Consider the following 65,830-nt stretch of genomic DNA (forward strand, 5'->3'; position numbering starts at 1 on the left):
CGGGGCTTGCGGGGTCCTGCTCTGCCCGAGGCTCATTTCCCTTTACCGAGGTGTAAAAAAGGTGTGAAAAAGGCGAATTATCCTTCTGAAAAGGGAAATAAAGGATGGGCAGGGGCTAAGGCGGGTTGGCTCCCACACCTCCGCATGGCGGCGGGAAGGGTTTGGATTTACACCCGCCCACCCCCGGTCCCCTTCCCGGCGCTCACACCAGGGCAGGGGCTGCGGGAGCGGCGGTGCCGCCCGTCCCGTCCCCTTGGGGACCGCCGGGTGTCCGGCCCCGACCCGACGGGGAGAGGCACTGCCGGAGACTCGAAGGAGGGAGAACTCGGAGGTGCGGATGGGGAGGGAGCGACTTCAGGGTGTCCCCTGCGACATGATGTCATCCGATCAATATTTTCGGGGGGAGTGACCGATCCCGACCAATTCCCGCTATGAAATGGGCTCTATATTGGAGCTGGATGCAGCCGAATCGATCGGGCTGATAACGAGAGAGCTATAAAAGGCCGGGGGGCTGGCCCGACGTACAGTCCCGAAGTACAGCGCAGCCAGCGCACGCAGCGCACGGCTGCCTCTCCGCTCCCCTCCGCGCCCCTCCGCGCCATGGAGCCGCGCCCGGTCGCCCTGGCGCTGCTCAGTCTCGCCGCCGCCGCCGTCACCGCCGTCTCGCTGCCGCTGCCCGACGCCGGTCCTCACGTTAACTACGGCTGGGGGGAACCGATCCGGCTGCGGCACCTCTACACCGCCAGCAAACACGGGCTCTTCAGCTGCTTCCTCCGCATCGGCGGAGACGGCCGGGTGGATGCCGCCGGTAGCCAGAGCCCGCAGAGTGAGTACCGGAGGCGGCGGGACGAGAGCGGGGTGGGATGGGGACGGCGCCGCGGAGTTAACGCGGTTTTTCCCTCTCTATCCCCGCAGGTTTGCTGGAGATCCGCGCCGTGGCCGTGCGCACCGTGGCCATCAAGGGCGTGCGGAGCTCCCGGTACCTCTGCATGGACGAGGCGGGACGGCTGCACGGGCAGGTGAGATGCGACACTCCGGTCCTGGTAACTCAGTCCCGAGGGAGTTTTCCAGCCCGGCTGCCGCGCTGAAACGGCCGACGAGACCAAAGAGCTGCCTTTCTTTTAACTGCTGCGGTTGGCAAAGGGTTAACAAAGCTTTCAGGTCCCCACCACACCACCCCCACCCTCTTTTCTCTATAGGACCGGTGATTCTTGTCACTGTTCCCGCCTGAAAGGCCGTCAGGATTATTAGGATTCATCAAGGGACATGATTTAGAATGCGAAACGTGTGTTGCGTGTCCCCCGTCAAAATATATTGAAAATACAGTGCAGGGTAAAATTGCATTTATGTTCAAAAAGTTGAATGACCTGCTGACACCGCTTTGCCAAGTCACACTTTTCTCCTAGGTATGTCAGGGTTAGCTGGTCCTCGTCAGCGATATAAACTTGTTTTATAAGCCACATGAATAAGCTGCCAACTCTAGACTTTGAAGGGTAAGATTTAGATTCAATCTATAACTGAGTTATGGGAGCCTGAGTTTCACAGACCGACAGCTTTTTATTATGCCATAGTAAAGATACAACTTGATTCTGCTTTGATTACTCCAGCAAAATTCCTGCTGATTTAAATTGGGCAAGGACTTGGCCCATTGTCAAAATTCCAAGTATCTTTAGTAGAAACAATACTGATATACTAATGTTTTTGAACGTTTGTATAACATATATAGCTTTTCTGGGCTAGAACCGGTCGATGCAGTGCTAACGTGCATAGGTTTAGATGATACGGCAGGTCAATTATTAGCTTGATGTTTTAATGTATATCCCTAGCAAAACGATCGATGAAAACAAAGCACAGCCTGGATCCTGCTCCCATCAGAGCTGCCGGCTGGACTTTAGCAATCACAGAATTTTAAAGTAGCCTTCATATAACACTGTTTTGAAGGCATATGCATATGCCTTGACTGAGATTGCATTTGTTTGTATATAGTATTAATTGCAGGGTTTTTTTTTCTGAAAATACAATGGCATGTAGCCATGCATTGTGTCTGCATGTTGTGGGCACCTGCTGTCACTCTCTGCCCACAGCCCGGGCTGGCAGCTCTGCAGGTAATTCTCTGCCTTATCAGCGCTGCACTGAGGAGTGGAGGAACAAAAGGGCAAACGCGGCATCTGGGGACTTGAACTGGGCAACCACTTGCACTCCTGAAACGTGACCTTTTTTAACACTGGAAAACTAGTGACGAGGGTTGATTTTCGAATGTGCAGCATGCCATGTTCTGTAGTTTAGGGGAAATTGTGTGACTGCTTAATACACTGACGTACTATGAATTCCTCCTGTGAAAAAGATAACTTGGAAACACTTCAAGTGCATTTGGTACTTGTTTAAAAAATACACGAGAGACAATTCCAATGAAATTAAGAGATAATTATATACTTGAGGCATGGAGGTGAAATCAATAACTTACTTGTAATGTGCTAAGAAGCTTTTTTATTTCATCATCCTTGTTAGTGAGACTGAATTTTAGCCATACATTTGTATCATAGACACGTATTTTTCTGAGCTATAATGTGTGTAGAAAGATAAATATTGTGTAATTTAATTTGAAGAAAATGCCTTTTTAAAAATTACTTGATTGGTTTAAAAAGTGCTTTTATAAGACAAGCAAATGCATGCACTTAATTGCATGCCGTATTATTAAGGATGTTTGAGAAAGGACTGAAGACTATCAAATATATTCTCCATTCAGACAGGCAGAGCACTCATATAAAGGCACTTTTATCACTGCAGCCTGAGACATAATCAACAATTGTCTTTATTGACTGTGAGTTCAACCACCTGTAGTGGCTGAGCCTGAAATAGCACCGGAGTTGAAAGAAATACAACGCTTGTGTAAGGATCTGGAAAGGTCTGACCTGGCGATGCAAACTCTTAATATACTATCCGTACACTATATCACAACTGTAATTCTACAAATTCATACCTAAGAGAATACATTCTTCTATACAAAATCTTAACGTGCTGGTATCAATTTGACAGTTCTAACTAATGTGCAATGAGCAAATAACATTGCACTAACTGGTCTTTTGTAATTTTAGTAAATGCTGAGTAAAAAAAAAAAAGAAAAAGACAATTACCTTTTCAGTATTGTTTTAGTGACTGGCCATATTTGCATAAGCGCTTGCTTTGTGCTTGCTCCAGACCTCATCCTGAAGCCCTTACACAGGCAAAGCTCTAACAGAGCTGGAGTTTTATAGCTGAGGATGGTTGGGTTAGCTCTCGTGACTGCAGCTAAGGACTGTCAGCAATTAAAGGCAGTTTATCTAAATGAGCACTGGCAGCTGAGATACTTTTTCCCTGTGCTCAGGACCAGATAAGTGTCATAGCTGTGGAGAAGTACACATCCAGGATTCAAAGCTTATTTGATGTGATGGATGTGAATTAAGTTCAGGAGTTCTGGATTAGGTCTTTTAATGGCCTCATGAACCCAAATGTATACGATACTAAGTGTAGGGGGGGTCCATGAGAATAGAATAGAATAGAATAGAATAGAATAGAATAGAATAGAATAGAATAGAATAGAATAGAATAGAATAGAATAGAATAGAATAGAATAGAAAGGAGAGAGACACCCACACTGACAGCAAAGGGAAAAGACTGGTCACATCACAGGTTTATGTTGTGAATACCATGAGTCTGGTGGGTGTATTTGTAATTCTTGTTCCTTGCTGATGTTCAGCTCAGGTATTCCACTGAGGATTGTTCCTTCGAAGAAGAGATTCGTCCGGATGGCTACAACGTATATAAATCAAAAAAGTATGGAATATCAGTGTCTTTGAGCAGCGCCAAGCAAAGACAACAATACAAAGGCAAAGATTTTCTTCCGCTATCTCACTTCTTACCAATGATCAACACAGTGCCCGTGGAGTCGTCAGACTTTGGTGAATACAGTGATTACAGCCAGGCATTGGAACCAGAGGTGTACTCCTCACCCCTCGAAACAGACAGCATGGACCCCTTTGGCATCACCTCCAAACTGTCGCCAGTGAAGAGCCCCAGCTTTCAGAAATGACTCTGATCACACGCACACACGTGTTTTTAAAGAAAACCTGCAGAATACTGCAAGTTTTTAGTTGCTCATGTAGGGATATTTTTGAACTCTTTTGTATAGTTCAGTATGGAGCCAGCCTTTCCCTTGCGATGTGTTGGAAGAGGTGAGTGCCCAGAGGCTACTCTATAGTCTGAAGAATTGCCTACCCATAGTTTTATTTGGAAAAGAAGGATTAAATAAGAAAAAACTTAGCAGCTTCATCAGAGTTCCTCCATTACCATGGTGATGAGAAAATAATCACAATTTTTCTACATCAACTTCATTACCATGTATGTTCACCTGTCATTTCTGCTCGTAGAAGCAAATGCAGAGACTTTTTCCCAGTCACAGGAAGGTTAATGATCTCTTCAGAAGCCTTAAAGACAAACATTTGGAACAAAACACAGTGAAGGAAAACCTAGCAAATGTGGTTACTCAAACTAGAGTTAACGCTGCTTCTTGAAAACCTGCTGACAACGTTCTGGGAAAACTTCCTATTGAAAGCATACCACTGAAAAAACAGTTCTGCTTGTATATTGTGCTTTTTCCTCCCTTAGGAAATAAGGAAAGAAAGGGAAAAATGTCTTCCTTCCCTTATTGCTAAAGGGTACTTTGGAAAACTGGATCTTTGATTTCTTTTATAGGGTAATTTGTGTTCACTGTGGGATCAGCATCATCCAGCAGGGAGTTCTCATTGACAGTGAGAACTCAGTGTGTGGTTGCAAGAGTGCACAGAACTAGCATTTAGCAGATCAAATTAATATTGAAATTAAGGTTCCGTTGTATATAAGCATGCGTGTCATTAGCAAACAGAGAGAAAAACTGAAAATGGATCATGTATAGGTCAAATCAGTTGCAAAATAGGTTTTCTGTTTAACCTTCAACCATCAGCAATTCTTTCAAGTCCCTCCCAGGCTTGATTCTGCATCAGTGGGAATCAGGGAAGAGACAGTTTAGTGACTTGAATGTCACAGAATTGGGCCAGTCACACTGTTGTTCTTGCAGGAAGGGATTACGAGTACCTCGTGGCCAAAAAGCAGATGTCTGATGTCTTCACTTCTGTAAAAATTGGATGAAGGAGTAACCAAGGTGAAACTAAAGGAAAAAAGGAGCAATTCAAGAAAAGGGTTCGGGGATTCTACTAGTTTCCAAAGGTTCATTTATAATAGAGATTTCTATACCAAAAAAAACCTCTACTGGAAATACTGGTGTTCTTCTGACCTAGCACTTCATATTTATAATTAATTTATTAAATACATACATCTGTTTATTTTGTTACTGTTATTTATGCTCAAAATTCTATTTATATACTCCTGAAGGTGGGTTTTTTAGTTGTAACAAATTTTGTGAAGTTTTGTAATCATGAAATTTTAGCAAACAATAGCTTTTAAAAAATTCTGTGCATTATCAGTAGTGTAATGTGTACATTTGCAATTAAAAAATCATCTTTGACACTGAAATCTGGTTGACTCTCTTGTCACTCCTTTAGCCTAGAGACTTCAAGGAGCTTTGGCAAACTGGGGCACCATGTAAAGATGGTGGCTCTTGTGAAGGTGATGAAGCTGAGGTACCACAGGCAAAGACATGGAGGCACAAAAAGGGTTTTCCTAAAACTGGGCAGTGAATGCCAAGGCTGGAATTTGAGTGTCTCTGCTGACAGTTACTGATGAGCTCCAGGTGAAACAGCAAGTCTAAGAAAAGTATTTCTCTTATGGAAGGGTTTTGGAAACAGCTCATCAAATGTTGACCTTGGGATGCATGAAGGTCGCTCCATCTAGTCTTCAGTTATTATTCACTTGTTAAAACAAATTACTGAACTCAGTTTTAAGCTGTGTGAGTGTGCTCTGGTGTTTTCCTCACATTCCTCATCATTCAACCATAGAATAAAATCAGAGTCATCCTTAAGATGATCAACCTTAAGATCATGAAGTCCAACCATTAACCCAACACTGCCACATTTACACATCTTTTAAACAACTCCAGGGATGGTGTCTCCACTGCTGCCCTGGGCAGCCTGTTTCAATGCCTGACAGCCCTTTCAGCAAATAAATGTTTCATGATATCCAACTTAAACCTCCACTGGCACAACCTGAGGCCATTTCCTCTCATCCTATCACTTGTTCCTTGGGAGAAGAGACCAACCCCCTCCATGCTCCCACCTCTTTTCAGGTAGCAGCAGGTCTAGGACCACAAGTGCTGCCCACAGGCATCATCAATTACACTTTATCTGTGATAAAGCAGTCATGGATTTGCATCTACTCTATAAAAAAAAAACCCTGCTGTCATTAAAACCTATCATCCACAGTGCTCTGGCAGCAAAAGAAACTGAAGGTTTCCGCTTGGAAATGTCATGAGTCATGGGAATTGCAGATTTCTTGGCTGGCAAACGTCTCCCATGGTGTTTCCCATTCTCCTTCATGCCGAGCCATTGCCACACATCCGGAGGACTCCTGTGCCTCGGGTACTGGGAAACGTAGTCCTGATTGTCATGGTGTTGTAACCCCGAAGTTGTTCATTTCCACTCTTGATCAAACGCAATATTTTATTTAACACTACATATCTTTCATGACACTTTTCTAAATAAAAAAATTAAAAATTATAATTAAACAACAGCAGCAACAACAAAAATCAAACCCAGAAAATGAAATAAAATAAATACGAGCTTTCAAAGTTTGGCCAAAAATCCACTTTAAGTTTTCTGCTAAAAAAAAAGTAGAGTTTTGATGGGAAACGTAGCAAATAACAGAATTCAGAGGGTATGCTCTTTGTTTTAACCAATGAAAGGGTTTTTTTAAGTAGATGTAGTGTTGTTGTTTGTGAATGTTGCTCCAGAGCGCAAAGATGAGCAACCTTGCATTTGTGCACAGCATCTTGAGCTCTCCGGTGCCTTTATTTGCTGATGCCTTTGGGTTTGCTTCTTCCGCCAGCAGCACAGGGTTTCTTACTGCAACACTGTGGTTAGAGATGGTTCAATATTTATTCAGATGGAGGGAAGAATGCCAGGAGAGAAATTACCCACACCGCTTCCTGCAGCGCTTCGGTTTTCCTTGGAGGTTTCCCATCCAAGCTCTGACCAGTTCTGGCTGTTTTGCTTATGAAAATCTGACAAAGTGACAGCTTAAGGTGGAAGGATTACTGGAAAATGCTTTTTCTTTTCCTTTTTTACCATCAGACACCTGACTCGGTCAGGAACTCGCTGTGCAAAGCCTCAAAACACCATTGCTGATGGTTCTGTGGGAATGTAAACACCAGCACCACCAGTCACTATATACGTCCCAGTTGATTATCGTTTCTCAAAGACAGTAGAATTGCAGCGCTTTCATTTGAAGGAGAACATTTTACAGCCCTAAAAAGGTTTTTAAAGGTCAGGTGTCAAATGTCTCCTTGTGAAGTCTCGGTTAGAAGCTGTGATGTGCAAATACGAGTTGTTGGAGTAGTGGGAAGGCTGGAGGAAAGGAGATACTGGGTATCTCCATTTCCACTCTAGGGAAGTGTGAAAAGCTATAAATCTTTTATTCAACAGCCATAGTATCAACTTTACCTCTGCTCAAAGCACCGAAACTGTGTTAGTGAAAAATTTGAGTCCGCTCTTTCTACTTTGTATATGAATGAAGACACAATAAATCAAGTAAACGTGCTTTATTTTCTCAAAAAGATATGGAAGCCAACCCTCCTTTTGGGCAGCTTCAGACGTGATGAGAGCAGAGATGTGTTTCACCTGGAAGTGAATGGGATTGCAAAAAAGACATCACTGTGACTCTGAATTTGGGGTGAATTTGTGACAATCTAGAAACACAGAAAGTGATGAAACTGATGGTTGAAGGTGTGTAAGAATGCCCCAAAATGAAACCAGTGTTTTGCAGTCTTCTTGCCAGGACATTATTACATTTTCAGCATCTTTCATCAATCTCACTATCTACTGAGATCAAAGAACTTGTTTTTTATTAGCTTCCAAAGCAAGATTTAAATTGTAGAGGAAACCTTCAAAGACACTTTGAATTTCCATTGCCCTCAGTGAACAATATGTGTTTGCTTGTGATTGTGAGGTTGTAGAGCAGGTAGGTGTCCACACCTGGCAGCCTTCAGTGATTTCATGTGAGATCCAGTGATATCAAAACTTCAAATTAATGCAGAAAATGAACTGGCCAACTGACAACAGTCACTCTGTGTAAATCAGTAAAACCTGTTGCGATGGAGCGCTTTTAATGAACTGTGATTGCTGCATCTGCTTGGCTAAACCTTCAGTAGCACGACTTCATTTCCACTCTTATGCAGTTTTATTTTGTCTTTAGACCCATTTCTGAATTTTAAAGCCGTCTTTTCGAGTCCTCTGCCCTCCTGTGTTTGATTCAGAGGATAACAGAGCCCCGTGCCCCTGGATCAGCAAACTGCTTTGTTATACCCACACCCACATTTTTATTGAGTGTAAGTATCTGGAAAGCATTAGCATTAAAATGTATGTTTATAAATTAGTATAAATGCTTTATTTTTACAGTGTTTGTCTGTATACAATACATAAATATTGTAGAAAACAGTCTAGAATGGCACACTAAAGTTTGGTTTGGGTATTTATATGGAAAATATTTACATTTTGGGTATATACACCTAAAAAATACACTACTTGAAAGTCAGAAATGTTTCAGGTCGATGCAAAACTGGTTTGTACTGGACCCCAGGACTAGCGGGGCTGGAAACAACCCCCCCCAACTCACTCCTTGCACTTTGTGTCCATGAACCATCTCCTGGGCTGCCTGCACAAGTTAAACCACCCAGAAAGTCAAGAAATCAGACAAAATAATTCCTCGGTAATATATATATATGTTTTTCCAGTACCATAACTTGTGTTTTCATAGGAAAAAACCCAAAATTGATCCTTCTGCTGCGGCTATTTTTTTTCCTGCTCCCGCTTTGGGAAAAGAACTGCAACGCCTTTCTCACATTAAAGAAAATGTTGAAGATAAGTTGGAGCTGAGAAGAAAGCAGTTTCATGTTCTCCTGAGCACCATCCGTGAACTTCAGCAAACCCTGGAAAACGATGAAAAATTTTCAAAAGCTGAAGAACCTCAAGAAACTCAGATGGAAACAGAGACTGAACAGCAGATATAATATGAAGACTACTGACTATACTATTGCAGAATATCCAAGTGTCTTCACTTTGTATTGAACTCAACAGTAAAAGAGATGAAACCGAAAAATAGTTTTCTGCTGCTTCCGCGCATTTTTATACAAGCACCGGGCTCGCTGCCGGAGCGGACGGGACTCGAACCGCGGTTCTCAAACCACCGGCGGCGCTCGGGCGTCCCCTGATGGGCAAACGCCTCTTCGGCGAGGGGCGGGACGAGACGAAGGGGGCGTGGTCAAGCCTCAACGAACCACACCCCCCGCTGCACCCCTACTGGGAGGGGGTGACGCATGCGCACTGGCCCCGCGCTCTCCGCGGCCCCTCCGGCTCGCCGTCCGTTCCCGGCATGCCGAGCGGCGGGGCTGTGAGGGCGCCATGGCGGCGGCGGCATCCGCAGGCTCTGATATGTTTGACGAGATCGTGATGGCAGACGAGAGGTGAGGGTGGTGAGGGAGCCTTGGTGGGGCCCTCGGGGAGCGGGATTCCACCCAGGGAACGGTCGGTCTAGGTGGGGAGAGGGGCGCCTGGCCTGAGCTCCCACAGTCGGCGGAAGGAGCTGAGAGGAAAACCTGAGGGGCGAAAGGCGGGTGGTGAGCCTGAGGAATGGCGGGGGAATTCTCCCCTTTGTTCTTGATGAGATGAGTTTGCTTGATCCAGCACAGCGTTGCCAGCCGGGAAGGGAGGGGGTTGTCCCGCTCCACTGAGGCGGCCTCACCTGGAGCACGGAGTGCAGGGCTGGGCACCACAGGATAAAAAGGATGTAAAGCTACTAGAGAGTGTCCAGAAGAGGCTACGAAGTTGGTGAAGGGTTTGGAGGGGAAGCCGTATGACGAGTGGCTAAAGTCACTTGGTTTGTTCAGCCTGAGGGCCGAGCTCATGGCGGCTACAGCTTCACCAGGGGAGCAGGAGGAGCAGGTACTGCGCTTTTCACAGAATCCCAGAATGTCAGGGGCTGGAAGGGACGTCAAAAGCTCATCCAGTCCAGTCCCCCTGCCAGGGCAGGAACACCCAGCTGAGGTTCCGCAGGAAGGTGTCCAGGCGGGTTTGAATGTCTGCAGAGAAGGAGACTCCACAACCCCCCTGAGCAGCTTGGTCCAGTGTTCTGTTACTCTCACTGAGAAGTTTCTTCTCATATTTAAGTGAAATGTCCTGTGTTCCACTTTGTACCCATTGCCCCTTGTCTTATCCGTGGTTGTCACCGAGAAGAGCCTGGCTCCATCCTCCTGACACTCACTCTTTACATATTTATAAACATTAATGAGATCACTCCTCATCTCCTCTAGGCTAAAGAGCCCCAGCTCCCTCAGGCTTTCCTCATTAGGGAGATGCTCCACTCCCTTTTCTTTAGTGACCAGTGACAGAACCTGAGGGAATGGCAGGAAGATTTACCAGAGGAGGTTTAGGTTGGACGTTAGGAAAAGGTTCTTCACCCAGAGGGTGCTGCACACTGGAACAGGCTCCCCAGGGAGGTGTCATGGCCCCAAGCCTGACAGTGTTCAAGAAGCATTTGGACAAAGCCCTCAGACACACGCTGTGAATTTTGGGGTTGTCCTATGCAGGGACAGGAGTTGGACTTGATAATCCTTGTAGGTCCCTTCCAACACAGGACATTCTGTAATTCTATGATCTTGGCTCTTCCGCTGTGTGGGAACTTGACCCGGAGTTGGGAGCTTGCAGTTATTCTGATGAAAGTACTGCACTGGATTGTAGAGTGTGTCGTTCTTGGCAAATTGTTTTAAACTGGTTTAAAAATATCACAGTGGTGGTAATTGCATCTTAATTTAAAACAATGTCATGTGATATTTCTAAATACCTACAGTTGTATTTTGGAGATGATGGAGCATGTTGGGTATTGGAACTGGCTGCCCAGGGCAGTGTTGGAGTCACCATCCCTGGAGGGGTTTAAAAATACATGTAGATGATGTTTTTAGGACATGGTTTAGTGCCAGTGTTGGGTTAACGGTTGGAGTCAATGATCTTCAGAGTCTCTTCCAACCAAAATGATTCTATGGTTTTGTTTCTGTGAGATGCTTGTGTGCAGTGTGCGTGTGATATGAAATGAAAACAGGTGCTAAAATTGGTCTTTCTGTCCTTACAGGTTCCATGGTGAGGGATATCAGGAGGGGTACGCTGAGGGCAGTCACGTTGGAGTTGTTGAGGGAAGAAGGTATGGATTGCTGCACGGTGCCAAGATCGGTTCTGAGGTAAATGGGAAAATACTTCAGAATCACAGTGGTTTTGTCATTAGAAAATAACTGTTACGCAAAGCCCAATGTGTTGGTAGTCTGAGGCCTACTGTAGACTTATAGAATCATAGTTCTGTGTATTGCTGCACTCACACAATGATGTCCCTGCATCAATAAGGCTTCCTAGAAATGAAGGGCCTGAAGAGTGCTGGGGAGGCACCTTAATTTGTCTCATATGTCCAGCTTGAGTTTATCACAACATGAAGTGTGTTCAGTGCTGTACAGTGTAGTTCCAGTGATTTTGGACATGAACTGGGTTTTTTCAGCTTTGATGGGAAGCTGTTCCACAGGATTCATGGCAGTCCTTAATTCAAGTATAGCACCACAAATATAAACCTGTTCAATCTATTGAAGACCTTTAGGTGATTTGGCAATTTGCCCTTTTGATATTTTCAGGTTTCAAAAAGTTGATTGTCTGCAGAAAGAACAGTAGCAGTGGTATTAAGTCCCTTAGAAGTGAAAATGGTAACCTGTCAGATTCTGAAAGGATGGTTATTGTAAAATTTTTGTTTGCATTTGAGTGTGATACAGATATATACAGTGATGAAATATTTTCTTACTTATACTACAACTATGTAGTTCCAAGATGAGTATGTTAAACAGCAGCCTCCAAAGCTGGATAGTTATGTACAAAATGGTCCTAGACAGACCGTAATAGAGAAGTACTCTAATCTGCTTATATTGGGGGAGCTCCTGAGGACAGTAGGACTGTAGATAGTGAATCATGTTAAATGAAAGAGCAACTTGGGTAATCTTAGACCTGTCAGCCTATTTTGTGTCATGGGCAAAATGATGATGCTGATCTGATACTGGCCTTGCTTGACAGAGAATTAAAGCAAGATGTTATAATTAAAGGATGTCTGTTTTCAGACACATCGCTCAGGCAGGATTAGACACAGTGTCTACTTGGGCTCAAGCACAAGATTAGCCCTATGCCCTTGTGGCAGACCAGTACTAATTAAGCTGAAGAGTCAGTGACTAAGTGTCCAAGCGCCAGGTGTGTTTTACCATTGTAGCTTGTTTTTGCTGCAGTGGTAACTGCTGTGTTTGTCAGTTGTCTCCATTTTCCTTGGGTCTCTAAGGAGTTTTGAGGCATGCAAGTTGAATTTGTGTCAAGAAAAAATTAACTGGAAGCCTCACTTCAAATATGCTTGAGCACTTAATGGGATGGTAGGTTCCAAACCAATGTGTACCTTAACAAAAATAACTAACAGCAAACTGGAGCTACCAAAGCATCTTAAATAAGTTAATTTTCAACTGTCTCCCTACTGCCAGACTTTAATGAAGTTTGGGGTTCAAAGCACGTATGGCTAGTGTTTTGCAAAATTGCTTTTTATGCTGCCTTTTAAATACTTTGTCCTCTAATGCTAAATAGATTCTTACAAAAAGTTTTCTGTCTCTTGTACTGTGTAATACAGTTAGCCCTCATCTGTCCTGCCCTCATTTACTGAACTTTCCAGCATAGAAACATCTTTGTATATCCAGTGATTTGTTTCCTGAAGAATGGGATACAGCGCAGTGCATCATTTTTGTTTGACTATGTATACTATATATTTTGTTTTGTTTTTTTTCCTCATGACATTCTTATAAATTTGCAGATTGGCTGCTACCTTGGGTTTGCACTGACGTGGCAGTGTCTGCTCCAGAGTTGCACAGATGAAAAGAGCAGGTAAGATTAAAAAAATAAAAATACTGTTCCTTTAATACTGTTTCAAATTATAGTGTCCAGTTTTGTCTCTTTCCCAATAAAAAAGACATACTGAAAAACAGAAGAAAGGTGAACAGAGGGCCACTGGAATGGTATCAGATGCTGGACCATCTGATACTGAAAAGAGGAGAAGGGAACTTGGTTTCTTCAGCTTGCAGAAGAGAAGACAGGGGAGATACTGAGTTGTACCACATCAGGGGAAGTTCTGGATAAGGTGGATACACGTTCCTTGCAGAAGTGCAGAGTAAAAGAACAGTAGGCAACTTTCACAATTTGAAACAAGTGGTCCAGAGAGACTCTAGAAGCTCAGTTTTTGTAGATTTTCAAAAACTGATTGGAGATGGCGCTCAGCAACCTTATATACTGAAGGTGGACTAGGTGACCTTCAGCTGTCCCTTCCAACCTACGTTTTTCCATGACTTCCATCCTTTTATCCATATTTTTTTGTTCTGTCAGTTTTGATCAATTTATCCGGCAAAATTACCGCCATACTGTCAGCCATTTCAATATGTGTTTTGGTGAGGTTTTTTAGTTGCGTTTCTTTATTTTCCTCAGTCATCTCATTAATATTTCTGAAGATTCTTGAATATTTATCAACTTTTGGCAGTTAAAAGGGAAACCTTAATTTGTCAGTTGTGCTGCAGCATAATTTCTGATTATGGCTTAAATATGTATCAGAGACTCTCAGCGAGCTAAATGGGTGAAGGATGAAAGGCTGGTTTCTATGCTCTGAATTATTATATATTAATCTAAATATTAGTATATTTTTCATATTGATGGATTGAAAAAACTTCTGTAGTAGGCTCACTGTTTTTTTCTGTTTTGATTTGATTTTTGTAGCAAAAAGATAAAGACTCTGGATTCATTAATAGGGATGATTCAGAAATTCCCGTATGAAGACCCCACTTATGATAAGCTGCAAGAAGATCTGGAAAAAATCAGAGGAAAATTTAAACAGGTTTGTAGGATTAACTTGTTATTTTAGCACAAGAAGAGTATTAATTGCTGAAAATATTTAGTCTCTAAAGCTGCTCAAAACCACTGCATTTGCGCGGAGGAATTATTGTTCTCCTTTTGAAATCATAGCAAAATACTTGAAGTGAATTAAGTGAAAATACTTGATAGTTGAAAATTCCTGAACGGATAGCAAATGCAAAATAAAAGTACCTTTTAAAAGGAAAATTGAAAATATTATTTGACAATTAATTAAGAAGAAATGAATAAATCAGGAGTTTTGTTGAACAATCTTATTGGAAAATAGATGCTTTGATTGGCTTCTGTGTATTCTTTTTTAGGTTTGTTCAATGCTAAATATTCAGTCTGATTTTAGAATGGGTACTGAAAGATCTTCATTAACATTTTGAATATAACAGATGAAGATAAACATGGATGACCAAAGAAGAAACATTAAAAATCCTAGATAACTGGAAAAGTGTTTATCTACTCTTATTTTAAAGAAAATCAAAATAGTGAAGAGGTGCTAAATATTAAAGGGGGAAGGAAAAAGCATTTACCTTGCATTACCTTGTTAAATGTCATTTAACATTTATTATCTCCAGCTTCTATTTATGGTCACTGAAACACCAGTGTGTAAACCTGATAAATAGAAATACATGCTTTCATTCCTCACTACCCTTGCACTGACAGATGAATTCCTCAAAAGGAAAACAGATGCTTTTGCAAAGTTTCCTTATTTAAAGGGTGTATGTTATTTAAAAATCTGTGTATGCAGATCATTCAGTTTACACAATGTGTAGATATTGTAGGTGAAGTAAAATATAATGAATTGCTTGCAGACTTTGCAGGAGGGAACGTTTTTGTGCATAAAGGGTAGAATGACAAATGAAGTCAGAATGTGAAGGAGAAAGATTAATATACCTGCTCATAAACCAGCTCCACCTCACCAAAAGTGAGTGATGAGAGAAACGAGACTACCAAAAGAGTTCTGCTACTGACATACTGTATTTATAAGTACCTTTTATGAAGGAATTGCTTTTTATGGCATAGTGTGGCTTCATAAAGAGAGAATTGGCTACCATGAGTATCGCAAGCTGTACACAGGGTAAATTATCCTTAATAACTGGCTGCTGGGGTATTTTGTTTGTTTGATGGTCTTACATGTGCAACTGTTCAAAAGACTTTGTTCGACATGGTGAGTGTCAGAGCCACCTAGTGGAGATTGTTGTTGTGTTGTGTAAGAAATGGATTATAAGAGCTCACAAATACTTATATACCCTGTTTCCCCAAAAATAAGACAGGATCTGATACAATTTTTGCTCCAAAAGATGCTTACTTTTTTACATGTATATCTGCCTGAACACTATTTAAATTGGCTTTTTAAATGAACTGTAAGTAGGGCTTAGTAACTAGGGCTTATTTTTGGACTAGGGCTTATATTTTGAGTATACTCAAAAATCCTGGAGAATCATGCCAGGGCTTATTTTTGGGGAAACAGGGTAGATAAAAGTTGTTAAAGAGTACAGAACATGTGCGCATTGTATGGGTCTTCTAACTATGTGCTGAATTTCTTTGAAATAAAGTAATATTGAGGTAGGATTTATTTGTAGCTTGTTTTGTCACTTGAGACCTTGAAAGGGACATGACAACATCGATGGTCCTTTCATTTAGGGCAGTTTGATTAGGCTGGCTTTTAATTGTTATGCAGCTAAGCCACCAGGAACCAGAACCAGCACCAAACTGCATGTACCTGAAAATAGAATTAAAATAAAATAGCATATCCTGTAGTCTCAATAAATAAGGTAGGCACAAAAGAAAAAAAAATACGTACACAAAGAAAGCTAATTTGACTTTATAATGACTTAAGAGAAATCCGAATTTGAAAAAGTTATCTCTGCATCCACAATGCAGTTTATTTTTGCAAATCCAAGTATTTTACCTGTTTACTTTGAATCAATGAAAGATACGGGATATTCATCTGTGATTGACTCAAAATATTTTTTGTTGAAATCCGTTAATTGTGCTTTAAATAAATTCCCCTTGGTTCTCGATCTAAAAAAGGCAGTTTTGTTGTTCTTCTGAGTGATTGTACAAGGAGAAGGAAACCCTGGAGGCCCAAGTATTCATGTTTTGAGTGTGACCTTTTTTGGAATCTTTGTACATGGTTTACAAAAATGCGTGTGAAAGCAAGGAAAGGGATGTGAGAGCTCCAAGTGTCTGTGAAACGTTGGATTAAGAGTAGTGTATGATACATAAGTCGTATGCAAAGTGCTACTGTAGAGATTGTGTTGAAAACAAAGTTGGTTTTGTTTGACTATGGAGAGAAAGGATCTTTGCAGGTCAAGCAGTTCATGACTGTTGTTTTGAAAATTGGTTGGTGGCTAATTTTCTTGTATTGCTTTAATTTTATTTATAACAATTAAATTAATATTATTACAATAAACTATAAATATATATGTACATGCACATCTTTAACTGTAAAGATTATAGCAACTAGGATTTCAAACTGGGATTTGCCAGGTTTAGAGTTGCCTGTTAGGTCTTCAATTTAGCTCCATGTGTGTGTACACACTGATGGAGTCTCTTGTTCTATGAGTCTATTTTTCTGAGTATATTCTGTCTCATGTCTTGTATGGGCCTGATGGTGTTGATTAAATGAGGTATGGTTAAAAATGCCGCTGGATTATGTAGTCGTATATTTTCTTCAGTGCCAACTTCTTAAACTGTTTTCTTCAACAGAGTTGTTGGGTTTTGTGTGATGTTCAGGGCTGTAACAGTGGAGTCCTCACAGCAAACTTTAGGGGTGATTTTTTTACTTGATTTACATCTAAGGAGTTAAAGCCCAGGTTCCATCAAGAATATTGATTTGCCTTAACCAATGTGAGACGTCTAACGTGACTCGTTCCAAGTAATTTTGCATGTTGAGTACTTGGATACTTCAGAATGTGTTTCTTGCCAACATCAAGAGTGGCTGTGAGTGCCTGGCTTTTTGCATGTTTGTATTTTTGCCTGTGTTTCTCAGATGAGTCACCTAGAAAATGAGGAACGTTAGCAAACACCATGTAAGGTGCGCACTTAAGCCAACTGGAACACTACTGGGGGAAAAAAATCCATCAAAATTTCAAAAACCAGTATTCAGATTGGTGAAATACAAGTGTATGTTGTTTGTTTGTCGTTTCTTTCAGTGCCTTTCCTGTTACTGTAACATCTTCCTAGAATCTGTAACAAATGAAAACAAAGTCTTATAAATGGCTTCATTAGTTTCAGACCCTGTTTACTCCTCCTGTGTCTTGAGTGGTCAGGACTCTGGTGGAAGCAAGTGTTACACTGTAATTAAAGACTATCAGAAGATCTGTGCACAGAGAGGATGAAGAAAGGTTTTATGGACAACGGTCATTCAGATATTTCCTGGTTCGAATGCTTGACTCTGCAACCTAAGCGTTGCTTTAAAGACCAGGTGGAAATGATCTTGTAAATGATAATACTGGCTATTAATTAGGTGGGACTTAGACGTTGTGGTTCTGTGCTGTACAGTCAAACAGGTTTGAGATTTTGCAGAAGCACGTGATTTGTTAATACCAGTTACAGTAGAAAATTTCTGCTAAATTTATTGAAGTTGTTAAGACTTAAAAACGTATCGCTGGATTCGTCATCTCTAGTTATTGCTCAGTAGTCAGGGAGGAGTGTTTGAAACATTTCACTTACAAATTTCTGGCTTGCCTGGGCTGCGTTGGAGCTTGTTTTGTTTCTTCATCATCATCTGCCAGCTGAAACTGTGGAATACAGGATTTTATTAAAAGGTGGATACAAAGCTAATTTACTGCTAGTGTGCTGAGATCATTGCAGTCCAGAAGACTTGTAATTTCTTTTTTCTGTGGTATGTGATGAGTACAAGAAATAGTGAGTTTTGAGGCATCAGCAGAGAAAGGTAAACTCTGACTACAGTGAATTCATTCCCTGCAGACTTGAAAATATGGATATGTACTGATGTACAATGCTGTTACAGATCCAAATAAGTTCTGTTTCAACACCGCTTATACAGTTTATTCATATGTAGCTAACTTGAATATCTCTTTGGCATCACACTGAATATTCCTGCCTTAATCACAGAAGTGTTTATTCCCTGAGTATAATAATTACATTCTTGCAGCATTTTTCATCCTAAGATTCTTCAAGTACTTTGCTTTACCAAGTGATGTAATACTATGCGGAAAGACATGTGGTCACTAAGCTTATCTGAAATACAGCCAACATAGGAGACTTGGGAAATCTTTATTAACGTAAAATAGTACCTGTTCATTCTCATTAAATATATGAAAGGTAAAAAAAAAATCAGCCGTAAAAAGTGCAAGTTAATTCCGAAGTGGCTTGCTATACAATGTTTTTAGTTGTTTATTTCATGTAAACGTGTGATTGACCAGTAATGTGTAATTCTGTGTGTGTTTTTGGCTTGGCAAAATTACCTGCAGATTTCTGAATGGGTATAAGGAATAGCACATAGCTTTTGTCTTGAAAAGCTAGAAAGCTTGATGGTAGTTGTGCAGAATTTGTATGGATGGCGTGAAGGAGTGGGATACTCATTGAAAGAATTGAACTGGTATTTGTTTGTCGTAAAATGACAAAGTTTATTTTAGCAAAATGTTTAGGCAGAAAGATGATTATTCAGTGTCTCCATCCTGACTCTGTACTGGACAGAATCGACATCAGTATTTGTCACTATCTTTCCTTTTTTTGATTGTTCAGCAGTACATTTTGCGCTTTTATCTCAATGTAGTAGTAATTACCATTTTTAACCTTAAGCATCTTCAGGATTCTGGGGAATAATCAACACCGCGTGGAATCTTTTCTTGATAGTAGGAACTGTGAGTCAGCAACCCTTTAATTTTTGTAGTTGCAGCTATTGTTCCAGCAGCAAGCTTTACTGCTATTGTCCACTGTTTGTCCAGCTCACGTTTACTGGACTGTGGGAACGGATTAGGGTTTCATGGCTTTTTTTTCCTTCTTGCATAAACTCTTGATCAAAGACATTCCTTGGATGACAAAACATTGTATACTGTGTCACACAGTCCTGACCAGACTGCACGAACAGTAGTTTAAAAACACATGCCTACATTGTTCTCTAAACTGGCTTTTTTTTTTTCCGCAATGTATGTGCAGACATTGAATTTTTGAGACCCCATTTACCTCCTTTAAAAAAACCCACACATACAGAAGTTACTGTTAATAAGCACTCGACAGTTTCTGAAATACAAGTTAAAAACCAAATTACTATTTGAAACTAGGAATCGCTATAATAATCCATCACTTTTAAGCAGAGCTAGAGGTTATGTCTGCAGTGTATTTCCTTGGCTGTGCTGTAGTCAAATGCACTGTAAACCTAAACCCACTTGGATTTATGGCATCATTTTATGTGTCGCATGCAGAACACCCAAGTAAGACGGAGAATGATTATAGCACAGTTTGGGAATTCATAACCCTGCTTCACCATAGGTACATTGTTAGAAGCTCATGTCGAGAATCTGGCTCATTATAGTTGTATATCTTGGCCTTCTTTTAAGTTCTCTTATGCAATAAGATGAGGACAAACTTCTTGGAAGTCCAGTAGCATCACGATGTCTCAAACTAATGGGAAAGAAACACATCGTGTTAGTGAAAAATGTGGAAAGATTTTTTCAAGGAGCTTTGACTTGTGATTTGCCTGAAATTCTCCTTCAGGAGAAGTGGGAAGAGATCCCTGAAGACACCTGAAACAGGTTTACAGAGGAATTTAAAAACACGGAGGGCTATTAATATATTTAGATAATTGGAAAGTTGTTTGAGGGTGAGAGAACACTGGTGTTTCCACAAACGTGTGAGGCTTTGCATGTATTTGTTTGACTCCGTTCAGCACTATCATGCAGAAGTGAAGGCAGATGAAGTTTTTAACTTATATTGGAAAAATATTGTCCGTAAGGGAGGAACTTTTCTCATCCTTTGCAGTCCAAGGGTCTCCATGAAAAGAGAAACCGGGATTAATGTGTGGCTGATATGTGTGCTGTCTAAAAGGAACAAAATGCTCATAGTGAATGACTGAATCAGCTACACAAATATTGAGTAAAAAATGTGAAATAACTCTATCTTGTTTATAAGCAATAATGTTTACTTTGGAGTAAATAATTGCTGATGCCTTCTGGAAATCTTGGGAAGATGTTACGTGTGCATATAAAGAGAACATAGCTATATTTAACAGCATACATAACAGTATATCAGAGCTTCATATTTAAAGTGGCCAGCAACCAAATGGAAAGAACTGTGGCCTGTGGGTGTTCAAGGAGCAAAAAAGCTGCTCAAAAATAATACCCTGTATTCAAACAACCTATAGCGATAACATCTAATAAAAGGAGGAATAAAATATCAAAAAGCTCAATTGACCGTTTCAGACAGTTTGCCATCAGAATAGTGACTTAGGACACTGGGTCACTCTTGTCGTAATGCTCTAGTGGGGGTTTAGTGGCCCTTGTTAAATGCTTTGTCCATCTCAGCCCTGCTCCTTGAAAACCAGTGCTAATGTTACAAATAACATACTTAGCGTGAGGAATGTGTAGCTGTCCTAGAGGAGCAGGGATTTAATGGAATATACATTGCGAGTGGATTAAGACAAGCGTCACGGGGCAGTCAGGTGGGGTGGATGAAATAACAGAACCGCACCACTTGGCCACATATAATCTGAAAGGTACTTAGCAGGTTGGGAATGGTGAGTGGAGAGCAAGCGCCATTCTGTGATGCACACGCTATGTGTACAAATCAAAGCTCTAGAGCTTCACCACGTGGACCCAGGAGAAGAGTCCATGCATCAGGTCCTGGCCTGGAGCGTGACCTGTGCATGTAGCAATTCCTCCTTCGGTTCACTTTCCTGATGGTATTAGATACCTGTACCTGGAGCTCTCTCCAACCCCAAGGGGTTACCCTCTTAACCAATTACTGCTTTATATACGTATTTGTCAGCACAAGCACTTCCAGGCCATTCTCTCTGACTTTTTCCATATCTGAAGCCAATTGCTGGTGGGGAAGAAATTCCTATCACCCTCTGGTCACCCACCCCAATTGTGTTACCAAGTGTGAACTTAGCAAGAGTTGCCTAAGTTCTTATTTTGCTTCTTTGTTTTCCAGCTCATGCCAGATTAGTCAGAGCTGAGCAGCTGTAGTCGAGGTCTCATTTGACTGGGCAGGTGGCTTTCAGGTAGGCTTCACCCCTTGACAGACATATTAGCAGGGAAGATTGCACTCTGACTGTCTGTTAGCATGTATTTTGAATATGATAGGAAAATAATTTTCTGCTGTAGTCTTCGAGTGAGTGGACAGACTGTTATTCTGGTTTTGCTGGGGATTGCTATTTATTTGGGTTTTTTTAATCAGAAATAAACACTGATTGTTGTATTTCTGCAAGGATGTTGTCGTAAGTAAGACAAGTAGCGTGAGCCATAAAAATCCACGCATATGGATTTTCTTTTTTCCTTTTGCGTAAGAAAGGAGACCTCTCGCAGCCACTAAACACAACCTCCTGTGTCCAGAGAGGTGACTTGAGACAAGTAAAAAGCTGTTGTTGATCTATGTATGGTAGTGACCACTCCGAAAACATTTGGGGCTATTCTTTGAAGGAATTGATGCTCTGAAGACCACATTAAAAATAGCTTCAGGAGCTCCGTGGTGTGTACCCAGGAGCAGATGTTGCCCACGCACTGCGGGTGATGCTCCCGCATCGGCAGGGACCACATGGAGCAGAGATGCTGCCTGTGAGCACAGAGTCTTTCTGCCAGTAGTTCCCTCTTCAGGTAAGAGCCCTCAGGAAAATGCTGGATGTGAATTCTTAGTGACTTCCCTGAAATACGAGGCTTTTTAATACGAAGTCCTCACACAGGCAAGAAGTAGGACAGTTTAAGTAGGGCTCTTCAGCTGCTAATAGGATCATCAAGTAACTATTTCCGTTTTTCCTCTTAATTATCTATTGCATTAAAGAAACAAAGGGGTAACTTCTGCCCTGCCCCTGAATTTGTACACTTTGACCCTAAAGAACAAAATCCAAAGTCTGGCAAGTCTCACGTTATCGGTGCAAACCAGCTGACCAATTTGTAATACCTTTCTCATCATTTGATTGGAATATTGTGTGGAACTCAAAAGCCAGATGGGAATCTCTGTTTGCCATGCCAATCCAGTTACTAGAATCAATTTTATCTGTGGGATTGTAAAAATCCCATGTTTGTCTGAAGAGATATATTTCCCATAAAATGATGCTGGCAGGAATTCGTTAAAACGCCATCATTTATAGCTTTACTGCCTTTGTCCCATTGTAGCTTTTCAATGACGTTGCCAGGAATCTTTATTAGGGTATCGAGCCTACATGCCTGGGTCACTCCTATGACTCCTTTGAAATAATAGCTCCAAGCATCACTTTCTTCTCTATCTTCTGGAATTTTCTATCACTTAAAATCCCAGATGCGCTTGAGTGGAAGTGGAATCCAAGTTTTTACATTTAACAGATCTTGTTATTTCTTTAATAAAGAGTGTGAATTTAAGTGTTCATAAAAGGTCCAAGCTTGTCAATCAGTCTGAGCTCAGCAATGGAACTGAGGGGATTTTTTGAGGGTTTTTGGAGGTTTTTCTGTGTACAAGGGAAAATAGAGTATTTTTCCCTTTAATAAGCTGCAGCGTAGCCTAGCTGAACGTGCATATTTTTTGCAGCCTATAGTAAATTGTTTTTCTTGCCACATTCTTGTCTTCCTGCCCTTTGCAATGTGACTAATACTGGCATAGTTCACCCAACATTCAAATTTAGTAGTCTGCATTTAGAGATGGTGTTTGAGAGAAGGAAAATCTAAGTAACAGAGCTGATTATATGGGCTTAAATGGAATGAGGCGTTCTTGACTGAGTCCAGTTTAAGCTTTGTCTTGAGCTGTATTTCAAGTCACTGTGAATCTAGTTCAGATCTTTGGCTGCTATACGAATGTTCCTCGGCGGCCAAGCAGCGTAACTTGACCATGTTGAGGAACTCCTCATTTTAAATGGCATAAAATTATAGACCCCAGGATGTACTGATATTACTTTACCCGCCTGATCTGTCATTTTATGGTAGCCCACATGCTTCAGGTTTCCATCAGAAATGACTGAGAAAATGCAAGGTGATAGAAGCGCGACCGGGATTCTTCTTATGCAAATGGTTTCCCATCTATTAGTAACTGCACATTTTGCGCTAGACTACGTGTTAATCTCAGGAGATTCATTCTTTATTTCCTTTGCTGTACTTACGGCATTGAATCAGTTGTAATGCGAAGTTTAGTCAATGGGAAAACTCTTTGCAAAATGAGAGCCAAGCACTGGACGTTTTACATGGATTGTTTTTTTAATTAAAGCAGAAATATTTTCATAGGGTAAGCAGTCAAATTCATAGGTTAGAAGCTTGACCATCTCCACTAACAATAAGCTGTTTCTGCTGTGTTCAGGTCTGGTAATAATTAATAATGTGCATCCCTAGTTTTCAGAGATACTTTGGAACATGAACTGTAACACAGGTTATAGTTGCTTCTCAATTTATAGTCATATATATATAAAATATACATATAATTATATATATGTAATATATATATATAATTTCTGTCCTTCTAGGTCTAGTTCTTTTTAATGTATTTATAATAGGCTTTTACAGTTTTCCGGTTTATTCCTTATTATTTTAGTGATACAATGCTAAGATACAAAAGCTGTGCATGAGGGGAAGGAATGGAAAAGCAAGCAGATGAACCTCACTGCTCTTAAACTGTCTTCTGTAAAGGTACTCCAGGACACAAAACCTTACACTGATAAATAAATAGAAATAAGCATTCTGTAGCATCCAGCTCCTACTTTATTTTACCTTTTATTGGCATGAACCACTGAATGGTATTTTACTCTCATCACTTGCTTTAAAAATACACATTACTGTGACAGGCAGTCACTTACCCGTTGCTAAAAACACCTACGGTTTCCTGAAATGACAACAGGAGGTTTTTCGGCTATTAAAGCACGGAAAGTCAAAACCAGAAAGCGCCACGTGGTTTACTCGCAGCATCAGGTAGTTCCTACCATTCAGCATTTGTGAAAGCAATAGAAAAATAAATGACAAGAAGCAGACATTGGGTTTTACCAATTTTATTTCTAGACTTTAGTTTTTTTTGCTGGAAACTTCGTCTGTTACAGGTCTGTTGGTGAAAATGTGCATTTCAGACCAGTGATGCCAATAAGTACAATATAAAAATGTACAAATCTGAATTGCTTGCTTACTACAGATTGTTATAACAACGTGACAAATAAAGCATCTCTGTTGGCACTTGAACCCACTTATCTGGATTTGGCCTTTTAGTACATAACAATATTTAAAAGACATCTGCAGTACGCACTGCCACTCAGTGTAACACATAATAAACCAACGAGCACTAACTTAATAATCATGTTTGGTTCAGAGACACAGAGATGCCACGAACAGAAGTGTTTTATGAGGTAAGCAGTAAAAAATGTTCCTGAAATTTGGACAGAATGTATCCAGTCCTCCTGGGTCCTGCGACTGCTAGTAGCATTGCAATGCTTTATTTACGCACTATGTAGGATCTTAACTGCATTTGCCTCAAAATGAGTTCTAATTCTGTTTTGGTTTAGCAGCATACAGGCAACAGCTAGATTATTCTTCAGCATACAACTCTGTTAGCTGGCTTATTTATGAGATTTACAGGCTTTTTAAATTAGCATTATGCTATAATTAAAAAAAAAAAAAAAACACAAAACAAACAAAAAAAAAACCCCTAGTATATCATAACAGAATAAACACACAAAATACTTAGAGTTCCAGATAATAACCTATCATACCAAATGATGCGTCCCAGCTGAGGGGAAACCACATCAGGTGGCACACAAGAGTTATATTATAATGCACCTTTCATATATCAATGTGGCTAATAACACAGCTTAAAACTACTATGATAATAAACCCCAGATCAGACAAAGAATCCAGCTTTATAAAATGTGGAACCACACACAAAAAAAAGAATGACATTACTCGATCTTCTGAAATGTCTGCTGTTTTTAAATTAACGCAACCTAGTTGCAAATCGCGAGACCCATTCAGAATAACGTTCGATGCATTTCCGTTTGCAGTAGAACTATGAGGCACTGTGTACGAACATTAAAACCTGGTCTAGACACGGGTAACTGAAGTATGAGGTATTGTGAAACAGGAACCTTTTTGGAATAGAGCAGTAATCACATTAAGTAAAAACTGATCACATAAAAAAATCTACAAAAAAAAAAAAATGATGTCAATAATATAATTTTCTATGAGAAAATTAAAACTATAACATGGCAGTATATGACATTGTATAACAAAACAAAAAAAAATGATCCACAAAATAGCAGCAAAACACAATGACAAAGATACAGAAAAGCAATGTTAATTTTTTTTTCAAACCATGCTGGGAATTTATCCATAGCAGCTCAATAAAAATGGAGCATCCACTCCTTTTCTTTTCTCTTTTTTTCTCTTTTTTTTTTTTTTTAATTTTAATTTTCTTTTTTCCTTTTTTTTAATTGTTTTTTTCCGTTGTTTTTTTTTTTTTTACAATCAACACCTTAGCGGCATTTTTCTCACATACATTTCACCATCACATTCTCCTCGAGCGTCAACTTCAACAGCTATGTCCACGTCTCTTCAGCTACTTTCTAAAATAATAATAAAAAGATACATAGCCAAGATGTGCAAATTTTCTATTTGTAGCTAAATAAAAAAAAATGGGGCATATACTGGAATAAGAACTTCTTTCAAGTACTCCAATTTTCATATCTATTAACTATGGCGTTCTTTTCATGGTTAGACTGCTTTTGAAAATGTATAGGAAGGGGCCAAATCGCCGGCTTTGTTTTGGGTTTGTTCTTTGAAGCGTGTCCTTTATTTCTTTAATAAGCTGTGTTAAAACTGCGCCATCAAGGGTAGAAAGATCCTTGTTTTTACAAAGGGGCGATTGCATTATTTTACAAATCATACTGGCCTTACGAACATCCTCTGCAATAAATATTCTTTTTAGCCTTAACTATAAATTATATATTTTAGTGTTTAAAAACCTTCAGTTGTAGAACATCTAGCGACAATCCTTAAACTATGTGTCCTATACGTGAACCTTTAAGGCCCCTAATTTATAACGATGAGTTGGCACCAAAGGATTCTAAACTTCAGCTTTTCTATAGAAAAGGATAGGAAGATATCCTGGCAATTTGTGAATGCAATTTCTCTCGCTGGAACACAACCTTCGGCAAAAAGAAGTCACCTCTCCTCTAACACCATAGTTAAATGCACTTGCTTTGCAATTCCAACCTTGCGAACAAGCACTTATATATTTCCAAACCATTCCATTAAAAAAAAGAAAAATAAATCCCACACAATAAAAGAATGTATTTCCTATATCTAATGGACTGAAAGTGCTTTGAATGGAATGGTTTTAGAATATAACAAACAAACAAAGACTGAACTGTGGATTGAACCTGACCATAATTAGGCTGAATATCTGTGGGGTCAGACCAGCATTTTTACACAGGTAACTACAAAAATATGAAGATTACAAAAATATAATATATTATGTCACTATTTCGGTTTCTCTTTATATAATAGAGTATCGTATGAGTAGTACATTGGCCTTTCCCAACAATGCTAAGCTGGAACCCTACAAATGCCTTATGCCCAGGCAATCCACAGGCACAAAAAGATTAACATATAATAATGCTGCATACTAACATACACTAACTTATGGGTTACGTTAACCATTTATAAGGTGAAGAGGATAAAAAAAAAAACCTAAGGAAATAAAATAAACATTTACAGATGAAATATAAAGTGACTAAATGCATAAGCAAGCAAGATACAGAAAAGCCTAGAACTGCGTTAAAGCTATGCTTTTTAAAGAAAAAAAAAAAAAGAGAATATTTCATTTACTGTCTAAAAACAAAACAAAAAACAAACCTCTTCTACTTTAAAAATGGTTGGTTGATTTGTTTTATATGTAAGAAATCAAATCTAATACCTCCCCTGGAGACATTTTGTGTGTTAATGCCTATTTTTACAACATACAGACAAGAACACTTTAATATAAAAACTAGTTGATTATTATTGTATAAAATCCTCTATTTTTGTAGCACAAACCCCTGGGGGTAATGCAAATACTATTTTTTTCTTTTTTTTTTTTAAGACAGTTTTTGGGGTATTTTTTTGTTGTTTATTTGTTTGTAGTCACAGATGGAAGGGAGACAGAGCAAGAAAAAATAGAACAAGACTGGTTTTCCCTTCTGGTATAAAAATGTCCTGGAGAAAAGGGTTTCTGGGGGGGAGATCCTGCTGCTGATTCCTTCTCAGATGCCCTTTCTTTGTCTGCTTTTTCTCGCCAAGCAAAGCCTTTAGAAGAAGTCCTCTTAAATGTTCACATCTCGCACATCGGTAGGTGTGCAGGAAAGGTCTGCTTCATCCTCTACAGTCTTTGTTTCTGAAGATACGTTGTGCTGCTGTGCCTGACGTAGACTGGATTCGAGGAGGGACTCAATCTGTTCTTGGCAGGCTCGTAAACAATCCTAGAGAAGATTAAACGGAAGGAGAGAAAGACCCAAGGGTCCTTTAGAAATAAGATCACAGACCAAACACCGTTTCTTGAAAAAGCAAGAGAAATATAATCAAGTTAATCTGGGAGGGCGGCAGACTCAAAGGAGTCTGAGAAACACGGAACAGCGCATGGATTGGACAAGCTACCCCGTTTTCTGCAGGATGCCAACTGACTCTTCTCATCTTCTATCTAATGGCCAAGGTGAGCATCTCCATAGATGGTCCTCTGGACAAACCGAGGCTGTTTTGTTGTTAAGTCTCAGCCCACAGGTCTACAAGTGAATGTGATGGATGCTCCACTACAACGACACACGTAGTAACTAACCCAGGCAGGACCTTGACGCACCAAGATGTTCTAGTTTGCGCTACTACTTTCCTGCCTGTGCTGTTAACACTTCTCTGTATTTTCTACATCACTGTCCTTTTACACCTTTTGGAACAGCCTGGACAGCAGCATGAATCAATCAAAATTAAGCGAGTGGAGCTGCAAAGACAAGAAACTGGGCTGGAGTCAAGCGGTCCAAGTGTTGCCAATGCTGTAATGATTTACACTTGGGCATTACGGTCTACTAGAAGTGATGGTCACCAACAGTGATGTTCCCAGGCTGAGTTCCAATAATATAAAGTTCTTAGATAGAAGTGCCGTGTATAGATTTAGATAAACATGCCCAAAGTTGCCTGCAGCTCAGGTCAGCCAACTGATTTCTAACTCCAAAAGCATCTGCACAGAAAAATGTACCGGACTGTATGACCCCAAAATGGAGAGATCTTTCAGAAGCAACACTAAACATCTTTGCAAGCACGCGTTACAAAGGGCTGCCAAGCTTTCAGTTTGCTACTGCGTTCACCCTGAAATCTCAAGGTGAGATCTCTTTCCCTGGCTTCAAAAGTGTTATCTCGGAGCTGAATATTCAGGAGGGTGCACAGACTTTGGTGTGAATTCCAAGCATAAAGCAGCCAGCAGATCACACCTCCTGTGGGGAAAGGTAACTTCCCCCAGGCATTACACCTTAGTCTGAGCAGATATCTCCAATACTTATCGATCCACAGCAACTGGAGACGGCCCCCGTTAGTTCAACCTGTTCAACTTTCTGCATTCCTCAGAGCCATTGCAACGCCACAAATGGTGCCTTAAATAGGCAAAACAATCACGCTGTGTTTTGCCAAATTTCCTCCAGCCTGCTGTTTACTCCTATCTTTATAACAAACATCGTAAGCTTTTCCCCAACATATTTAACTCTGTGTATTAAGGACTTTGAAGTTGCCTTTCAGGATTGCCTTTTCTGATTTAACCTATGACATGTGTTAGCCCTTGCGGTGAACCCAGTCTTCCATGATAAATTGCCGTCAAAAGTGTTAGGATGTGCATGACTGAGAATGAATGTTGTTTTCCTGAGAGGGTGACCTGCCTGCTGTTTTCTTTTTTTCCCAGTTTCAATTCTGCCTTCATTCAGAGGCTTCTTGTGTGATCTACCAGCTTTTCACTGATTCCACTACCACAAGAATCTCCTCTGCCACCAATAAGGGCACATGGCATTTGGGGTAAAATAAGATTAGAAACCCAAGCAAACAATTCTCTGCGAGTCCTTTCTGAGAGAGAGGGAGGTTAATCCTACCTCTAAGCAGATCAGACCATCAGTTACAGCTCACTGAAAACACATAACCTATGACCTTTTCTGGTTTAAACCCTAGTGTAATATTTCCTCTTGACAGAGACACACAGCGTTTTAAATGACAAAAAGAAACGCCTCATATCCTGAAGTCATCATGCCTTGGGCTCCGACATACCTCTGCCCTTCACAATAAGGTCTCTGTGAAGTCCTTTCGCCCCTTCTCAACGTATGACGGATCAATCCTGACTGTAAAGCTTCTACTTGCAGGTCCTGGACCACAGACCTCAGTCACACTTGGAATCAGATGTATTAAAGAGCAGTACAGGAGTACAGGTTTAGGTATTTTTTAAGAATCCAGGCACTTTTGAGGATAATTGTGTTTTAACAAGGTGGCGTGTTCGGTGTTCCGAACTGAACGCCAACAGATTTCCAAGCAAACCCTATTTTTTGCAGAAGGGGAGCTTGTTTGGTAATTCTTATTTTTAATCCTAACCATTTGCATATAGTGCTTTGGAGCTCTGCAAACTAAAACCATTCAAAGGAATTTCTATAAATACCTATTCTCCCTCTGGAGTCCAGTCATGAATAATTGCATAGGACTATGTAATTTAAAGGTAATTTTTGACCACAGAGTTGTTTTCCCTGTGAGATTCTCAGCGTACAGCATGTTGTAACTGTATGTTTTAAAAACATAATCTTTACCATTTATTATGAACAGACTACATCTTAAGCTGCAGTTGGATGAACAATATTTTTTAATGTTTTAAGCGTTTCTGTTCATTTCTTATTGAGATGACTATTAGATGAATAGTTTGTCTGCAGCAATGTATTAGCAAAAATAACTGCAAAATATAAAATTCACTGTGAAGAAGCTCACCAAAGCTGTTTTCTTTCTCAGTACTTCACAACGCTCAACAGCAAATACAAAACTTGAGTGTTGCTCTGATAACTTCTCCCAACAACTTTTCTGCTTCACTACCCAAATTTTCAATGCCCACAGTTTGTTCGAGGTCATAAACCCTTCCTGGATTAATTAAGCTCCTCAGTGAGAAAAGAAAAGAAAGGCTCGCTAGTTTAACCGATGTGGTCAAATACCTTTAACACACACAGGAGACATGATCGGGCTCCAGGGTCAGATACTAAAGGAAACCAACAACAACAACAAAAAGAAGCTGCTTGGAAATGCTTTGTTAGTGCCGGACCTGTCTGGATAACGAGCACATGTTTGAAGGTGCCTCTGAGTAGGGGCAGGCAGACGAATTCCAGTGTTCTAACAGACAGCGTGGAAACCCAATCTAATCTAGTTTAGCAAATTTCTGGCCTGGAAATGAATGTCAGGTAAAATTCAATCTGTTTGGATGATGGGGTCAAGAATAGAATGATGGAAGACAGCCCAAGACTTCTAATTGTGATTATCTGACTTCTAATTACCCCTGATCAAAGGCAAAATGGGAAATTGGACTCCTACCAACGTAAACATGAACCATAAAGGAATTCCAATCAGGTGATATTCATTTTACTTTAGATTCAGCTTTCTTTGAGACTAAAGGTAAAAAAGTGTAATTATGTAACCTGAAATCCGACAGCCCCGCTGCTGTAGCTAATAGATAATCAGGGAGAATGGGAGCCGGGTTCTAACGCACGCTCTTCGTATTTCAAGACCGTCCAATATAAAGCGCGTTCACCTCTGTGGTTTGACAAGGGGAACCATCTCTGTGGAGTAACAAGCTTCATATACACGGTAGTGAAATGAGATCGTGGGAGTAGCATTTGTTACCAAGGATGACAAATCTTACGGGAAATTCTCTATGCAGGAGAATCATGCTGTGTAGGAAACCGAGCAGTTTACTCCAAGCAATAGTAGTGAAAGATGCTGTTCCCTTATTCCATTAAGAACACATCATCACACATACACATAGATATAATTTTATGATGCTTATTTTCTGTAGCAACCTATACAAAAGCCTTACTTCTATCTCTAGCTGCTCTAACACATAACTGTATTTAGTAATGAAAGCCAGAGGGGAGTTAGTTACTTTTAAAGCTACTAACTTTAAGTTCAGGTCATACAGATTGTGGCCTTGCAGCGACAATAGAAACAAGCAAGAATTCTCCTTTTTGCTGAAACTACTTTATTTTCTTTTAAAAGAGCTCTGCCATGCAACCAAGTCACATAAGGACATGCTGCTGTTCTCTAAGATGTGAGGGAACCTACTTCAACGCTCTGTATCAGGAATGATTAAATAATGTTGTTTGAATCAGATACTATCAGAACAGATATTTTTTCCCCAGTACCTGCTTCAAATATCTTGCATTGGATAGTGGCCAACCATACACTGAAATATCTACATTGTTCGCAAACGGACTAAAAGCATTACATGTACGTGCCAGACCGAGCAGCATTTTATTTCAGCATTTGAAGTTCTTAAGAGTATTTAACATTTCAGCACTGGATCCATATTACTTTAGCTGCAGGAATATAAATGGCAAAAATAACGTGCCCAATAGCGAGGCGCTGTTAAAGTGATCAAAATAATAAGCTGAGATATTTGTCAGCAATTGTTTCACATAGTCTATCAAAAGTAAAATATTCTTTTGTGAATAATTATGATGCATTCATCTTTCCAGAAATCACTCAGTCCTGTCAACAAAGCCCAATTATACAAACCCACTTCTGCAGTGTCTGGGCTAGCACAGCTCTCTATGTATTTAAATTACTAACATCTAAAATAATTTAACAGCACCTCCAAGATTCTGCCCGCTAACCACAGAGTTGTCTTTATTTGACTCATTGTCCAGCGCTTGGAGACCTCACAAGAACCTTTTTAAAGCATCTATTTATTGGTCTTCCACATTGTTACAAAACAAAGCTCAACTCTGCCCCAACTTCACACACCATTATGACATGGATCATTGACTTTAGGTCTTCCTTGTCGGCTCCCTTCCTGGCCCATTCACTCATGAAAGGTTTATTGCTCACTAGTTACTGATGTGCATCTCCTGGAAGCTGCGGGGCAAAAGGAGAGTCCTGTGAGGACCGTCTACCTTGTCAGAAAGTCGTGGGACAAGCATTTGTTCCGAAAAGGAATTCAATACCGGCTACTGTGCAGGTCTAGCACGTAATAAACCAAATTAGATCATTAGAACTCTTTTAAGAAGGGCTTTTTCACACCACTTGGCACAATAAAAGGCCTCGAGAATGGTCAAAGATAAGGTCAGAGATACCGCGAGGTCTCAGTAACTATTTCCTCATCTTATTTTCCAAGGTTTGTTTTACATAGACCCCTGGTTTCATTACCTACAACCAAACACAGCCTGTGCGACGTCCTAAACAGATGCAGGGTTCCCTTTGCTTTGTCAGATACAAACATCAGCGCCGGATGTGGTCGTCACTGATTATTAATGGATATAAAGACAGCTGAATAACCAGGACGGACAAGACAACATTTTCAAAAATCCCACTCTGAGGTTTAACTTTATATCGAGATTTACCATCAGATAAGCTACCAGGCAGCAAGCAGGCGTTCATTCTTAAAACTCTAAGGCAGGAGATGAACCGAGAGAAAAAGAGTCACTTACCGGGTCACATTTGATAACTTGTGATAGGAAATGTGTGAGGCATTGATAGGAGAGGAAAGTGTTAGTGTTCCCCAGATGCAGGCCTTGCACAGCTGCTACCACACTGCCAGCCGCGATCATGGAGGGTGGGTTTGAAATAAATTTAATATCTGTATGAAGAAAGGAGAGAAAAATAAAATAAAAGACTGAAATTATTGCTTTAGGAGAAGCCTGCCCATACACATACACTCTTCTACCAGCCAACTACTGCATCCGAAAAGGCAGGGAAAATGGTGAGCAGAAAGGCGCCTCCTGCTCTAAAAGTGTTACAGGTCCAAACCTGTAAACGCTGCTCCACATGAGCAACTGTGCTCCAGCGAGTAGCCCTTCCTAGCACTAAGCCTGGGAGGCCATTCATCATTTCGAGGTATTTTTATCATAAGCAGGGCCCCCGTTCTTCAAATGTTAAATAATGTGAATAATGGCACTGGGGTCAATGGCGCCATACATCTGAGAAAACCTGTCCGTATTCTTAAATGCTTCGCATGATCAGATCCAAGGTGCTCGCTAATAAGGAGTCCTTGCGGCCTTTAAAGCAGAAACCTTGGCACTGGCATTCAAAGGAATATAGCTTTAATGAACAACAACATCAACAAAAAGAAAAGAAAAAGACAGCTTAACCCTGTCAGGAGGCAGATAATCCATATTTAAATTAAGGTTTCATCTTAAAAATGCTTTGTCTCAACCTAGTCTCTTGTCAGTGGCTGCCATCCATCCTGGCAACAGGGATTTAATGTAAATGTGGCATAACTAAGTGACGGGGGTCCCAAGAATTGGCGGACAATCAGTTACATTCTGATGTGACACCATGCTGACAAGAGGCTGGGCCCCCTTCCAGACTGCATTGCTGTAGGTCTCTCCACAAAGCCACTCCCATGATTCCTTAAGGGGCTATCTCTGCCATTTAGCATGGGTTTGGATTTTGTTTTGTTTTGTTTTTAATAAGAATAATCCACATTTTAATGCTAAGGCTCTTTCTGCCGAACAGGAATGCGTTTGATCCGTGGCGGTGTACACCTTGGAGGAGAATCAGAAACAAAGGAAGTAAGTGGCACAAGTAAACGTCTGATTTTGTGAGGAAGAAAAGGGAAACGCCGCATTATACACCAGAACCTGAGATACATTCCTTCAGCTTTTATCAGAATACAACTTCCTCTGGGCTGAAAAAATATAAACCATCTGTCAAACCCTTGAATGAAATCAAAGGAATGGACAGCTTAGAGGGCTCAGTGGAACAGTTTAAGTATTAAATCATGCATCTCCTTTATTATGATAAAATAACTTTTGTGTAAATGTTTTACCAGGGAAACTAAAGCCTTGGGGACTCTATGAAAGTCCTCTCTCTGGATCCATTCACACACCTCTGACACTCCATTGTGGCCCTGACCAATACCCACCTTCAAAGGGGCATTTCGCCCAGTGTTCTATGAACCTTCAGAATTTAACCGATACGATGAACTGTGGCCAAACTTTTGTGATGCGCTGCCAGGAAAAAGGCGAGCTGGATCTAAAGTCACCTCATTTATTTTACTACGCTTAAAATACATTCCGTTTATCCCCATTTCCTAATCCGCCCAGATACATACACCCACCTTCTCGCAAGCTTCTGTCATTCCCAGAAATCAAAGCAGTCCAGACCGCTTATGGACACAGCACACATTCCAAAGCCAGTCCCCTAACAGAAACACTGATACCCGCTCGCAGGTAGACTGCAGAAATGAGGGATTTCGGTGCGCAAGCATCAATGCCACCAAGATTGGGTTGCTCAGAGGGGTACGGTGGCACCGCGTTCGCGACACTTATTTCCTGAGCTCCACAAACAGAACACGACCAAAATGTGTCCGTTTAATGAGCCTGTCCTGACAGGATCACGTTTGGGATGAATATTTGCGTTCTTCTTTTAAACGGAGCAGTAAACAAGAACATGAATTCATAGTCACACCCTCATTCTTTCCAAGGTGGAAAAGTGATAATGAAGTTTAAATGACCAGTTTGCGTCTGTCCCTATAACCACTCCAGACAAGCAGCATGGACTGCCTTTTTGTTGCAACTCAACAAGGAATTATTTGTGGCAGAGGCCACTAATTTCAGCATATTAATCAGGGGGCCCCTCTCGCCTGTAATTGGATGCCCCCAAGTGAAGAGTGTGGCATCATTGTCAGCCTCCATCGCCTCATCTTGCGCTATTGAGCGCTCAGGAACAAGGGGGCTTCGGTGAGATGAATTAGACCTGACACAGCCACAATGGGGTAGGGGGCCCCATCAATTGAAGCACACATCCCCAGTAGCCTATCTGAGACTTCATCCAAAAAGAATAAACAACTTCAGCGTTGTTAAAAAGAGAGAGAGGGAGAGAGAGAGGAGGGGGAGGAGAGAGAAGAATGCCAGCCACCCTGAAGGGAGGACAAAGCAGGCATATAGGCGCTGCAGCGCTTTAAAAAAAATTCCTAACAAGGCGAGTCACCCCTTTTCCTTTTTAAATGGAGCAGCAATTCCATCCGTCTGGAGAGCTGGGGGCTATGAATGAAAATCTTTTCATTGAGGCAAATCAAAACTGCGAACATAAATCACTTGCTGCAAGATGCAACAGGTTCCAACTGGTCGCATACCTTGAGACTTCCAATTTTATAAAGGCCGGAGAATAGGAGAATTGTAACGCGCTCGTTTCAAAGGGGGATCTTGCTTTCTCCATCGGAGAGGAGGAAAGCCACAACAATAATAATAGCAATAATAATAATAATATGAAAGGAGCCCGGTATGTTTTGATAACCAGAGGAACATAATGAAATGCTGAAGCTCCAATATTTGTTGCTATTCATTGTTATGCTTGTATAGAGCTGCAGTTCTCCCTCAACACTGGTCTTAACTTGGGCCAAAAGAGGCCTGCTTCTTTTTGAGCTCTCCCTGCCTTGCTCGGCCATGCCAAAGCCCCATTCATTAAGCTCAATTATGTCTTAACTTCAAACAACCCCTGGTATTTTTTTTTTGGGTGCTTTTTCTCCCGAACCCACCACAGCACAAAGACATCCTTTGGTGAAAATGGATTTTTCGAAAACTAAACCAAATCAAACAAATCCACTTCTACCAGCCACACAACTGAAGAGGGAGCTTAGAAGGAATTCCCCTCGATTTCACCTTGCGGCGTAACCTTCTCTTTCTGGAGCACACGCATAACGCTCATCTACAAACACTTCCACAGCCTTCACCTTGTTAAGCCACAATTTCTAAGCGAGAATTATTTTGCTGTCTCTTTTTAGGAGACCCTCCGTTACAGCAGAGGACGCGGGCTGTGCTTCAAGCAAAGGATAAAATGCACTTGCCCCCGAGGCCACTTGATCGAGTGTCAGTGTTTCCAGCGGACTTTGGATTGCGCCCCCCAGCATCCAGGCAGCGCGACGCGTTTGCAGGTCCATCCCGGTTCATTTTGGCAACGGGAAAAACACGACACAACCCAGCGACAGCAAAGCAAAGTCCAGATGCTACTTAAGCCACATGTGATCTTCACTAGCCAACAAAAGAAGTCATGAAGGAAAGCAAGAGGTAGAGAAAAATCCTGACATCCAAAAATAACAGTGAAAACACAGAGAGCCTCGTGGCAGCCTTCCTGAGCGCTCCTTCCCCAGGCAATATTCCCAACTTCAGTAGGGAGCTGAAGAGGGCCCCAGTCCTGGTGAGCTCAGCACTGCTTTTTTTAAAACCTAAGTCAAACTCCCAGAACATGGTTCTCATTTACTGATCCATTCTCCAGCTGTGGCGTGTAGCAGTGTTAAATAAAGGCTCTGGATGTGCTTCCTAAAAGAAACATAACAACACCGACAGTAGATCAAAGTACTGGACTCTTAGCAAGTCTCCAACCTTTGAACTACTCTTGTTTTCATCCCTGTCATTGCCAGCACAACAACCTAGGTTAAACATCCCCGTATCCAAAGGGGAGCACAGGTAGCTGCTCTTTTTAGCGAACAGCCGAGGAAGCTTCAAACTCAGCGAATCGCGCATTCGGAGTCGTAGCAGCCTTATCTGGTAGAATCTGGCATGCAGAGTTATGTCTGATTTTCCCAAAATGTTGCTGCAGGTAGTTTGAAGGATGTTTGAAGGTTGTAGCGCTCCGAACACCGAGCATTATTCCAGGCAATCTAATTTACGAACTGCCCGTTATGCTGATGTTAGGCCCAAGATGAAGAGCAATGCCAGTGTTTATAAATTTCTCTTTTATGGCTTGGTTGTTCTATATACAGGCCTTGTAGTAGGGCTGATACTGTGAAATAATTTGTTTCTTCTGAGTGCCTGCAGTCTTTCTTCAATCTTTCTATACCAGATCCATCTCTGGAAAATAAACTACACAACATTCATTTCTGCCATTGGCCACACACATCCCACCGAGGTTTTCAAGTGTGGATCCCTCAAGTCCAAATGCAGCCTTGATCTCTTTTTTTAGCACAACTGCTACCGAATATTAACATTTAGTAAAGCGCTGTATCTCCTTTACACTACGTTTTTATCAGTGTCAACAGAGTGTCTGGCATTCCTCATTACATGCTACTGCAAAAGAACATTTGCTTTGGCTGCTTTTCCTTCCTTATTCTTTTGCCATTCCCGCACTGGTCTCGCCATACTAAAAGAAAACATGCTGAACACGTTTTGGTTAAACAGAGGATCTTCCCTCTAGAACTTCTTTTGTCCCCGCTCCTCCACTCTGTCCTGTGGGAACCGCGAGATCTGGAGAACAGAGAGAATTCTTCTGCGCCTTTTCTGTTTCCCCCTCTTGCTGGGGTTCAGCGGGTAAAGCCGGTACATGTACAAACGCACACACGCACGCCACAGTCAACACGGGGACTTCAAAGAACCAGCGTGCACGCGCGGTGCCCTTGAAACCAAAGATCAGGCCTCTGCAAACCTGGCTTAGCGAACGGTCGGCGCTTTTGGAGGCCGGCCCCGCACATGGCTCCGGCGCAGCACGTGGTCGGGAGGGCGCAGATGGCAGCGCCTGGGTCCTGTGCCAGGAAAGCCGCGGCGCCGCGTGGCCCTCCTCCAACCCACCAGCCACCGACCGAGGGGGGGAAGAGGCAACTTGAAGAGTTTTTTTTAAGAAAAATACCCCACGCAGAGCTATTCACCAAGCAAAATCTCCCTCCGCCTTTAAAAACTGAATGGATCCACGCGGGGAGGGATTCCCCGTAAGCCTTTTGCAGCCCCCACATAAAACGCGGTGCGCGGAGGTAAAGAAATCCTCCTAAGCTACAAAGAGGGGGGGACTTCTCCCTCCCTGACAGCACCACATACTTGACTCAGAAGCAAAGTATCTTCTGGAAAAATAAAAAACAAAACCAAACTTACCTCTGCAAAGTAATCCACCTTCTGCAAACAACAAGGGGCAATAATCGGGGCTTAAATTACCTCCCCGCAGCTCTGTGAATTCGCTTTTAGACCAAACAGCTACGGGAAGCTTTACAAGCCAGGGGGTGTGTAGGGGAGCGACGCGCTTTGCTTAACGTGCAGGGCTCATACCTGTAGCGCACAGAGCCACAAAAGTCTGAGCATGTTTACGGATGATCTGCTTGGTGTCCTCTGCCAGAGGCATTTTAGTAAGGAAATGTTCAATGAAATCGTGGGGGGTCATTGCAGCCAGATTCCATTTCAGCTTATTCACCAGAAGCAGCTCCATTTGCTGCAAAGACAAGAGAGGGAGGGAAGGGGGAAGGAGAAGAGGAAGGAGAAGAGGGGGAAATGTGGTTAGCTCCGCTCGAACACGGCTGGACCGGCAGCATCCGCGGCCGGGACACTCAGGCCTCGGAGGGGTTTTGGGATGGGGACACACACACACACACACACACACACACACACACACACACACGGATCCTCCCCTGGCGGATCCCCGGTCGGACGGGGGGTGCAGGGGGGGACCCGCAGTGCCCCCGCGGGGCCACCAGGGGGCGCCCGCGCCACGCCCAACCGCGTCCGGTCGGGGCCGCTCCGGTTATTTGGGGGGGGTGCGGAATTTTGGGGTGGGGGGGGATGATGCGGCCACCCCCGGTACGGACCGACCCCCGGCCCATCCCAGGCCACTCCCGGTGGGGCCACAGCTGCTGCGGCCGCGGGGAGCGGCTCCCACCCGCTGCCGGCAGCGGGGCAGCCCCCCCAGTGTCCAGGGGCTTCCTAATAGGCGCTTTTTGTGCTTTATTATTATTATTTTCCTGAGGTGTTTAAACATGAAATTACCAGTAATTCGTCGGGTCTAATGGAGTTATCTGTATAAATGCACAGTTTTTCTGCGGTCAGAGGAATAGTTTCCTTCATTTTTGAAGCCACAAACATGCAGGTAGCTCCCAGCAGTTGCAATCGGCTTTTCTTGAGGGGTTCGAACGACAAAAATCTGTCCAAATAATTCATAGCCAAGGGGAAAACTTCCTCTTCGCACTTCTGCTCCTCGCAAACCTGCAAGAAGGAGAGAGATCGTTGAAGAATAATTTAATATAGGCGAAAACTGGGCTTGTCTTGTCTTCCCTCCCCCCCCTCCCCACCTCCCAGGCTTTGCAGGGCAAGGTTGAAAGAGACGAAGGGGGAAATGCAGTTGGGGGAAACGGATGAAAAATGGAAAAACGGGGACATCAAAGAAAATGAAAGAGAAAGTCACGAGTGACAAAGTGGGGAGAAATGTGGCGTTAGAAATCCGCAGGCGATTCATGGTAAAATGGGGGGGGGGGAATCGAAGAGGAGGTCTGTCCCCATCTTCCAGCCCCTAAGACAAATTTTTTAAAAAGGAAGAAAAAGGAAAACGGAGGAAAATGCGACCCCCCGTGCCTGGGAATGGGGTGCAGGGCCAGGCTTGGCCCCGCATTTATTTATTTCGCTTTTATTTTTTCATCTAATTTGCCGTTGTGCTGCCGATTCCCCTCTCTGGTCGAGACACAAAGGTGGCGTCCAGCCTCATTTCCCCAGACGTCATCTTTTCAAAAAATATTTAAAAATATTTAAAAAATCCGTGGAGCTTTCAAAAAAGGTTGAAAATGAAGCGGCGGGGGTCCTTTACCGAACCCCGTGGCCGTGGTCATCCTGGGGGGCTCCGGGGAAGCCCCCCGAAGTGAAATTCACCGCCTCCCTATTCGCCCTGCAGCACAACCGGGCGCGACATTTCCCAGAGCGAGGCAGGGCGCTGCGCTTTCAAAAATTAATTAAAAATAGATCGCGGGCGCCCAGGCCTTCCGAAAAAGCATGAAAATGTAGCCCAGTCCCTGGGGCTCCCGCTGGGCGCCCCCCGAGACTTGTCCCTCCAGGGGACGAGGCTCTTTCCAACTCGCTTTTCCCAGGCGACCTTGCAGATCGCCGCCGCGCACAAGCGTGCCTTTGAGGGGTGACCACAGCTCCAGCCTCTCTTCGCGCTGAACAAAGAAACTTTCACCCTGCAGCTCCCCCAAGAAACGCCGGAGCCCCTCGGGCCGGTCCCCCTGCCCGCAGCCCCAGCGGGGTCCCCCGGCCCCCGACCTTCTTCCTCCGGCCCTTTCCTCCGCTCTCCCCCCCGCAACACACACCCTTGGCTTGCTCCCCGGGACTTTCTTAATTTTTTCTCTCGATTAATAAACACTTTTTTTTTTTCTTTTGCTTTGCAAATAAAAAAAGAACAAAGATGGCGCATAACACTGGCACGGGCAGCCACTTGCATACGTGTACAAGGATATTAATTTAAAATAAAATCCCCAGAAAAAATTAACTGGCATGGTTTCCCGGCGCGGCCGGGGGCTCGGGAACCGGGGCCGCTCCTCGGAGGGGGGTCCGGCCGAACCGGCTCTTCCCCGCGCTCCCCTCCGCCGGTACCGCTTTGCCCCGACGGCCGGAAAAGTCACCGGGGCACCCCCGGACCCCGCGACGCGGTGTTACCGGGGGTGAGGGGGAAGGGGGGTGTCCGCCGCTCCTCCGCGGCGGAACCCGAGGATAAAGAAGCGACAATAACGGCGACAGCGATCGGAACCCCGGTTCCCATCCCCTCCGTACACCCGAAGCCGGAGCAACGTGTGCCGCGCCGGGGAACTTTATTTCGGGAAGGGGGGGCGCCGGGAGCCGCAGGAGATGGGGGGGCAGCTCTCCGCCTTAATTCATTTCGGTGCCGAAGCTTGCAAAGGAAAAAATAAATCCCCCGAAAGATACAAACCTCCAGCATCCAAGTGGCAACTATTTTCCTCATATATGGCAAGATTTCTTTCTGCACGCACTTGAAGTAGGAGACGGAGGGCGAGCAGGTCTCCTCCGCCTTCAGCATGGTCTGCAGCACCCTGTCATTGAGGAGGTTGGCATCCAGGTAGGCTCGTCGGATGGTCTCCACCTCGCAGCACAGCAGCTGATGTTCCATGTCTGCCTCCGTGGTCTCCGCTCAGTTTTTTCTGCAGGAGGGACTGAGTCAGTCGCTCGCTCGCTCCCTCTCTCTTCCCCTTCCAGGAGTCCCTTGGATGCTGCTTCTGCTACTGCCGCTACAGCCCTCTGGAGGCTGCAAAACTTTCTAACTTCCAACAAAACTCTCCTGTATAGTCCCTGTGACGTTACTGTTGTTAAGCAGAGATCAAAGCACGAGAGAGAATGAGAAAGAGAGAGAGAGAGCCAAAAGCAAGGGGCAGAGCCCTAAAGCCATCCCATAGGCTTCAAGTCCTTCCCCTTTGCTTAGCTTATAGAGAGCAGAGGTTTAATGCAAATGCAAATGAGACAAGGGCTTGCTTTCAAGGGCAAGGGAGAGGTGGGGGAAACCCAAATTGTCTCTATCATGCATAATTTTAAAAATGGAGCGAGTTCTGCAATGGGAGCCAAATGATGAATGGGGCCAGGCCACACACAGACACGCGGGGGTATAAATACAAGGAGACTTGGTCCGTATTATTTTACTGGGGGCGCCGGGGAGGGGGACCGGGGCACGACCAGTGCGTTGCTGTTCCTTATCAATTATTACTACTGCCGTCACCGGTGCATACCTGCGATATCTGTCGCTTAAAAGGCCGCGCTCCCAACCTGAACTCCTGCTCTTTGTAGTCGATCCCAAGGGAAAAGCTTTCTCCCATTTCCTACTTTTTTCCCAGCCTAGATGGTTTTGCCGCACGCTAGAAATGTAAAGACATTGGGGTCTCCCCCCATTTGCCAAGATTATGCTTTTTTCCCTCTTTTTTAACATCTTTCTTTTCACTGTAAAGGTTTTGCCATCCAAAAGGGGCACAGGGGTGGCGGGGGACAGGGCGCCAGCCAATCCGAGCTGCAGTGGGTGGCGGGCAGGCCGCGCTCAGCACCCCACCCCCACCGCACAGCCACCCAGCAAAAATATCCCAGCAGAGCAGCAAAATGGTGGCCAGAGCTTCCTCTTGCACCTAAAGGGAGATGAATCGGTGGGGGGGGGGGGAAGAGAGGGAGGTGCCGGCAGCCGCCTGCCGGGGCCTCATCCGACACGCCACGCTGCCGGGACAGCCTGTCCACGCGTGACGCGCAACCACGGGGCCCCACCGTAAATAACTCCCGTGATGAACCGCCTCTACCTGAAAACGCTTTATTTTGCGTCGTTTCTAATTAAAAAGGTCTTTTCAAAACCCCCCTCGCTTCTCGAGGCGATGATAACGGAGCTTGGGGCCTGCTGGAGAACACCGGAGGTGCCACCAATGCAGCGCTGCACAGGAGAAACGACTCGTCCCATGCCAAAGCAATGTGGGGAGCAGCGGGAAGGCCATAAATGGGGGTTCACGTGGCCTTCTGCCCGCTCGCCCCTCAACCTGAGCGCTCAGATTGACCCCAGCCATGGTGTTTTAACATCACCTGGGTGCAGCGCCGTTAGCAGGAACTACCGGTGGTACGGCATCGCCAGCAGGGTCTCCTGGCCGTGGAGAACATGCCGTGGAGGCCATGCCATGGTGGACATGCCGTGGAGTCACACAGCATCTCTCCTGCATGACCTGCGGGGAAAAGCAGTGCCAAAGATCACAGGGCATGTTGTTGCACAGTTGTGTGTTTACGTAATCTCTCCGCGTGAAATATCTGCCCATCTTTCCTAGTTCACCGCTTTGCTTGACCATTCGTCTCCATTTTGGCTTCGCTGGCACGTCGGAGGCCCGGGGACCTCGGTTCCCCTCGCACGCCGCAGCCCGCGGGGCGAATCTGGACGGTTCCTTGGTGAGGAAGCTGCCCCGTGCCCGCGTCCCTCCCCTGTGCTTCGACACACAATTCTGTTTTCACAACTTCAGGTTTTAACTTTTAAGGAAGAATCACGCCACGACCCTGCACTTCCAGACTGGATCGCAGCCTGCCCGGGATGCAAACTTACAGGGGTCGTGTTTAATTGACTTCCCTGCACCTTTCTAGCGAGCAGCAGCTCTCGGGGTGCAGGGACCCCGCTCCCCTGGGTCACATCAGCTCTTTGCCTCCAAACATTTGTCCCCGGCCACGTCGCCCGTGTCACCCGGACTCCGTCACCCACGCCTCCGGCATCCTCGCCCTCCCGCTTGGGGTGGGCTTGGAGGGTTTATCCCCCCCCGTTTTCAACCCGAGGCCGGTGTTTCATTCACACCCGCTGCCGGCGGGCGGGGAGCGGCGCTGGCCCCGGGCCCGGGGGAGCCCCCGGCGGGCGGCGCGGGGCGGCGCGGCCGCAGGAAGCGGCCATTAGCGGGAGCCAATGGGGGCGCCGGGCTGTTACCAGGCGGATCGGGCAGATCTCGGCGCGGGGCTCGCCCGGTCCCGCCGACACAAAAGGGGGACGGGCCACAAGCGCCGGAGCCGCGGCCACCGGGACAGCTCGCCCCGGTGACAGCTCCGCGCTCCGCACCGGGCGGCCCCGCACCTGCCCGGGCCGGGGAAGCGGCACCGCGGTCCCGTCGCTTGGCAGCGGGACGGGGCTGCGGCGGCGCCCGGCGTTACCGGCTCCCCCAGCCGCCCCCGGGGATGCCCGCTCGGCTCCCCGCCCCGGGGTGCGTGCTTAACGGGCGTGCCGCCTCCCGCCCCGCTGCCCAGCGCGCCCGGCCCGGGGGCGGGATCCGCGCTGCAGCCTCCGCCGCCGCTCTCGCCCCGGGGCTTCCGACAGCGCTTCCGACGGCGCTTCCTCCCTCGCCGCTCCCGCCCCGCCCCGCGGCGCCGCTGCCGGGGACGCCGCTCCCGCCGGCACTTTCTCATGACGTCACCCCGCCCCGCGCCGCCGCCCGGCGAAAAGGGAAGTTCGGGGGGCGCGCCTGCGCGCGGGGGCGCGCATTCCTCGCGTGCCGCCGGCTGCCGTAATCTTCCGAAGAGCGGCGCGGTTGCCGCGGCGGCGGGAGCGACGGCCCCCTCCCCCCTCCTCCCCCCCGACATCCTCGGGGCGAAACGGCGCGGAGCGGATCGAACCGGGACAAACGGACCCGCTTCCCTTTGCTGCGGCGTCTAATTATGTCCTGCTAACGAGGCGGGAGGTGCCCCGGTGCGTGGCGGGTTCGGAGTTCTTGGTCTTTGGAGTCGGACTCGATGGTCCCTGGGGGTCCTGTCGCACTCGGGGCACCCTATGATTCCATGGTTCTGGTTCCCGGGGCTCTGGTGGGACCCTGGTGAGGAGCACAACCTGGGGACAGCCCGGCCCCTGGGTTGCACAGCCGCCCACCGTGTTCTCCCCTCGAGATGCACACCCTGGACCTGCTGCAAAGACAAATGTAGATGCATCTGAGAGATCCCCAGACGGTCCCCCTTAGGCAGACACAAGTGTTTATGGATGAGATGCTCCTACAAGACATCCATGAAGCTTTCCCTTGTTTGCATCTCATGCTGGCCACGTCAGTAGCCACAATGCAGGGTCACGATAGGGGGTTTGAAGGAGCAAAGCTAGGGGAGGATTCCTATGGGAGATCCATCACCAAGCTGGGGAGAGGCACAAGCCTGGGTGGAAGGGAGGGGGAGCGGCTGGACACGGTGTCCCGAGGTCAGGAGGCACCACTGGTGGGGCTGGACTGGCCACAGCCACCTTCTGGAGCTGGTGGCATTCAGCCCAAGTTGAGCCTTGGATGGTGGAGGTAAGAAAGTGGAGAAGGGAGGCAAAAGGGCTGAGGGCAGGAGGAGAAAAAGGAAGGAATCAAGGGCTGCTTTTACTTCTTTATCAAGGGAAACCTCATGCTCAGCTGTGCCAGCAAGGAGCCGGTGTGAGGAGAGGCAGCAAAGGAAGCCTGGCAGACAGCGTCGGGGTGCATAGACAATGTCTTTGTGCACCAACATCCTCAAAGCGAAAGCGTTTCAGTGGAAAATATTTTGATTTTAAAACCAGTTTCGCTGTGCGCTGTTAACCCAGAGGTCTCAGTTAACAGGGCGTTCTGGTAACACATCGGCATGAAAATAACCAACATAGGCACTGGTGTGTGATATGGATTAGCGAGCTATGGAACTGCACGTCTTAGCCACACAGAGCTTTGAAACTTGATTTACAAGGTAGAAAAGGAACATTTTCTCCATTACCCAAACTGATGCTTCCTCTGTAGTGTTGCAAGGCAACGTAAAGGCACGTTGTAAATACCGTTAGTAGTTTGTTGTTGAATTGGATATTGGCAGTAGTTTTTGAAGCATGGTCTTGTTATTTCTCACGTCTCTCTTCACCAATATTGTGAAACAAAAAACACAGGGAGGTGTTTTGTGCTGATTATGGGTTCAGTTCTGCTCCCGCTGAGCTCAGGTTGCTGTAACGGGGCCGGTTGCTGATGTGATGCCTTGCCCAGGGTGGGGGGCAGAGGGTTTACTGGAAACATTCCTACGCTGTGTTATTCATCAGCGGCAAAGCCCTAATCAAATTTTGCGGAGTACCTTGCATCATTCCCAAGAAGTGCCAGTAAATCAGTGCGTATCACATATGCTGCAGAAAAGCTATTTCAGGAATGTCTTAGGTGTCGTCTTCCTATATTTCGTTTGTCTCCCTCTGCCAGAAAAGGTGCGTTAGTGATTGTGATCCAGACTATCAGATAGGCTGGGCTGGGGGGTTGCTCCATCCAGGTGGATTTGCTTTGTGGTTAACCTTGTGAGCTCCATGGAGAGGTGGAGGTGTGATGATACAAGCTTATCTTGAGGCTCTGGTCTGAATACAAAAGAGATTTGGCACATTTTTTTTCACCACCCATTCGTTCTCCAGCTCTGGGGACAGATTTGTGGGGATGCTTAGCACTTTTTAACTCCCAGTTTAAGCTAGCAGCAGTTCTAGGGGTCAGTTCTGTACATCAGGCACTTGGCTCCCTTCTAATCTCCTCACCTTCTTTAATTACTGCCTGTGGCAGTTCCCCAGTCCTCTGGCAAGGTCCCAGTTCCTGGTACATTAACTTGGGATGGAGGGAGAGGCTTTCAAAATCAAAGTCCTATCAACATCTGACACCCGCCTAATTCTTTCCGTGTTCTCTCATCCTTTCTGTTGACTTAAAGTGAGCTCCTGCTTTTGAAAAGCTCATCTGCCTTATTTCTGAACCTCTTCAATATCCCTGTTGAACACATTTGGTTGAGCAGCTGCAATGACCAGAAGAACCTGCCTCTTACTACTACGTAACATTTCTCATGAGGATGAGGAGAGAAACCTGTTTCGCTTAGAAATGCTGGACTGGACGATGTGAATGATTAGGATTTGGGTTATTTCACTGCGGTTCAGTAGCACGAGCAATCCAGAAAGTTTCCTTTGCTTCTGGTGTTCTGCAAATGACTTTCCCAACTCCATTTAGGTAGGTGGGCGCCATCGTGACCCAGCAAGAGGAAGGTCTCGTGTTTTGCAGCAAGACCCACGGAAACTGAGATTGCTGAAGTCACCTGCAAGATGTTTGCGTCCCTCAGAACACCTTGAAAACCTCGACCGTTTTCTCCTTGGTTGTGAAGTGGATTGGCACTTCTCTGAAGGACAAGTATGCATTCTTTGAACCTTTAGTAAAAATCGTTTGGCTCGAAACCAAGTCTAAAACACTGGATTATGATTTTGACCCGAAGCGTAGATGACAAAATGATAAATTTGCAAAACTCAGGCGTTTTTTTTGGAGTGCGTGAATTCAATGGGAGTATTACCATCGACATCAAAGGGAGCAGGATTGAACCTGTAATGTACAGCACTAATGACTACAATCAAATAAACTTATATTACCTGGGTTTTCTACCACCTTTTGCCGTGTGTGTGTTTGCACTTTTATGTGTGTGCCAAAGGAGTGGGCAGTTATACTAGGTTGGTAAAAATACAAATAATGATGCAGAGTGACAAGCCTTGGGGACTCTGGTCTACACTTTTCCATAAATCAGTAAATGAAGTGAAGAACTGAAAACCTTGAAAGGTGAGATCATAGACTTAGTGAAGACTTCAGAAATATTTACACTTAATTTGATCTGCTTGTATTTTTTTACTCACGGTGGAGCTCAATTTGATTAAAAATGAGTATGGAATAGCATCTCTCTCTGGAAACGCATAATCCTAGAGTTACATCTTTGTATTTTATTTATATGTGTTGTTTCCTTTTGCTGTGTTTGATTAGTGCACAACCTCAGCAGTAGCTGGTTTGTCCCCTCTGGTCAGTTCTTACCTGACTCGCTCTCCATGGAGCTGCAGCTTGTGACAGAAGAGAATGTCAGGTATGATAATAGCCTCCTATTTAACTCAATTGAATTTCTTTTGTTGGCTAATTTTCATTTGTGTTTACATCCTTTTCTAAATTGCTCAGGTTTACAACCCTAAACTGGATGCTACTTCTTGAGGGGGTGGGAAAAAAGAGGTATCAGCTTTCTGAATGTGTATTACACTTCAGAGGAATTAAAGTCAGAATCAAACATGAATGTCAGTTTGATGAACAGCTACAGCAGAGGTGCTTTGTTTCCAAAGTATGATATTTTATGTGGTCTTAGTATTATTAACCTAGAGTTTGTGGCAGCATCAGTGTCCACTTTTTAAGTATAAAGCAATCAAAATTAAAAATGTGATGTAATTCCATTAGAGTTTTCCTTTATCCGTTATGTTTTCTTGATTCCCTGCTTGGCACTTGAGTGGCTTTATTGAAGTGCTTAGTCCGCTGTTGCCCATCGATCGGATCCCCCGTCATTCAGAAAGTGCTGAGGCTCCATCAGCACGTGTAAAACCTCCATTCACTTGCTCATGGCAAAGAGATTTCATGCAGCTGAAAAATTTGGGGGGTGCTCCCGTGGGATTCCCTTGTCATGGTTGCATCGGGCTAAGGAGACGTGTGGGTGAACACAGTGGAGTTAGACGGGATCATCTGATGGAGATGCTCAACTGGAAAATGGTACGGCACACAGGTTCAAGACTTCAGGCACATGAAGAAAAAGAAACGAGATAATATGCATTTCTGACCCAAAATACAGAGGTCTCTGCCAGGCACAAACTTGTGTCGCATTGTGTGTCGTGACATGAGTGCTAATTGCGACATGGTTTGAAACGCAGTGATTTCCCAGGTATTGTGCAGGGAAAGGGAGGATCTAAAAGGGGGATGGCTGCATTTTTTCTTGAAATGCACCATAAAGCTATGTCCCTGGCTTATCTCTCCGCTTTCAAATCTGTGTATCGCTTGAGCATATTGTGTCCACAGCCAAAGGGACACGAACACAGGTGACGCCATGGGAAGGCTGAGGCTTCCTGAACATGCCCCAGGAACTCATGGCCTCGGGGAGATGATGCTTGTGGAGCTGCCAGCATTTTTAAGGGTGCTGACAGCAGCTCTTGGTCTCTCAGTGCAAACATTTAAAGGCAACGGAGGTCCTGAGGACATCAGGTATCCTTCTGGCAAGCTTTCTATGGAAGGAGGAAGGCTGAGGTGTGTGGGTTTCTATCATGGCCATTCCTGCTGCAGCTGAGTGCTTGGCTGCCTGCCTGTGCCGGCTTTTGTGATAAGGCCCTGTGCAAAGATCTAGCATATTTTTAATCAAATGTTTCCATTCATTTTAATATGTTGTACCCATCAGATTACAGTCACTCAGCAAAAATCCAGCCTTTGACACACAGTCTCATTTATCCTTGTTCCTACCATGCACCCGGCTCTGCTTCGCTGACGTTGGTTCTGGTTGTTCCGTCCTCTTGTAGGTTGTTTTCTTTTTTTGGGGTTTTTGTTTTTGGTCTTTTTTAGAGGGGGATGGTGCAATTAGCCCCATTGGAGCAACTAGGCCAAGGAACACCAAGCAGTAAAATAAAGTCTTGATGACATATTTGAACTCTTGTAGACCATGGGTTATCTGATCTGCAAGGTCACTGCTATTCTCTGGGAAAGTTTAAAAGAATCTGCTCCTGTTTCAAGCTTAAAGGGCCCTTCTTGACAATTTTAGGATGCAAATTCAGGTTTTTCTTTGAGTATTTGCAGTTCTGCACAGGTGAGCGTTTCAGAGTATTTGCTACCTGTATTTTTTTAAGTTCTGTTTGGATTTAACTGCTCATCAGAGAAAAACACAATAGAATTAGAATTAAACAGAAGGAAAAAGTGACTCCAATAAGGCTCCTTCTGCTACCAAAATGGAATGAAATGCAGAAAGGAAAATAATATTAATGTGAAAATGAGAAACCTAAAAAGAACTTTGAAATCCATTTTAATAAGTTAAGCTGTCGTCAGTAGCAGAGATAAGGAATTGTATTTCAGCCGTGACTTATACCAGGCATGTCTTAAAAAGTAAAAGACAAATTGATAATGCCTGAGCAGACTGTCCCAGGGAATAAAAAAGTGCAGAATTAGGCCCTGAGAAGCCAAATATCTTTTCCACTGTTCAGCCTGTAGAAAAGAGCAATGGTGGCCCTTGATCTCTAGCAACTCTAACAGATGGATTTGGGGAAGCAATAGGAAAATATCATCATTGAAAGTTTTGTCTTTCTGCGTTTATGAAAAGTCAAGCTGTGCCTTGCTCAAAATGTTTGAAGCTATTATGTTACAAAGATTTGGTATTAGTATGATTAGCTTAGCAGTATTCTTCTGTAATAGACATCACAAAGTCCTGTCAGAATGAAACTGAATGCTAAAAACATCGCTTAATAACTTTCACAGACCATTAAGGTTTAAGGCTACAACGTGGGAGTTTATTACAAAGAGACCCTCTTACATCAGCATACACTTTAATTAGAGATATTCCCCCCGCAGGCTTTATTTGCTGTGAAGTGGGATGTTCTGATTTTACATTCCTATACACCCTGGCTCAGCTTTGCAGTGGGGCTGTTGAAATAACACACGGAATCCTATCGGAAGGGATCCAGGAGGCTTTTCTTTTCCTTTCGTGGGGATCGGAATATGTCAGATCTTGGCCGTTTTACCCTTCCTGGCCGTGGCAAACTCTCACCCCTCCGTTTCCCTCCCATTATAGCAGCAGCGTTATCCGGCAGGATGAGGTACGACTTCCTTCGCCGGCGTCTTTCATGCCACTCCGCGTGCTGTTGGGAACAAGGATAATTCACGCCCTTGCCTCAGGGATTATAGATTTAATGCCCTGAAGGAACATGTAGTTCGTCTACAAAGCAAGGCACTACTTGTGCCATAAAAATCCCTTATCACCCACTAGGAATATGGATTCAGAGCCATTTAGGTGCTGGATTTTAAGGAAGGATCCTATTACCTTCTGGTTATCTCCTCAGGCTGATTTTACCCCGGTAGAATTCCACAGTCTCCCATGAAGCAATTTCAGACTCATTTTGGGCAAATGAGGAGAGATTGGGTGCGTGTACTCGAAGTTTGAGTGACAGCAAAATGTGCGCTGGAGTCTTTGGCGGGAAAAATCTATCAGTCTCCATTGATAAAAGGTTTATGATTAATCACCAGCTTGATTACATTAGCCTTTAATTAAGCTTGTAAGTGCCAAAGAACAGGGACTTTGGTGTGTTTTTTCTTTGTTATCTCCTGACCGTGGCTCTGCTGGTGTGATTTTATGAAAGATCTTGCATCGATTTCTTAATACAACTGTTCCCAACCCCTAAAGGGAAATTAAGGTCGTGTCCTTCCTTGCTGATGCTTCTACAGTTGGAACCATTTCAGTGGAAGGCAAAAATACAGGTGGAAATATGTGTTGGTTTCCTTTATATTGCAGAGTTACCATGCTTTACCTTGCATTAAATTGCCGGCTTTTCCTGGAGCTCTTGGGAACCCACACAGACATCCATGGGTTATTTTTCCCATGGAAAACTGATGCTAACCATGGGTCTACAGCTGGTTTTAGTGGTTTATAGTGACCTTCCTCATGCAGGGTCCCACTGAACATTACAAACCAAGAAAATACATCACCACTGATGTGCAGCGAGCGCCGGGATGGAGCGTGGAGGATGTCCAGCCCAAAGTACCTGGATCAGGATGGTTTCATCCAACACCACAGGAGCCAATTCCACCTCTGGTGAGAAGCGTCCCGGGATGATCAAGGGCCAGAATGAAAAAGGGGAGTTTAACAGAGTAGCTGGGAGAAGAAAACATTACAGATCTCAGCATTTCCCCAGGGAAGTAAGGTTGCTGATGATTCCTGGCTCGCTGAAGGACATGATGGACTCATTGAGGTCTTGCATCTCCCCCTGACACTGAGTCATTTTAACCCCTTTTTTTTTTCAAACCTAGCCTTTCTGTTGCTTTTTCACGCCTAACGCTTTGGTACCAAGCAGCCCTTTTGATAAGTGCAGTGCCGTAGTCTCTAAGATCTCCCCCATCCCCATTGCTCCATCAGCACAAGGAGAAACAGCCTTGACAAAAGTCCCCGTGGGACTCTGTGTGCACGGTTCCTGCACCGAGAAGTGAAAATTCAAGTGCAATGCGTGGAATTTGCAAGTGCAGCTTCCCTCGTTCCCAGCCCACCCTCTGCGCTATAAAAACATTTTTCGACTAGCGGTTGTTATCCTTACAGAAGAAAATGTAACAGCAACAAAGCGTTATTTGAAATATCAACAACGAAGGGAAAGGCTGGAGCGTGTTGCTTCGGGAGGGCAGTCTGATGGAGCTGGAGGAAAATTCAGCTCCTTTTGTCCTGAGGAGGACACAGAGATTGGGGTCAGGTAGGATTGGCCACACTACTGGGTGATGAAGAAGGACCAAACCCCCTCAGGAGAGTGGTTTGCCACTCTGGGTTCCATTGTAAAATGTGTTCATCCCGCTCCAGGGACCTCACACCGTAGGACTACATGTCAAGGCACCTACTCTTCAAATATCTGAGTCCTACATTCAGTCCAGTCCTTAGTAACTTTGGTGCTACAGCGGAGAGTGTGTCAATCTCTATACTCACCTGAAAATCTGAGTTTTATCCATGTTCTCAAGTCAGTCGCTGTCTAGCAAGAATCAGCCCCAAACCAGAATAGACTGAGACCTTCGATGGTATCACTCTGAAGATAAGGAAGAGACTTGCCAAACAAGATGTTGGCTTTCCTTGCATGCCCAGCAGGCAGCCGATGAGGCATCCATCCTCCCACAAGTCAGGAAAAGTCACTTTTATTCACAAACGTCCCTGTTCTTCAGGAACCCTCTCTGCTGCCTTCACCTCCAAGCTGATGGAGCCCAACCAGCTCGGGGCTCTGGCTTCACTCGTGGCGTAATTATCCATCTGGCTCAGCTGATCGAGAGATGGAATTGCACACAGGTATGCAATTTTGGACTAGTTTAAATGAGATCACGTCATTATAGGAATGATAGTGATGATAATATCTTATGCTATAGGTGAGAAAAATAAGCTATTGTCTCGAAAGGTACCTGACAAGCGGTATAATGCGGTGTTATGTGTTCAAGGGGGAGAACAGAACTTACTTCGTTGTTTTTATCCCGCCTAGGGGTTAAACCTGGGAGGCAGAAGCATCTGCATGAGAAATGTAGTATGAACCATCAGCTCAGGCTGATAGGAACAGGCTCCCGCACAGCCCATACCAAACATAGTGTGATACTATCAGATGGAAAGAGGTTGTATGCCTAGTGTAGTGTATCAGTCTCAGTTAAGTACCTTTGCAAGGGTTTTCCACATCACTTAGCAGCTTGTTTAACCTATCCTGATTCACCAGGAGGCTCTGCAAGAATTTCTCACAATCAGTAGAAATACAACAGCAGACCTAAAGGACCACTGTAGAAAGCAAATACAATGATGGACATTAAGTGTGTGTTCGTGCCTCTCCTGAAAAATGTCCACAGCTCTTTGGTTTCCAAAGTGTTGTAAATTCATTGCTATTTTTGTTGGTTTGTTTCGGTCCTTTCAGCGTAATTTTGCAGTCAGTTTTAGGAAAAGGAGCAAAAATCTTGATTATTGAAGTCCTGTTGTATATATATGAGGAAGCTTTGCAAAGCCACAGTTGTTCTTTTTTTTTTATCTCAGCCTGCACAAAATAATCAGTTATCTCTGATTCTCAGAAGACTCGATCACAAAGTGACTATAGCAAGATCTTTTACTTGTGCTTGTAGAGACTCATCAAATACGACAGTTGATAAATGCCTTGCCTGTGATGCCAGCTTACTTGGTATTAAATTCAAATAGAGAAAGATAGCATGATTTATGATGCTTTTCACCTCCTTTTTACCATGCACCTTTTCTTATTTACTGTTTTGCAAAGTGTAGCGATTGGTAGTGGATTTGCCAACCATGCAAGCTTAGAAAGTTTCTCTCTCTATTATCAAGATCAATGGTTTCCTCTCTTTCTAATTGCAAACCACTTTCTTTATCATGAAAATGTTAAATCTCCATAAATAGCCTTCCTAAGGGCTAAGCAAGTGCTAAACAAAACTAAAAACAAAGTGGGAGGAAGTACGGTGGGAATAAATAACTCAAATGCAAAGCCTGAATTCTTTCAGGAGGAGAACTTAGGAGGTGCTGAGCACCCCCGAGAGCCGCTTGCATTGATGAAGGTCAGCGTGGAGGTGCAAAAGCATCCTACAAGGCCTCTGAAAACAGCTCATCAGCCTTCCTGCTTCAAAGTCCAAAGCTGATTCAACACGGCATCAAGCCACAAAACCTTAGTCGCAGAGATGGAGAAAGGAAAAGCTGGCAGATGAAGATCATAGCAAAAGTCTATCTTAGATGAGACTTCTACTTGCTTAAATGCCGTTGAATTAAATACTGCCTGTCCACAATTTAACTCCTGAAAACCCAGAATATTGTTCTACATGTTATGACACAGAGAGCTGATGCACGGAACGTCAGCAGTAATGTAATATTGACAGACAAATACAGCTATTGTATTCATAAATGTTCGCTTTACAAAGCAAAGAGCATTGTAAGGACTTATACTTAATGCTAGCATGGTAGACTGCAATGTAATCAGTGTCTTGGATGAACTGAGAACACAAAGAAAAATAGATTAGCCAACAACTAAATTGTATTTGTCTTGCTTGACAGGGCTAGTTCAATAATGAGTCATTTTCTGATCTAATATCGCTGCCATCTCTAGTATTGCGGGTAATTGCTACTGCTGAGAGAAAACGTTCAAACAAACTAAAGGCTGAAGAGGCAAAGGAGTATTAGCAGGTCCAACGTCGGAGTATTAGCGTTAGTCTGGCTGATCCCAGCAGACGCAATATACCCATTAGTTGCAGACTCCCTTGAGCTGTGAAACCTGGGTCTCCACCTCGTGGGGTCATTACAGATCTCACGAGGCTTTTGTGGAAAGCTGAGTTATTTTTCCAGGCGGGATAGTAGCTGAAGGCCTGACATATCCTTCACTTAAGCTGTGCTGCCCACAGTCTGCTGGCCACCACGTCCTTCACCTCCAGTGGGTTGGGCGAGAAGAGCAGAAACCTCGCTCTGCTGACCCCATCGGGTGATTTAGCCTAAGGTTGGATTCTTCCACCTTGATGAACCTTGTCTTTATCCACCCTGCGGTGACGGCAGCTCACGTAGCGAGCTCCCCAGGCCAGCTGGCACAAGCATTGAAGCCAACCCAACTGGAGCAGCCCAGCGCTCAGGACAGGCCAGTAGCCCAAGTATTTCCCCAGGGGCCTGCGTGGTTTTGCTGGCCAGGGTGTGTTCCAGCAATACCCAAGCTGGCAAGCTCAGGCACGTCTTCACGAGCTGCCTTACTTCAGGGACAGGAGCACTGACGTATCTATTTGTTGGTAATCAATGTGGATGAGTAGGAAACTCTGTCCCAAACCATGCTGCTTTAAGGATTGAAAGCGTTCCGCATTTATAATGGAGTGTAATTATGTTGGGTTTTTTTTTTTTTAATAGTTGTCAACTTAACTTTAAATGTTAAAATAAAACTTTGTGCTGAGGTCAGTCAGGTTCCAGGTGGAAACCTGTTTTGGAAGACAAATATTCAAAGCAAGAATGGGCATGAATGTGATTGGGCTTGATTCTGATCAAGTTTACATTTGTTTAAAGGCCCAGCCCAAAGCCTGTGAAAGCCATTTCCCTGACGGAATAAATCAGCCAAAGCCAATGGCATTACCCTACTGTCAGCCCAGTATGGGCGAGATCAAACTCCAGATGATCAAACCCCAGATCATTATCTGTTTGTGGTTTTCCTTTTTGCATATTGAGAGGGAGTCAGTGTGAAGGGCCATTGATTGTCTTGTAAAACACCCTTTAAGTTCAGTGGGGCCCTATGGACTCTGGGCAGGATATGGCCCATAAAGCTACCAGGAGGCTGAAGATCCATTCATACCCCTGGTGTGCACTCTATCTGGTTCGTTTTGCTGCCAGAGGCTAATCAGACAGTTAATAGCTTTTGCATAGAGAGCCAGTTGACTGGGTGCGATGTGAGAACCTACCCAGGCACGAAAATACAAAATGAAAGAATAATTTAAACCACCAGAGGATTTGGGGAAATGTTAATGGGTGACAGTTATTTACCACCTTGTTCTCTTGTTCTTTCATCAGAATCAATTACTTAATTTTTCTTTTTTATTTTTTGTGCATGAGGATGATGCTTTCATGAAAAACAAGTCTATGGAAATACTGAATACCAGTAAGACAGAAGCAGCAAAGGATGCAAAACTGCAGTTTTCCCATGGCCTGAAAATGACTCCCTCCCTGGCTCAGGGCAGCCACAGGTATGCTGTTAATTTTAAGTCCTCTTGCCAGAAGGCTATAAAATGTCTTTTCATCTTACATTACATAAGTATCCAACAAATAAGAAGACTGTTATTACAAAGGCAACCACACCGAAAAAAAAGGTTTCATTTACTCTGAAAACCTGCATTAAAGACTTCTGATGTCTCTGTGTAACTTGTAGGTTTCTGAACACTGTTGGAGAGGAAAATTCATTGAATTCTTTAAAAAAAAAAGAAAAGTAAGTTTGGTGCACTACCAAACAGGGATGCTACTAGGAGCCATGTGGTAAATCTTCAGCTGAACATTATGATAATTTACTCTTAAATATGAGCTTCTCTATTCTTTCAGTATACCAGGCAGCATTCTGAAAAATGGTGGTAATGTTCAGCACTTTTAAATGAAACATTTGGGTGATCTTTCTGAACGAAACAGAAAATATCTGTATATGACAGGAGTGAAAACTGTGGGGTGTTAAATACACCCGAAGATCTGAGGATGCCCAAGACTTAAGAGAAAGTGCTCAGCAGCCACTGGAAGGGTCTTCAAAATCCTTATCATCAAAGAAACAATTCTGCTTGACTTCGTTGGGTGCTGAATCGTTGCTTTGCACTTTGACACGATTTTCTTCAGGAAAATAAAATGTGGGTTTGTGCCAATAAGATAAAGACAATGTGACAGTGAGATAAGGGATAGGAGCATGACTCTGTGAAGGCGATTCCAACATCACTCTCAGTAATTAAGGCGTTCTTTCTGAAGTTGGTTTAGTTGTGTCGTATCCTCCTACATCTTCACAAATTGATAGGCATATTTAAAATACGTTCTAAGTCAGTTAACTTCCAGGCAGTACGGCATCCTCACCTGCTCATTTCGCAGGAAATAAAAAAGAAAACAAACCCCAAACAATGGAGATCTCCGTGTGTGTGTTGACATCCTGCTTGTGAACCAATATTGTCACAAGCAATAGGCTTGGAAAGAGCAGAGCAATCAATGAATATGAACTGACCTACACTAAGCTACAATTAGGTCCAATATCCTGACTGAAGTTATTGCAATTAACTAAATAAATACACATTCTCGCTTAATTATTTTTGTAATACCGTAGTGCCTAGAGGCCACGTGTGAGACTGAGAGCCACCCCTACTAAGCACTGCAAATACAGTTAAGGTACAGCCCTGGTCTTGAGCAGCTTGCTGTTCATATAGACAAAAGAAACAAAGGACTGGAGACAGAAATTGTTCTTTATTATCTCCGTGTCACAGAAACAGGCCCAGAGAAATTGAATTGTCTTGCCCAATGTTGTGTGACAATTATTTGGCAGGACTGAGGAGCAAATAGAGAACATCAGTATCCACTTCAGGAGCCTGCCGGCCCTTTCTCTAGCAGAAATCCCTATTTTACCAGCAGATTTCTCATGGACAGGGCTTCTCTGGACTCATTTCTTTACATTACATTCCTCTTTTTTTTTTGAATGCAGCACAGTATGTAACAGCTGGAGGTTTTGGAGTCTCGTGGCTGTTGATGAGCCCATGTCCCATCCATCTCACCAATGTGAAACGCACCACTACTCTGTAGTAACGAATGATGGTTCACTAGCAAAAAATCAAGGTCTCAGACACACAAATCCATGAGCATCCATGCTTCCCTAGGCTGCTTTCACTGGGTTTAAGAGTTCATATCCACTCTTCCTCAAATCCAGAGCCAAGCTCGGCCTCCTTTGTGTGCATTTGGAAATCAGCTGTGTAAAGAAAACTTTTAAAATCTCATTGCAAGGGGAAAGAAAGTGCCTTGTAAATCCAGAAATAGCCCGTTCTTTTAGGTCAAAGCAACTGATAGCTACAGCCTCATTCCTTGGAAACAAAAATCTTACCTTGCAAATACTTGGGCTGCAATAACTAAGTTGCTTTTGTCACCATTAGCCTTTCTTGCTTAGTTTCTTCTGCATTATGTACTTGCACCTATCGAATTTAAATGCATCAAAGCAGAAATTGTGTTTCTTGCTGACTCCTATCTGCTGAAAAAAAATATATATAGAAATAGAAATACAGAGTGTCCAGGGAGTGGTGACACTTCTCTGTTTTTAAAGAGAGACTCCACAGTGGCATCTTTAAGCATTATGGACCTAAACCCAAGACACCTGCTTTGGCCTTTCTCCCTCTACTTTCTGTCACCCTCAGTTCTTTCAAAATCGATGATAAAATGGTGCTGGCTTTAGCTTAATCTAGAATTTCACCTTCTATCTGCAGACAAGCGGTGCAGTGATGTAACTAGTTCATAGTTCTCAAAATGTCTCTTCCCCCTTTCTCTACAGAAGACAAATCTCAGAGGAAAGCTGAAAATCAGGAGTTTTCAGAAGCACGATTCCTACATCTTTACCAGACAACCTCAAATTCGTGTTCCAGGCTTTGATCGATTCATTTTGTAGCCAATTAACTACATTTGTGGATTGGAGGAGGTTTGACAAATTGCTTCAAAATAAGTAGTCGGTTCCTCTTGTAATCTTAACTGTGCGGTTACTCGTAATGATTAGGTAATGAAAATTTCCCTTTCCAGCAGTTTAGCTATAAAATATGACTTTATGTGAGTCCTTGAGTCCATCTGGAACTCTAACAAGTCCATGTCTGTGCCATCTTCCCAGCCATAAAATCATTTTCTGCCTCTTTGCCAGACTGAAAGTTCTAAGAAAGGCCCAACTGACAAATTACAGAACAGTGTATCGAACAATATTTTTTCCTACATGTCTGAAACAAAATCTTCCTGTAAATAGCATGAATGTATAATTTCAATATGTTCTTGTTTTCTAGTTCTGCAGTATTTATTTACCTGAAACCCTGTCGCTTGAAAAAACATATTGTGAACCGAAGGAAAAAACCTAACAGCATAATAGATGGCTTAGACATCTCCCTTTTTGAAGTCTCCTGGCTGAGAAAGTGAAAAAAAAGAGTCCTCTGTATTTGATGAATGCAAGAACCAGGTTTCCAAGCATGGAAAGAGCCTTTAGAAACACAAGTGAGGTTTTGATCCCTGGCCCCGGTGTCATCCATCCTGGAACGCTTTCTGTTTTTATTATTTTAAACAGGTCAGCAACAGGGAGATGGGAAACTGTAGAGTTCAAAACAGACACCTCTACAGTGTTTTCAGCGAAACATCCCATGATTTCAAGTGGAAATGTAATATTGGTCCTGGATCACTTGCAAATTACTGAGCCTTTTGCCTGTGGGACCCCCAAGTCTCTGAAACAGCAGCACCTCTCTATTTACAGGAATAAGCTCCTGCTGGAAAATGGCTCTTGGGTCCCAAAACCTCCACCCGTCCCAGCTCCCCCAGCACATTTGGGGCTCATTTGGGTTGCACATCGCCACGATGTCCCTGAATCCAGGTTGCGAGGAGTCCTTGGCAATGAATGAACAACATTTCCCATTTCTGTGTCAGATTAATGGGAATCTTGTGACTTGCTCAGAGCGATACAGTTAGGGTTGTGTATTTGCTGGTGTGAACAGGAACACGGTAGCTGTTTTTTTCTGTTTCCTGCATTTGAACATGATGAAAATATGATTTGGGTCTTCTGTAATGCTATTTGCTGACACTCTTTCTTCAGGAAAGTACTTTGGGAAGAACAACAAAGAATTCTTCGGTGAATTTCCTTGCAGAAAAGGTTGTGGTTGTCTTGCCAGCTCTCAAAATTAAAACTATGTTCCAGTCAAAAATGCCTATTCAGACTGACATCAAAGAGAAAAATGTGAGCAGGTCAAGGAGTTTAATTTCCATGGCACTTGCGTTTGTGATTCACATGTAGGGCGCAGTAATGACTTACATGCCCATTGGCAATAATGTAATAGGAGGCTAGTGTGAATAAAGAGAAAAATGAATTGGAGGTAACGGAAACGGGCCAAATTCTGTGTTCAGTTGGGTGCGTGGAGCTCCTTGAAGTTGGGCGGTGTCGCAGAGAGCACGATCTGCGGGTCTTTCTCACAGCAGCGTTTCCATGAATACGTATGAATACCTTCTGGAGCGGCCTCGCCGTTGCTGGTGGCCCCAGCTGAGGCTTTCAGAAGTGTTTGGGGACATTCATCCAAGATGCTCGTGGGGGACCTGATGCCAGAGGGCTCCTTTTCGCTGCCCAGAGATCAAGTCCTTTTCTTATATTAATAATCAGGCTGAACATACCAGACGACTCCTGAAAATCTGGGTCTCAGGGCATGTTTCCTGAATCGTTTGAGGTGTGTTTTCATACCAGCTTTTTAACTTCTCCAAATCTCTAGTTAAGGTGGAGGACTATATCTTGAGGTATGAAAGCAGGAGGTATGTAAACTTTTTAACAGTGTCTCTGTATTCTCCTACTACTCTTTATTTGCTTTTCTCATGGGACGATCCAACTAGGCATTACAGACTGTTGATAAATAGATTTTCAGCCCATTTCATTTAACCATTACTGCATTTCCATATCAAAGATTTTACACTTGGCGTGCCCGAGCTTATTTTATTTGTAATCTTTTTTTTTCTTTTTTTCAAATGAAAAGTTTGGAATGTTTTTTTTTCATTATGTGTTTCATCTGCAATGCACTGCCCTCGTGTTATTTTTTAAGATGAGATCTTATACGCTACCTCAAGTCATTCTACAACTCATTGGCTCGTATTTTTTCTGGCCTCCTAATCTTACACAATTTCTATGTTGAAACTTGTTGCTATTTTTTTTCCAAGGATACACCATATGATGTTAAGCATGTGCTGTATATCAAAGTGCAAATATAAACTAGTTGATAGTCTCTAGTCACACCCTGGATAGGTGTGGCGGTTGGGAATTTTTCGCTTTCTGGCTGGAGACCAGAATGTGCTTGACATGGTTCCACATACAGGATTTTGGTCAGGAGAGAACTGGTTGGAGGCTTTTTGGTTGATATATTTTTTTTAATATATATATATATTTTAATGTATGTTGTTTGAAGGGTTGGGAGCTAAATAGTTGTACTGTTTCCAGAAACAGATTTTTACTTGTTTGGCTATATTTAGAGCTGCAATCGGGAGATTTGAGGGCATGATAATCCGCTGCCTTGCTGTCTTTCCTTCTCTCTATTGCTTTGCAGATGAGAGGATGGACGAGCTTAACTCTAAAGTCAGCCTAAGGGATGGTGCAGAGCTGCTACTCCAAGAGAAACTCCAAGGAGGAAGTTATGACTCAGAGAGCTGCAATTCCTTCCACGGTTCCTCCTTGTTCCAGCCGGGGAAGTAAGTTACTTCAGTATTTGTGCTGCTGGACTAAAACTTCACTTCTCCCCCTGTGCTTACAAGCCTCAGCTTGCAGAATAGAGAGAAGAGGGGTAAGGAAGGTGTCGCTAACCTGGGAAAGGGCGTTTTGCTGCTTTTGACACCTCGGTTGCCCAAGCGAGACAACTCTGGTCCCATGTGGGGTTTCACCATAAACAATCACCCTATAGCCACCCGCTTTTTCTGACTTGCCAGTCATTTTGCAGAGCTATACGTGGCACATTAATACCGAGAGCAGTGCACAAACTATTGGACAGCTTTATACTGTTTTTCTTCCATGCAGATTGTTACACCATGCTGATTTTCTTGCTTAATTTTCATAGTCAATAACATGTAGTCACTATCAAGGTACAGCTCACCAGACACTTCTGAATTGCCTCTCAGACGATCAATTTCTCACTGACTTTGATTTTCCGTAGTAATAGTTTGTTGTTAGAGGCTGGCAAAACATTTGCAGGCAATAATTCTCTTACCATAACAGAAACACTAACAAGGGTATTCACAGCGAAATGTTCAAAATCAGTATTTCTGCACTGGCAGTGCAACTCCGAGGCCTGAGAACACCAACTGACATACGATGTATTTACAGATGATGCACATGACTACTCACCTGCCTGGCATTCTGCTCAGCATCAAAATGCTGTGGGGAAAAATAGAAAATTCACAACTTTGTTTTAAATATGCTTTCTCATGGCTGGGCAGCAGGGCAGAAATACTGTACAATGCAGAAGGACTTCCAGTTGAGCGCAATTTTAAAAGAATTTATAGTATGATAGTAAAATATTATGTTAACCGAGACAGTGTCAAATGGGAGCACATACTAAATATTTACGTCGTGCACTGGCCTGAAAGATAAAAAGGGTCAGGAAAACAAGAGAGGAATTCATCCATGTACACATCAGCTAGGTGATCCACGTAGGAATAAAACCTCAGGACTTGTTACTATACCCTGTAGGATAACCAGAGTGAAGCTTTCAGAAAGTATCTTATCTTGCAATAAAAAACAAAGTAAAACCAAACCAGGAGTAAGAATCGACTTCAGAAAACAGATCTGGCCCTCATATGGTGTTCAGCAGCACAGATACACATGCACATATATGCTCTTGCACTTCCTGCCTGAGCTATATTGGTTGCAAAAATAGCCCCTGACAGATGATTCAGGCTGTTGGACCAACTTCTGCTTTCAGTAGAGTGGACTGAACAGAACACTGAATTTATGCCTCCATGTGTGATTTTGTGTACTGACATGGATAAAGCTCATCTTTATGCTTTGAATGGCATCAGTGCTAATTCACCTGAGTCCCCGACAGATCTACGGAGAGATATAGAAACACCATTCATTTGAGCTCGTCATTATTTCTACACTGGAAATAAGTGATATAAAGGAAACATGCGGTTCAAATATGCAAAAGTTGCTTTTATTTTGCATCGGTTTATTCAGGTATTTTAAATGGGCTTAGTTAGAACTATCAGTTGAGCTTTTTTGACAACTTTGTAAGAAAGCCTTATGTGGCTAATTCTTAAATATCATCAGACAGCAGGCTAATTGTGTCCAAGTGCACATTGTTGCCCCAGGTAGCAGACAACTTCCTGTGTTGAAAAGATGACTTGAGAGTGATAGACTTGCAGACAAGGAAATATCATCTTCCAGTCCTGCTGTGTCTTAAGGTAATCTATGAGAACTCTCCTTAGCTGAATTCCTGTGCTTAGCCAAGGTATTAAACACTCAGGATGTATTAAACTCATACACCTTCTAAATTACTTGATGGTTTTGAGTTCACATAGCTGGCTAATTTAGTCAGATTTCTAGTGCTACCAATAATGGAATATATTGGAGTGCCAGGAATGTTATTTGCATAGTTCTGTAATAAACGTGCTTAGCTGTGTTTAATTATACAGATGTATGCAATGGACACCTTTACCACTCTCTGCAGTTACTATCCTGTTCCAAATGGAACACCGCTTTTACAATGGGAGAATACCTTGGAAAAGCAAAGATTCACATTTCATGCTTTGGCAGTTCTGAACACATAATCATGAATATGGTAAAAGAATCTTTACTGCAGGGGTCTCAAAGCCATTTTCACCAGGGTCACATCAGCCTCGTGGTTGCCTTCAAAGGGCCACATGTAATTTTAGGATGGTATAAATGTAGGAGAAAATGAGTTTGACACCGCTGCTTTACTGGATCAAATTATCTACCCTTTCAAATAGAGGTAAATTCAAAATAATTCTGTGAAGTCAAGTCAGAGGAGAATTGCTCTCCCTGGTAAATATTACTTTAACAATATTGGCTGGATGATTCACTGTGAACAATTCAGTGAAAACGTTGTATGTGATTTGCATACCCTTCCTTTTTCTTCATATTCCTCTTTCTCTTCCTCACCCTCTTTTTAACCTTTTCCACCTTCCTATGCTGTGCATGGAAGACCTAAGAACCTAAATGAAAGCAAACATGAGAAACAGATGGTAGGGTTTGCAGTTTGGGTGGGATAAAAACAACCCATAACTGGAAGTGCAGAAGATGGTAAAATACCAATAACCCATATTGATATCTGACGTTGCTAACAGAGGGTTTGTTCCTCGTATTGTTTCAGTTCCTGAGAGTGCCCCTTGCCTTCTGCGTTGTATAACATGGCCTGAATGAATCGCGGCTACTAAAGGAAAAAGGTAACACTGATCCTACTCTAAATAGGATTTAATACCGTGCTCATCACCACAGTGTCTGAGAGCGAGATATACTATTCCTGCTGCGGCACAAAGTTCATGGAATATCAAGTGTTGATAATCTGTGCTCGCAGTCTGTAAGTGTATGTACAAATGGATCAGATCCACAGCTGGCATCTGTCTGGCTCCAGATCTGGTCCAGTAAGTTTCTAAAGAGTAGTTCACGACAGACCATTGAAAACTTCCAAAGAAAGTCCCAGGGCACATGACAGAAATGGCCAAGTGGGACAGCACTGTAGAAGAAAGAAATCCTGTGGGTTCATTTCTTTAAAGCATAGAAGTCATTAATCATTTCTATTCCTTTCCATTTGAAACAGCTGCCTGCCTGCATTTGCTAAGTAACTGCTTTCCTAACCACACAGAAACTAAGCTGTGGGTCCCAGAACGCTCATGCTTCCAGATATTAATAAACAATTTCCCTCTTTCACTGTGTCAATGAGAGCACTTTAACATTCTTAGCATCTGGTTTTGGTAGTGAAATAAAATGCTAGTGTTTCCACACTTTATGAATTCCTTCCAAAAATCTTTCTTATTGCTTATCTTCTCAACTGAGGCTTCAGAAATTCAAAAGCTCGACTTGAAAAATCTCAGTGGCCTTCTACCTGTCGCCTGTGATGTAGGATGTTGCTCTTTACCGAGTTAGAAAATAATCTCTCCCGTCGTGCTTTTTTTTGCCCATCCTCTTGTGAAGCTGAGTTACATTTTCCATGTAAGCTCGTTGCTTCAGAGAGTGTTCAGTCATCCCTACGGGCTATTGCGATCAGAGAAATGCCAGCCAGCAGGTGGAGACGCATGAAAGCACGAAAGCAATCTCGATTCATAGACAGGCTGCTTTGACATTTCATTCCCATAGCCCTGGCCAAGCACTCCAGCGGCTCAGAGCCAGAAAAATATAGCGATTGGTTTCATGGAAAAGTTCAGAATTAAAATCTTGGCTTGCTGACAAAACACGTGACGGAGCAGCTTCTGCCGGGTGACCGCTCTGCACAAAGAGCCGGCCAGCCCGTACCTCTCGTGTCGCGGGGAATGGTGGAGGGAGGGATGTTTTGCTGCTGACTCTGGCCTGACCTTGATTCATTCAGTTTGTTCAACAGTTCGGGGCTGCCTGTCAGCGTCAGCTGTGCCGAGTGACGCCGGGAGCCGCACGAGCTCCGGTTCGTGCAAATTCGCTTTTGGCCCCGCGCTGCACGGCGATGGAGCTCCGGTACCTCCATCACACACTTCACCCAGCTGGATTTCCACCTCTTTGCTGTAAAAGTGCAGCTTGAGCTGGTATGAAAACAGCTTTGCTTCCTCTGTTCCTTTCGTGACTCCTCCCACCCAGTGTTTCCTCTTTCGGAGTGGAAACACCATTGTAATCGCTATTTCTGAAATAGCCTCGCCAAGATCAGGAAATGCAGAGGAATACATGAGTGTGAGGAGGGGGAAAGGTGGTTTGCGAGTTATTTTGGGAGTGGGGAAGTTGTTTACATGGAATTGGGAGAAAAGCTGAGCATAATTCTGTGTTGTCTTCAAACCACTTGTCAAGTTTCTAGCGCTAGTCTCTCTGCTCTATAGAAACTATAAGAAACTGCAGTACTGGGTCAATACCTAGTGTGAACCTGTTGTCTTCAGTGGAAAAATACCACGTTAAAACCTACACCAAAAATCATTCCTGAGACTGTGAAAGACAAATTTTGGCTGGCAACAGTGACAGCATACATCAGCATGCCCATGGGGATATGGAAAGAGGGAAGGAGATGGTGTAAAATTCGTAGAGCTTTGAAAACCTACAAGAATCATCTACAAACATTTTGAGAGATTTCAGTGTTCGAACACATGGTGAGCTGGCAAATTAGGTTCATTGTGGAGTTACTGGAAAACATGGTGTTTTGTTTTGCAACTCCAGACCCCTCAACGTTTAATAATTTGTGGTGAGTTTGGATGAGTTATCAGAGTTTATTCTTCT

The 65,830-nt window shown here is 43.5% G+C and overlaps 3 protein-coding genes across 7 annotated transcripts; 2 read left to right on the forward strand and 1 right to left on the reverse strand.

The window, feature by feature from the left end:
- Positions 1-221: 221 nt before the first annotated feature.
- Positions 222-5,547, forward strand: FGF19 (fibroblast growth factor 19). Its single transcript, XM_065839828.2, has 3 exons — positions 222-826; positions 916-1,019; positions 3,737-5,547. Exons 1-3 carry the CDS (start codon positions 601-603, stop codon positions 4,067-4,069), a joined length of 663 nt encoding a protein of 220 aa, XP_065695900.1. The 5' UTR covers positions 222-600; the 3' UTR covers positions 4,070-5,547.
- A 3,972-nt stretch (positions 5,548-9,519) lies between these two features.
- LTO1 (LTO1 maturation factor of ABCE1) lies at positions 9,520-37,541 on the forward strand. Of its 5 annotated transcripts, XM_065840082.2 has the most exons (5): positions 9,520-9,646; positions 11,308-11,413; positions 13,054-13,124; positions 14,004-14,121; positions 14,459-16,796. In XM_065840082.2, exons 1-5 carry the CDS (start codon positions 9,585-9,587, stop codon positions 14,525-14,527), a joined length of 426 nt encoding a protein of 141 aa, XP_065696154.1. In that variant the 5' UTR covers positions 9,520-9,584; the 3' UTR covers positions 14,528-16,796. The 5 variants fall into 5 exon arrangements, with proteins under 5 accessions (XP_065696154.1, XP_065696153.1, XP_071664905.1 ...); XM_071808804.1 differs by lacking the exons at positions 9,520-9,646; positions 11,308-11,413; positions 13,054-13,124; positions 14,004-14,121; positions 14,459-16,796 and adding exons at positions 27,581-27,962; positions 28,203-28,622; positions 33,980-34,035; positions 36,249-37,541; XM_065840081.2 differs by lacking the exons at positions 9,520-9,646; positions 11,308-11,413; positions 13,054-13,124; positions 14,459-16,796 and adding exons at positions 33,980-34,035; positions 36,249-37,541 and having other exon boundaries at positions 13,739-14,121.
- CCND1 (cyclin D1) lies at positions 24,264-41,670 on the reverse strand. Its single transcript, XM_065840079.2, has 5 exons — positions 41,135-41,670; positions 39,208-39,423; positions 38,497-38,656; positions 32,953-33,101; positions 24,264-27,732 (listed from the first exon to the last, which is right to left on the reverse strand). Exons 1-5 carry the CDS (start codon positions 41,330-41,332, stop codon positions 27,577-27,579), a joined length of 879 nt encoding a protein of 292 aa, XP_065696151.1. The 5' UTR covers positions 41,333-41,670; the 3' UTR covers positions 24,264-27,576.
- Positions 41,671-65,830: the final 24,160 nt, after the last annotated feature.

Source organism: Patagioenas fasciata, chromosome 5 (assembly GCF_037038585.1).
Source record: "Patagioenas fasciata isolate bPatFas1 chromosome 5, bPatFas1.hap1, whole genome shotgun sequence".
In the NCBI taxonomy this organism is placed as follows: Eukaryota; Metazoa; Chordata; class Aves; order Columbiformes; family Columbidae; genus Patagioenas; species Patagioenas fasciata.

Coding starts and splice junctions, on each gene's coding strand:
- FGF19 (XM_065839828.2), top strand. CDS start 601: ATGGAGCCGCGCCCGGTCGCCCTGGCGCTGCTCAGTCTCGCCGCCGCC. Junction 827..915: donor CGGTAGCCAGAGCCCGCAGA/GTGAGTACCGGA, acceptor CTATCCCCGCAG/GTTTGCTGGAGATCCGCGCC. Junction 1,020..3,736: donor CGGGACGGCTGCACGGGCAG/GTGAGATGCGAC, acceptor GCTGATGTTCAG/CTCAGGTATTCCACTGAGGA.
- LTO1 (XM_071808802.1), top strand. CDS start 28,508: ATGACCCCAAAATGGAGAGATCTTTCAGAAGCAACACTAAACATCTTT. Junction 28,623..33,979: donor GTTCACCCTGAAATCTCAAG/GTGAGATCTCTT, acceptor TCTGCCGAACAG/GAATGCGTTTGATCCGTGGC. Junction 34,036..36,248: donor GAGAATCAGAAACAAAGGAA/GTAAGTGGCACA, acceptor GTCTCTTTTTAG/GAGACCCTCCGTTACAGCAG.
- CCND1 (XM_065840079.2), bottom strand. CDS start 41,332: ATGGAACATCAGCTGCTGTGCTGCGAGGTGGAGACCATCCGACGAGCC. Junction 33,102..38,496: donor TGTGGCTCTGTGCGCTACAG/GTATGAGCCCTG, acceptor TTCTTCATACAG/ATATTAAATTTATTTCAAAC. Junction 27,733..32,952: donor AAGTTATCAAATGTGACCCG/GTAAGTGACTCT, acceptor AATCTTCTCTAG/GATTGTTTACGAGCCTGCCA.